This window comes from Phoca vitulina, unplaced genomic scaffold (genome assembly GCF_004348235.1).
Source record: "Phoca vitulina isolate PV1807 unplaced genomic scaffold, GSC_HSeal_1.0 scaffold12, whole genome shotgun sequence".
Classification (NCBI taxonomy): domain Eukaryota; kingdom Metazoa; phylum Chordata; class Mammalia; order Carnivora; family Phocidae; genus Phoca; species Phoca vitulina.
In genome coordinates this window covers 23,271,991-23,342,174 of record NW_022589715.1, presented here as the reverse complement: position 1 = coordinate 23,342,174, position 70,184 = coordinate 23,271,991, and the positions used below count along the sequence as shown (strand labels likewise).

Sequence of the window (70,184 nt, the reverse complement as noted above, 5' to 3'; positions counted from 1 at the left end):
AGAGAGAATGAGAGAGAGAGAGCACGTGAGAGGGGGGAGGGTCAGAGGGAGAAGCAGACTCCCTGCCGAGCAGGGAGCCCGATGCGGGACTCGATCCAGGGACTCCAGGATCATGACCTGAGCCGAAGGCAGTCGCTTAACCAACTGAGCCACCCAGGCGCCCCTGATGCTATTTTCTAAGCCCTTGGAGAACAGACTGCATCATTAACGTGAGGTCGGGGGGCCTTTTTTCCCTTCAGGAATCCCTTCAGTTTCACAGACCTGACTTCATCTCCCGCTCTGGGGAACGAATAAAGCGTCTGAAGCTAATAGTGCAGGAGAGGAAGCTGCAGAACATGTTGCAGAGTGAGCGGGAGGCCCTGTTCAACACTGCGGGAGAGCAGCAGGGCTACCGGGACCCCACGCGCCCGCTCCTGAAGAGAGGTACTCTCTGCCTCTTCACTTGCCTCTCACGGCTGCAGAGGGCAAGGGCTGCTTCCCAACCGGGGGGGCACTGCTCAGCACCATCGCAGTCACAGGGACAGAAAGGGCCTGCTTGCTTGCTGAGACTCCACTCTCCCTGGGCAGCAGAACCTGCCCCGTGTGGCTCTCGGTGCTCTCGTGATCCACATAAGCCCAAGTTCTCCTGACCTGTCACTGCATCTTAGAAACCAGGGTGTGCAGTGAGAATGGTGTATTTATAAGGCAGCTGTGGGTCTGTGAGCAAGTTCCAGGATTGCCTGCCTCATGGGGTGGTGGTGGTTGTGGTGAGGGTGATGATGATGGTAATGGTAATGATAATAATAATAGTATGTAACCCTTACATGTTTGGCCCAGGCACGGTTCTTGTTCAATGCTTATAACACCTCTCTGAGGGAGATGCTATTTAATATCCCTATTTTACAGATGAGAAAACAGAAACAACGAGAGCTTAAGTCCCTTGCCCAAGATTATACACCTGATAAGCTGGGATTTGAACCCTGATGGGCTCGCTTTAGATTCTGTGCCCCTAACAATTCTGCTAGGTGTAAGATCTCCGTAAAACAATATGTGAACGCTGTGAAAACTACCAAGTGCTACCCACTGCTTTCATCACAGCCTTACTATAAACCGGCCAGTGTTTCTGTTCACAGTCTAGTCTGTGCCGCAGCGTGTTGTGTCTTCAGCAGCCTGCTGTCACAGTCCCCATAGTCTAACCCTGACCTTGGCCTTGGCCATTGCTCACCACCCAGTACTGTCAGCTCAAGGTAGGGACACCAAGTCCTAGCAGCTCCTGCTCACAGCTCTTGAGCAACACACCCTTCCCTGTTAAGACGCTATCCACTGAAAACCCCTTCTTATGCTTAGGCTTCCTGGATGCCCGAAAGAACAGGCCTGTTGGGAAGAAGGAAATGATTCAGAGGTCTAAACGGTAAGGACAAAAGAATAAGAGTAATTATAAAAGTATAAATAAGGCCACCAAGTGATCAGGAGCTCTGGCTTGCCCCTAGAATAAAGACGTTATGCTCAAGTTAAAATGTTATGAGAAAATTAGTTGTGAAAGAAGTTTCTTACTTATAGCACTAAAAAAGGAAAGACAAATAGATAGCAGATTGTGGTATGGATGAGTCAGATAAAAACATACAAAGAATTCCCACTAATTTGCATGCCTTAGTCAGGCTTCTCTTCGTTAGAAACCTAAATATAAATAAAGATACCTAAAATATAAGATATGAATATTTTGAAATAAAGTGTTTATTTCAGGCATTACCCATTATCCACATAATCACATTTCTAGGAATTTATGCAATACAGTGAGAAATAATGAAATACTAAGACATATTAAGTTAAGCTTCACAAAAAGTCAAGTTTGGGGCGCCTGGGTGGCCCAATCGGTTGAGCGTCTGCTTTCGGCTCAGGTCACTACCTCAGGGTTCTGGGATCGAGTCCCATGTCGGGCTCCCTGCTCAGTGGGGAGTCTGCTTGTCCTTCTCCGTCTGCCCCTCCACCTGCTTGTGTTCTCGCTCTCTCAAATGAATAAAATCTTAAAAAAAAAAAAAAGTCAAGTTTCAAGCAGTGTACACTGCTACCATGTGCAGTGTTTAAAAAGTATTTGTGCCTATATAGATAGATGCATATACTTTTATATGCATAGAATATCTCTGGAAGGGTACCCCAAAAAATGGTGATAGCACTTGCCTTTGGGAAGAAGGACTGAGTGACTAACATATAGAAGTAGGACAAAGACTAATTTTTTGCCTTTTTATACTTGCTGAATTTTGTGCCATTGCATGCATTAGCAGTTAATTAGCAATATGCATGTATCGATCATGGATTTAATTGACATATAACATTGTGTAAGTTTAAGATATATAATGGGATGATTTGATGTATGTATATGCAATATGTTTACCACACTAAGGTTAGTTAACATATCCTTTACCTCACATAATTACCATTTTGTTGGTGGTAGTAGTGTTGCTGGGGGTGGTGGGGGTGTTCTTACTGTTATGGTGAGAACATTAAAGGTCTAGCAGCGTTCAAGTATATAGTGCAGTATTGTTAACTAGAGTCACCGTGCTGGACCTTAGATCCCCAGAACTTTTTCCTCTTATAACTGGAATTTTGTACCCTTTGACTAACATCTCCTCGTTATCCCCATCCCCCAGCCCCTGGCAACCCCATTCTATTGTCTATTTCATTGAGTTTGATGTTTTTAGATTCCACATGTAAGTGAGATCATACAGTTTTGCCTTTCTCTATCTGACTTATTTCACCTAGCATAATATCCTCAAAGTCCATTCACGTTGTTGCAAATGTAAAGATTTCCTTCTTTTTTATGACTGGATAATAATATAATAATATATTATATTTTCTTTATCCATTCATCTGTTGATGGACACTTAGGTTACTTATGGTAGTTCTATTTGTAATTGTTTGAGGAACCTCCACTGTTTCCCCACAGGGGCTGAACCAATTTACATTCCCCATCGGCAGTGCGCAAGGGTTCCCTTTTCTCTACATCCTTACAGATACCTGTTATCTCTTGCTTTTTTTTTTTTTCCTAAGATTTTATTTATTTGACAGAGGGAGAGCACAAGCAGGGGAAGCGGCAGAGGCAGAGGGAGAGGGAGAAGCAGGCTCTTCTCTCTTGCTTTTTTAATAATAACCATTCTAACAGGGGCACCGGGTGGCTCAGTTGGTTAAGCTGCTGCCTTCGGCTCAGGTCATGATCCCAGGGTCCTGGAATCGAGCCCCGCATCGGGCTCCTTGCTCCTCGGGAAGCCTGCTTCTCCCTTTCCCACTCCCCCCTGCTTGTGTTCCCTCTCTCCCTGTCTCTCTCTGTCAAATAAATAAATAAATAAGTCTTTAAAAATAAATAAATAACCATTCTAACAGGTGTGAGGTGATATCACATGTGGTTTTCATGAACAGTGACTTTTAAAAATGTAGGTATGTTCTTCTTTGGTCTTGTTCCTGCCCTCCAGTGTAGTGTTTTCAGTTAGTGATCGTCTCCTCCATATCCAAAACCGACCTCCCCATTCTCCGCTGCCACACTTGCTTGGGCCACCCCCTCATCCAGCTATAGAGCTGGGGAGCAGTCACCTCTAGCCATGTTACCCCCCACTACACATGGGGCCAGCTAGCGCATCCTGAACACTCAGCTTCTTGATTGCTCTGGAATCTGCTCTCACCACCTTGGTGCAGCCTGGCCCCCACTCTCAGAGGACACTGTTCTTCCTGGTTCTGCTCTTTATTTTTTTCTCATTTATTTTCCACAGAGCCTCTACGTCATTTTCAGTGACTTTTTTTTCAAATTATAGAAAACTTTGGAAAATATAGAGAAAATGAGAAGAAAATAAATGTCACTGATCATCCTTCCATCTAAACTGAACTGACACTAGTCCTGTTTCCGGCAGGAGCGGGGGTTTTGCAGGGACCTGTATTCACACACACTTATTTTTTCTCAAATTGTTGATCATACTATATATACCGGTTTGTAGCCTGCTTTATTTTGCTCAACATATATATTGTGACATTTTCCCATATCATTAAAAATTCTCAAATTCTTTGAAATATCTTTTTTATGCTTTGTAATAATTCCATTATATTTCCATAATCTGTTTAACTTTTCTTTTGTGGGAAATTTAGATCATTTCCAATTAGAGTATATTTATCAAATGCATGTTTGATCATGTTCCTCCCTACTTAAAATCAGTGGCACCCAATCCTTGATAAGACAGAGCCCAAGGTTTTCACATGGCTACAAGACCCTCCACAGCCCACCTCACCTTCACCTCATCTGCTTCCCACATGATCCCCTGCATGCCTCTCTTTGAGGCCTTGACTCTTTCTTACCAATACTCCCTTCTCCTCCCATCCCCTCTCTGCTCCTGTCTTTAAGACCCACCTTTCATTTCGTGGAACTCTGTGTAGCATTTTGTACATAGGGCCATTATTGTACTTTTCTTTCTGTTATTTTCTGTGTGTTTAAAAATATACTAACTAATACATGCTGTTATTTTATATTGAAACTGTCCATTTTTGCATATAGAGTAAAAAGCTGTTATCTCCACCCATTTATCCCACTCCTTTCTCAGAAGTAACCACTATAAGCAAGATTTCTTACGTTTTTTTTTTTCATCTGTCTGCCCTCCCAGATCATGAGCACCCCAGGCCAGCATTCTTTGTGTCCAACTGTCTAACAGGAAGCAGGCCCATGACCGAGGCCCCAGGCCTGTGTTTGAGATCTAAATGCCCTGAGAGCAGCAGACCTTAGGGACATGGGGGGAGAAGAGATCATGTCCCTCTGTGTTTGGGTGACCTCACTGCTTTTTGTTTTCCTGCTGGCACCATTCCTAAGGATTTATGAGCAGCTTCCAGAAGTTCAGAGAAAGAGAGACGAGGAGAAGAGGAGACTGGAATATAAGTCATACCGGCTGCGAGCTCAGCTATTCAAGAAGGTCAGTCAGCCCTTGAGCAGGATCCATCAGGTTTATCAGGGGAAAGAGAAATTGAGAGAAACACATCTGACCTGTTTGAATTAACCATATCTGGGAAGTAAACTTAAGGTTGTAATGCATTGTACCACTGCTGAAATTTGGAAGATAAAGGCACCTTTATTTGACTAGACTTCAAATCAAAACATCTAAAAGGCGAATCTAGAAAAGGCACCTTCCAGGCATACATTTGGAACAAAACCAAATTCTGTACTTAGGAGTCATGGTGGAAATGTCCAAATCTATCAGAATTGTTGGATTTTCATTCTAGAGTCCCAAATGGTAGTGTTGTGCCCCTTATTGGTAAGTCAAATACCTCTAGAGCTTGTAAAATAAACTGGAAAGTGTCAAGTGTAGCATAAGAGTTGGCAGCTTGGGGACTCAGAGCCTCAAAGCCACCACCATTTCCTGCCTGTAGCGCAGTGGAATCAGTGGTGCTGCAAGACCCAGACCCTCCGACGCCAGGGAACTTGCTACCAGTATATTCCTTGAGAAGCCAGGCAGGCTACCATGCCTGAAGGTCCATATCCTTCACTGTTCTCATTTCCTTCCCAACCCCTTCACTTCACCACCAGAGGACTCTGAAAGTCAGAATCCAAAAGACGAGTTTATACCAGACCGATGTGGGATTGGAGAACTGCTTCTGGAGCACACCTGGAGCTGGGCTGGGCCGGGCCCTTCGAGGAGGGGGTCCCCAGGCACCACATGGCCTGTCCAGTGGGTCAGCATCACAGGCCAGGCCTCTCGTGCTCGTATGTTTGAACTGATGGATGGATGGGCCTATCCAGATCATAAGTGATCTGTATCTGTACAGAAATAATAGATAGTGACTATATAGATCATCTTTCCTAAACACTTCAGGAGGAATTTTTTTGCATAATTACCATAGTTTCTGTAACTGGGGAAGATAAACAAGATTTGGGTAGAACCCCACTGGTCTCTTCCGCGACATGTCTGGGGTGAGGATTGGCTGCCGGCCTCTGATGGCAAGAGTATCTCACTTTTTTCCTGTCTTTCTTTTCTTCCACAGAAAGTGACCAATCAGCTCTTGGGGAGAAAAGTTCCCTGGAACTGATACAAGATTATTTTCCTCACAGTCTTGGAATTATATTTTATCAACCTGAAGAAGCACAATCCTTACTTTTATGAGTCTGGTTTAATAAAACTTAACTCTTTGTCTACGTTTAATTTAGAAATAGTAAGTCAGTAGTCTGAGGCAGAGTGGTGATTAGGATTATTAATGGTTTGGGAGCAATACTTTCTCCACAGCGGCCTTGCCCACAGGAATGTTTGTCACAATGATATCATTTCTGAAGTCTAGCCATGAGTGAGTCCCTTTCTGTATGTGTTTTTATACTTTTAGAAAATAAATAACTTCTGATTGATTCATAGTAAAGCAAGCAGCAGAGGGTCATTTCTTTACCATCTGGAGATGTTCAGGGAGCTATGCAATGTCTCTCCTGAGGTGTATGGGGAGCCTCAATCTAAAAGCATCAGTCAAGGGAAATGGGCTGTGGGAATGAAATATGGCCTTTTTTTTTTTTTAAGATTTTATTTATTTGTCAGAGAGAGAGAGTGCGCGCACACAAGCAGGGAGAGAGGCAAAGGGAGAGGGAGAAGCAGGCTCCCCGCTGAACAAGGAGCCTGATATGGGACTCATTCCCAGGGTCCTCGGATCATGACCTGAGCCAAAAGCAGACGTTTAATTGACTGAGCCACCCAGGCGTCCCAAAATACGGCCTTTCTTTACAAACACAGCAGGACATGACAATAGCTCTGCCCTGGGCTTTGTGGAGATGGGGTCTGGTTAGTTGCTGTTGGGCATGCCCAGACACTCCCAGCAGACCAGGCACCTTGGGTTGAGAGCCTCCTCTTAGCCTCATTCCAGCTTGCCAGGGGCCTCTAGCCTTTGGTGGATTTTCCTCCGGCTACCCTCTCTTCAGGATTGAAGCCTCAGAGCATTTATCATCACACATGGAACCAACATTTATAACCCGGATAACCACTTCTGAAAAGCATGAATTAATAAACTTAATAATGTACATAAAGCACGTAATTAATCCTGTAGCCTGGAATGACAGCTAAAGCCCAGAGTTGAGGGGGGAAGGTGCTAATCGGCCTCATTCAAAATTCAGGGAAGGCCCAGCAAGATAGTAAGGGACCAGCTGCCTCCCCAGCAGACTTCCACAGAGGCCAAGTTAAACTGCAGACCCTGCCTCCAAGCACAGCTCAGAGGGCGCCACCAAGGCTCCCTTCCTAACCCAGAAGGAGGCTGTGAAGAAGGCTCAGACACTCACTGAGCCAGCCAGGCACCTCCGCCTGACCCCTTTGTTTTGCCAGGCCTAACACAATGTGTAGCATGTGTTTGACTCACTAAGGGTTTGTTGGATGACACACAGAGGGTCATCAGTCCAGATTGGAGACCAGAGGCTCTGGGAAAGACTTCAGGGAGATCTAATTGATAGGTTCCCTGAGGCACCTTAATGTCATGGGGATCTATTCAAACATCTGATCAAGTTTGGAGCTGAATAAGTGACAGCTATACGGAAAAAAAAAAAAAAAAAAACTAAACAACAACCCCAAAAAAGATAATTCCAAGGAAAACAAAAATCTACATAAAAGAATAAGCAATCATAGTTTTACTATGTAGCTTAGCTTAAAATAAACACAGAATATTGATGTTCCCCGACCAGTGGTCTAATCTCTTTGGGAAGCTGGGGAGTGGGAAGGATGCACATGCGTGATGTAGACATGGCCTTGACTCCCAAAAAGTAGTCCACAGACAAGCTTAAAACTGAGGATTAGGAAGAAGCCACACAAGTCCCTTAAAGACATGGAAATAAATGAGACCTGAAACCATAAAAATCCTAGAAGAGAGCACAGGCAGTAATTTCTCTGACGTCAGCCATAGCAGCATTTTTCTAGATGGGTCTGAGGCAAAGGAAATAAAAGCGAAAGTAAACTATTGGGACTACATCAAAATTAAAAGCTGCACAACAAAGGAAACAACAAAACACCCTACTGATGGGAGAAGATATTTGCAAATGACATCCCATAAGGGGTTTTACAACTCAATAAAACACACACACACACAAATACAATTAAAAATCAGCAGAAGACATGAACAGGCATTTCTCCAAAGACATCCAGATGGCCAACAGATGACATGAAAAGATGCTCAACATCAGTCATCATCAGGAAAATGCAAATCAAAACCACAATGAGATATCACCTCACACTTGTCAGAATGGCTAAAATCAAAAACAAAGGAAACAAGTGTTCGCAAGGATGTGGAGAAAAAAGAACCCTCTTGCACTGTTGGTGGGAATGCAAACTGGTGCAGCCACTCTGGAAAACAGTATGGAGGTTCCTCAAAAAATTAAAAATAGAATTACCATGTGATCCAGTAATTCTACTAGTAGGTATTTACCCAGAGAATATGAAAACACTTATTCGAAAAGATAAATGCACCCCTATGTTTATTGCAGCATTATTTACAGTAGACAAGATATGGAAGCAACCCAAATGTCCCATCAATAGACGAATGGATAAAGACAAGGTGGTACATACACACACACACACACACACACACACACACACACACAATGGAATATTACTCAGCCATAAAAAAGAATGAAATCTTGTCACTTGCAACGACATGGATGGATCTGAAGGGTATAATGCTAAGCTGAATAAGTCAGAAAAAGACAAATACCATATGATTTCACTCATATGTGGAATTTAACAAAAAAGACAAACCAAGAACCTGTCTCTTAACTATAGAGAACAAATTTAGGGTTACCAGAAGGGAGGTGGGTTGGGGGATGGGTTAAGAAGGGGATGGAGATTAAGGAGTGCACTTATGATGAGCACTGGGTAAGGTATAGAAGTGCTGAATCACTGTATTATACACCTGAAACTAATAACACTGTATGCTAATTATACTGGAATTTTTTAAAAAGTGTTTTAAAGATACGGAAGTTGAGTGTGCACAGGGAAGTGTAGAGCTGCTCTTACACAGCACAAACCTATAGAACTCTGACTCTTGAAAATAGTTGGGCACATACATAATTTTGAGAGAAATAAAAACAAAACTAAAGACTTAAATGTGAAGGGCAAAACAAAAAATTTAGAAGTAAATATAGGAAAGTGTCTCTAAAGAAAAAATGTCTTAAGGAACAAAGCACAAACCATAAAGAAAAAGATTGATAAATTCAATTAATGAAATGTAAAAATTCTATATTAAAAGACACCATAGGGGCGCCTGGGTGTCTCAGTTAAGCATCCAGCTCTTCATTTCAGCCCAGGTCACGATCTCAGTTTTGTTAGAGCCCTGTGTCAGGCTCCATTCTGGGCGTGGAGCCTGCTTAAGATTCTCCCTCTCCCTCTGCCATTCCCCACCCCCATAAATGAATGAATGAATGAATAATTAAAAATAGTAAATAAAGATAGAAAATACAGGGCACAAAACAGAAGATAATTATAGCACATGTAACCAACAAAGGATTTGTATCCAAAATATGTCATGAACTCCTATGAGTCATTTGTTTTTAAAGATAATCTGTAGAAAGATGGACTAAATAAAAACATGAGCAGGCAGTTTCACAGAAGAACAAACACAACTGGCCTCTACAAATATGATAAATTGCTTTAACTTTATTATTAATTGGAAATGCACATTATTAGCAGAATACTCCATGTAGGGGCGCCTGGGTGGCTCAGTCGTTGAGCGTCTGCCTTCGGCTCAGGTCATGATCCCAGGGTTCTGGGATCGAGCCCCACATCAGGCTCCCTGCTCAGGGGGAAGCCCGCTTCTCCCTCTCCCACTCCCCCTGCTTGTGTTCCTTCTCTCGCTGTGTCTCTCTCTGTCAAATAAATAAATAAAATCTTAAAAAAAAAAAAAAAAAAGAATACTCCATGCAGGCCTCTTGGATATGCATGCATGTCCCAAATCTGGTCCTCAGAAAACACTTGCTCATCCTCTGTCCCAGCAAACTCTGGGAGTGCAGGCCAACCCCAGGATGTTAGCCAGGCTAGTCCCCGCATTCACCCTCTGGATTTCTCTGGTGTGAGTCAGTCCTCTGAAGCTCTCTACCTACAGGGAATGCATATCAACCTGTCCAAGTGGTGAAGGCCTGCCTAGATCTGGGATCATATTCACCTACATTGTAATTCCTTTCTGAAATGGCCCTTGCCCTATGGTAAAACAAATTATCATAAATTAACCCAGTCTGGTGTGTTTTTCTGTAGAGCCTGGAAGAAAAGGCAGAGGGGAAAGAGCCTGGTCCATACCTCCTCTTCCTCCTCCTAGACTTTGGAAGTCAAAGATGGCAGCCTATGGACTCAACTCGAGTTTTGAATTCTGGGTAGTGGGGAACACCTGGCTGCCTCAGTTGGTAAATCATTTGACTCTTGATCTCGGGGTTGTGAGTTCAAGCTCCACACTGGGGGTGGAGATTACTAAATAAATACATAAACTTAGAATTCTGGGTAGTGTCCACAGTTGGGCTGCCAGATTTAGCAAATTAAAATCAGGACTCCTAGGAAATTTAAATTTTTTTTTTAAGATTTTTTATTTATTTATTTGACAGAGAGAGAGTGAGAGCAGGAACACAAGCAGGGGGAGTGGGAGAGGGAGAAGCAGGCCTCCCGCTGAGCAGGGAGCCCGATGCGGGGCTTGATCCCAGGACCCTGGGACCATGACCTGAGCCTAAGGCAGATGCTTAATGACTGAGCCACCCAGGCGCCCCTTAAAAAAATGAAATAATTTTTAAAATATGTGATGAAGCCAGGAGTTTATAAATTAAGGTAGTATACATATAACAAACATTTTAGAAGGGGGAAAATAAAAATGGTCAGGAAGCCTAAGAGCAGATCAATTAAGCTAAAACAATTCAATAGACAAACTACATACTGTCAACAGTAAGGACAAAGTACACTTTAAATCATTTGAAAGGAAAACAAGGTAGCAGTTTGACAGTATGCGATGAGAAAGAACATGAAGGGCGTGCTGTGCAGGCGGCAGCTGGGGAGACACGGTGACCTCCCAGATAGGAATCTGTGTGGTGGCAGCACCCAGCCCCCAGCAGCTTTGTCCTGTTCACCGTCCTTCCCTCACCAGGCAGGTGTGGGCCACAGTTCAGCTTCCCATGCCCACTCTGGAGTCCCTCATATCCAACTGGAGCTCAAGTTCAAAGATTCCCCAGGTTATCCAACATCATCAAGGACCCAGGCTCCTCATGCCTTCAGTGGTTGGGGGAAAGGGCCCCTCCCCCATGTCGCATCCAGCAGAGGACAGACCCCCCTCCTCTTCCCCTCCCACCTCTCAGAATGCCCCATGGAGAGAGCTCTGCTGGCACCCACTGTCCTGCCTAACCTTGCTCCCCTGACCCCTCCCAGGCTTCTGGTAGGATCTGGGCTCTGTCCCAGCTTCCCCTTAGGGTGCTCTGCCCTCCTGTTCCCTAGACCCACACGCCATGAGGATGCTCACTTTTTCCCTCGGGCACTTCTCTACCTCACTGGGCATCTGCGTCAAACAGCTGGTGCCCCTCTCCTCTGGTTCACACCCCAGGGAGTGAAAATGCCCCCAGAGGGGAGATGTTAGCTGGAGAGAGGAACCTTTAGGTCCTGCTCTCCCCTATGAGCTTTCTCTAGCCATAGCTCTAGGTGACTTGGCCCGCAGGGGTAGTGCCCCTGTTTAATTTCCTCTAATGCTCAAAGTAGATGCTGTCTTCCCCAGTCAGCCGCTAGCTTTATTTTTTTTATTACGATTTTATTTATTTATTTGACAGAGCCGGGGAGCACAGGCAGGGGGTGTGGCAGAGGGAGAGGGAGAAGCAGGCTCCCCGCTGAGCAGGGAGCCCAATGCGGGGCTCGATCCCAGGACCCTGGGATCATGACCTGAGCCGAAGGCAGACGCTTAACTGACTGAGCCGCTCAGGTGCCCCAGCCACTAGCTTTAAAACCCTGGTCTGCCACCTGGTCACAGGTCCATATTTCCTGCATAGTTGTTCCTAAAATAAACTTCGTATAATAAGACTCATATTTAGCAAAATCTAAACTAGGTTATCCTCAGGATATAGAGCTGAGCATTTTCACACTGATTTTGTTCAGAAGGTACCACCTGGTTTATGATACATGGAAAATTTATTCATTAACCTTCCTAATAATGTCTCCCCATTAAAAATTCACTATGTTCCCACTGTATCTTAAATGTTCTGTTGTTTTGTTTTTTTTTCTGAATGGTTTAAAAAAAAAAAAATTAACTCTGGCCAAAGGGTGGAAACAACCATAAAGTCCATCAAGAGATAAATGGATGAACAAAATGTGTGTGCATGTAATATACCATATTACTCAGCCTTCAAAAGGTAATGAAATTCTGATATATTCTACGATATGAATAAACCTTAAAAAAACATTGTTAAGTGAAATAAGCCACACACACAAGACAAATACTGTATGACTCCACTTAAACGAGGTACCTGGAGTAGGCAAATTCCTAAAAAGGTGGAATAGTGGCTGCCGGGGGCTGGGAGGAGGGGGTGAAGAGGGATTATTGCTTCGCAGGTACAGAGTTTCTCTTTGGGGTATTGAAAAAGTTCAGGAAATAGATAGTGATGATAGTTGCACAACATTTTGAATGTAGTTAATGCTACTGAACTATACATTTAAAATTTGTTAAAATGGTCAATTTTATGTGATGTATATGTTGTCACAATATTACAAATGTGAGGAGGAGGAAGAAGAGGCACGGCAGAGCGAGGGAGCACAGACCTTCCTGCAGGTACTCACTTACACGGGCACACACGTGTGCCAGACAGAAGAGGCATATGCCCGGCGGGCAAAACCAAAAACAAACTTACCCTAGTTTAACCAGTACACTGTTACATAAAAGGAAACTGGATGTTCTTAAAATTTTACCAAGTTCAGAATAAAACCTGATCTTTGAAATTGAACAAATTACTTATTAGCTGAAGAAAGGTAAAAGGAAGTTTGGAGTCAGCCTTCTATGGTTTTTTACAGCTGGGCCCAAGTCACTGACCTCTAAAATCATCTTGGACCACACCCTCCCTCCTTCCTACTTTCTGGAAAACTATCAGTCCCCTACACTTGCCCAAAGGGGTCCTTGCACAAGTCACAGAGCTGCACTTTGCCATTCCCTGCAAGCCACTGCCTTGCCTCTGTCTGCATTCCCCTAAGCCCAGTTCAGGAAAAGCACTTTCTCCTCCAGTTCCACCCCCTTCTCTCAAACACACACACAAAGCCAACAACATCCTACGTCTGCCAGAGTTCCGGGCCCACGGGCACTGACTATGACTCAGATTCCCGGGAAAGCGTCGACCATCAGCTCTTGCTCCACAGAAGTGTACGTAGGTGTCCTCGAGACTTCTCTGTCAGTGGCCTTGGGGTTGCAGGGGGCACCTGGCCCATCCTTTGCTTGGTTGGGGCAGACTCATGGCCAGCTGTAATTCCCATAACAATTTCTCAACATCTCTGCTGTCTCCAACCTTTTGTATCCTCCCTTTGGGTTTTAAAGCCATCTGAGCTCTTCCTTTTTTATCTCTAAAAACTTCTTACAGGTGAATTTCATATAACATAAAGTTAATAGTTTTAAAGTGTACCCTTCGGTGGCATTTAATACATTCACAATGTTGTGAAACCACCACCTATATCGAGATTTGAAACATTTCCATTGCCCCAAAAGAAAACCTGCAGCCATCACTCTCCATTTCCCCTCCCCCCCCAACACCTCTGGTAACCCCCTAAACTGTCTTGGTCACCTCCTTTGGAATTTCCACATTTCTGTCTCAGATCTTATTTCTTATCTCTTATACCTGGGGCATGGTCTGAAGCTCCGGTTTAACTTCCCATTACCCTCAGCCCACTATCTTGACCTAAATACCCTCCCTCCAATTCACCAACACAAACACGTTCACTTGTCCAGCCTTGGGCCCCTTTCCTGAACTCTGCAGGGAAGCACTGCTTCAAACTCCACTGATCAAGAGTGTGGATTATGGTCTGGAGAATATGAGCAAAGGAGTAGCATCCAGGACAGGCCTGGCCTCTGTCCCTGGCTGTTAGAGCACCCTCTGTGGATCAGGCAATAGGGAGCAGTGGGGTCCGCTGACTTCCTCTGCCTGAGGTGGGGCCAGAGGCTCATGGGAAGCCATCCACCAGTCAGTGGGGTGGGTGCCCTTTTGATATTCTTTGTCCAGTACCCCCACCATCTCCACACTTACGACAATATATCACCCCTTGCTGCCTCCTGGTTTCTCAGCCCCTATGGCCTGTAAGCCCCTGGAGGGCATGGACCACGTCTACGTGGGATTAGCAATACCAATTAATTGTCACTTAAGAAAACTTTCAAAGCATCGGGACCACTGTGGGCCTCCCCCATCTCTAGCACCAGCTGATGCCCACTTGGGGATTCCTCCTGAGGGGCGGCCTGGTGGGCCGAGGACAGCTGGTGGGAACCTCCTCTTCCTCTACTTCTCAGAGAGGCTGGGCCTAAGCCCCTGCCATTAACTAGAAGCTGGAGCTGGGAGGTAACAGGAGCTTGATTTAAAACGGGGGGTGGAAGTTGGGGGCACAGTGTAACAGGAGATTTAGATGGTCCAGTCTTCTGAGGAGCACACAGGGAAAGCGCAAAGGCTGCAGGCGCGGAGGAGGTAGAATGCCTGGCAGAAGGGACCATGGGTCATCCAAGGCTAGGGAGAAAAGAGACCCAATGGAGGGTGGCATAGTTGAGGCCCATGGTCTTGGGTAACAAAACATGAATGTTTTGTTAAACGTTTCATTTGATGAAAGTCCCCATTTAGGGGAAATGTGCCTGTAGCAATGCCAGTTGGTGGATTCGGGCCTGGTTTGTGGCCTGAGTGACCCTTCATGAGAGAGAAGCTATGAGCAGGCATGGGAGTATGTCACAAGACCCAGGCTGAAAGGGGGCCTGGACTTCCCGGGTCCAGGGGACTCACTGGATCCTGGGACTCAGCCTCTGGGTCAGGAGACCCGGTGCCAGTGATGACCTAGCTGGACAAGGTGCACAGTGGGGCACACACCACTTTGCCTCTGTATCAGAGGGTCAGGCCTGAGGCTTCTGTAAAAATCTGGAATCTCTGAGCACTTGGGGACAAGAGGCAGGGTCCCAGGTGTGGCAGGTCTGGGAAATTCACCAATCCCATTTCCTCTTCCCGGACACACACATTCTCAGCCTCCCTTCGGGCATATTAGGGCGACGTGACTGGGGCCTGGCCAGTGGGGTGGGGGCTGCATCACTTCTCAGTCTAGCCCGTGTTAAAATCCCACTCCCTGTCCCGGGCTGCCTCCTTCCCTTTCAGTGGAGACGGTGGGTTGGGGGCCAAAGCAGGCTGATGGCATTGTGGGCCCCAGTCCTTCTCCATCTCCGTCTCAGCACCCCTGGCTGTGTGACTTCACTCCTCTCACTAAAGAGGCAGCGCCCATTTCTCTTCCCGAGTCCGGAATGTCAGCAGATGTGACACCTGAGAAGCTTGAAAAAGCATTTGCTTGTTTCTGCTTCACTTTTTGGTCCCCTGCAATTATCTTAAAGCCATCGCTGAGTTGCGTGCTGGAAAATGAGCTGGCCCAGTAGCCCTGTCACTCCAGCCAATCCCACAATGATATGTGAAGTGGGCTGTTTGAGACCAAAAGGGCTGCCAGCCAAGTCCAGGCTAAATTGTGGATGGTGGACACGTGAACTAAAGAAATGTTTATTTGGGGACGCCTGGGTGGCTCGGTCGTTAAGTGTCTGCCTTGGGCTCAGGTCATGATCCCGGGGTCCTGGGATCGAGTCCCGCATCGGGCTCCCTGCTCGGCGGGAAGCCTGCTTCTCCCTCTCCCACTCCCCCTGCTTGTATTCCTGCTCTCGACGCTCTCTCTCTCTGTCAAATAAATAAATAAAATCTTAAAAAAAATAAAAATAAAAAATAAAATAAAGAAATGTTTATTTGTGTGTGTTTATTAGTTTGTTTTAACTCAGCCTTCTCGTGGCACTGGATAAATGAAACAGTGGCCACCCCAAAAGACAGAAAGGAGCAGAAGCCTCCCCGCCCCCACCCCCCGGGGCTTCCCACAGAAGGAACAGTGAGCTCTCACTGTGCTGTCACACTGAGCCTTCGGGGTTTGCTTGCTACCTCAGCAGAGCCAGGCCTCTCCTGACTAAGCCACCAGGAACTGGATCACTGGCCCCCCTTCTTCTCCAGTGCCTGAGAGGCCTGAGCAGAGGGCAGGTGGTAGACAAACATAACCGAAGGAAGAGCAATTAGCCTCCAGCTCAGGGAGAAGAAGAACTGGTGCATCTTCTGGAAGCCCATGCGCTGGTAGAGGGCCAAGGCCGAATGCTGCAGCACGTTGGTGCTGAGGACGACTTGGCGGTAGCCCTGGTCGCGCGCGAACTGCAGGACGGTCCTGACCAGGGCTTTCGCTATCCCCTGACGCCGGCACTCCGAGGCCATGCACAGGTGGAACAGCTGCAGCTGCTCCTTGGGCAGGGGGCGCTCCTGGACGGGCAGCACGCCCACGATGCCCACCACCTGCCCCTCAGCCTCGGCCACCCAGAAGCAGGAGCCAGGCTCACTCAAGTAGGACTTGCTGATGTCGGACATGTCTGTGCGCAAGCACGTGACTTTAAACTTGCTCCAGGGGTATTTGGAGAGGAATCTCAGAGCAGTGAGGAGGGTGAAGCTGGCTAGGAGGGCCAGGAGCCAGGAGCCAGAGACCAGGAAGAGGGCGAGGGACACCCCAAGCAAGAGCACCAGGGTTCGGGGCAGCTTCAGGACGTGGCGGAAGGTGGTGGGGACGTACTCATCCATTGCCCGGGAGAACAAGTCCAGGACCTGTGTGCGGTGGCTGTCCCGGTATTTGTGGATGTGGTAAGGAGCCATGGAGGTCTGCTGTGCCTGAACCTCAAAGGCCGCGAGGGAGTGAGCTAGGTGTCCCTGCACACCTTCCTGGCAGCCCTGGGGAAGACAAAGGAAGCCAGGTAAGTGCCCCATCTCTGCCACCTCCCAGGAGTGGGGGAGACCCTGCTCAAGGGCATTTCTGCTTTTGCCCTAGAGGATGTAGGCAACAGCCACTGGGAGGTGTAGGGTCAGAATGATTTGCGTATGATCTTGGCTCCATCCCTTTCTAGTTGTGTAACCTTGGTATGTCACCTAACTTCTCTGAACCTGTTTCTTCATCTGTAGAACAGAGTAAAATAAAAACCTGCCTTCTGAGATTGTTTTGAGGATTTAATAAAATAACACATACAGGAGCACCTGGGTGGCTCAGTTGGTTAAGCGTCTGCCTTCGGCCCCAGTCATGATCTCAGGGTCCTGGGATGGAGCCCTGAGTCAGTCTCCCTGCTCAGCGGGGAGTCTGCTTCTCTCTCTCTCTCTGCCCCTCCCCCTGCTCATGTTCATGTTCTCAAATAAATAAATAAATAAATAATCTTTTAAAAAATAAAATAAAGGGGCGCCTGGGTGGCTCAGTCAGTTAAGGGTCTGCCTTTGGCTCAGGTCATGATCCCAGGGTCCTGGGATCGAGCCCCAAATCAGGCTCCCTGCTCAGCGGGAAGCCTGCTTCTCCCACTGCCGCTCCCCCTGTTCGTGCTCTCTCTCTCTCAAATAAATAAATATCTTTAAAAAAATAAAAACACATACAAAGCTCTGGTATATAAAATACCCTCTTCTCCACCCTCTTTCCCCTTTTACTGGCTCACTTATCTTCTTGGTATGTTGGAGCAGCACCACACAACAGCCAGACCATGTGTCCCCCTGCCTTTTGGTCCCTAGAGAGGGACCATACATGGCAGGAATCCTGTGTTCCCAAGTTCTTTTTTGTTTTTTAATATATTTTTTAAAGATTTTTTTTTTTTTTTGACAGAGAGCACAAGCAGAGGGAGCGGCAGGCAGAGGGAGAGGGAGAAGCAGGCTCTCCACTGAACAGAGAGCCTGATGCGAGGCTCGATCCCAGGACCCAAGATCATGACCTGACTTGAAGGCAGACGCTCAACCAACTGAGCCACCAAGGCGCCCCCAAGTAAAAGTTTCAACAAACGCTCCTTCCCCCTTGATTGCAAATTTTTCGGCTGCTGAGGTGGCATAAGAGTCAAACATCAGGGCGCCTGGGTGGCTCAGTCGTTAAGTGTCTGCCTTCGGCTCAGGTCATGATCCCAGGGTCCTGGGATCAAGTGTCATGTCAGGCTCCCCACTCAGCGGGGAGTCTGCTTCTCCCTCTCCCTCTGCCTCTCCCCTGCTTGTGCTGTCAAATAAATAAGTAAGTAAGTAAGTAAATAAATAAATAAATAAATAAATAAATAAATAAATAAATCTTAAAAAAAAAGAGTCAAACATCAAAAAAGTCCCAGACTTGATACCCAGAGGAGTGTCCGAGGCTCCAGGCCTCTCTCAAGACCCTGTCCTTCAACCTGAGTCCTCTCACCTGCTATCACAACAGACTTGAATGTCCAGGGCAGTGACAGGATGGCCTCTGCTCTCAGCCTCTGACTGACATCCAGGAGAGACTGCCCAGGGCTCAGTCTACCAACAGGAAGCAGGCCCTCCCTGGATGGCCACCTCATTGGCTGGCTTCTGCACACTGGATAATCATAAACCCCAGGATCAAAAGGCTGGTCTATAACGGAGCAGGAAGCCCATTCTCCACTGAGCTCTGTGATCGCCAGGGCATTGCCTGGGGGTGGGGGTGGGGCGGTTAGCAGGGTCTGGAACATCTCAGGGGATCCTTGCCCTCGCAGATGGCCTACACTCTTCCTCCCACGGTGGTTCGGGCCTGGAGCATCTCCCAGCTGGCACCTTGATGTGCTCTGGTGTCCACCCTCGGCCCCTTCACACAGCTTCTAGGAGCCCGGGGAGTGCACGCCTCACCTTGCGCTGCCATCGCAGGCTAGAGTCCAGACCGCCGCTCAGCACGCAAGGGGCTCTCTCCCCGCCTAGGCTCTACCCGGTCTGAGGCACACTGATCGTCTGCACTTCGCCGCCCTCATCTCACTAGGCTCCATCTTCATTCGTTCGTTGGTTCGTTCGTTCCAGGCTCTGTCGTGTATGTCGTGTCGCAGCGACTGCGCGCCCGGCGGCCTTTCCGCTAGGAGCAGCAGCGACCTGCGGCGCACGGGCACCAGCGCGGCGCGCAGCTGGTGCGTGTTCTGGTCGTTCGTCAGGGCCTGTGCCACAGCAGCTGTTAAACACTTGGCGCTGAGATCCACTACAGCAGGGAGAAGCGAAACCGGAAATCCCCCGTCCGTGGCCCGGGGATGCCGTCGAGGGGGCTGCTTCCGTCCCAGGACGTCGCGCGCGCCTCTCCCCTCGCGGCGCAGTCAAGGCCCGGCTCGCCGCTCTCACGGCTCCTGAAGCCAGGCTCTCCTCGTCCGCGAGATGCGTGTCAGGTGTCCTCAAACGCGGTCTGGCCGAGGCGCCGTGTGGGAGGTGGGCCGGAGCCGAGGGCCTGGCCGCCCAGGTTTTCCGCGCCAGGAGCTCGTCGGGAGGTGCGGCCCCGGCGCAGACCCGCGAGGCGCGCGGCGCGGAGAGGGGCCGGCTGCCCCAGAGGGTGACAGGGCCTTCCGGAGGGGACCCTCGCGGAGAGAGCCGGAGGAGAGGTGGGTGTGCGCGAGGCTGAGGGAAGGAGAGCGTCTGGGGCTGAGGGAACAGAGGCGTGAAGACCCTGAGGCAGGACAAAGGCAAGGTTTTCCGGGAAAGGGGGCCGCCAGGGAGGGAGGGAGGGAGGGAGAGACGGAGGGAGTGGTGAGGGCGGCTGGGGCCTGGGCTTGTAGGGCCTGTCGTCCCAGTGGTGGAGTTTGGAGTGACGGGAGGCCATCCATAGGCTCTCACGTGGGCAGTAACACCGGCAGGGGTGCGTGCACGTGTGTGCGTGCCTGCGTGCATGTGCGTCGCTCTGGCTCCATCTGGAGAGTGAATGGCAGGAGACAGTAGTGGAAGCACGTATTTCCCACCCCACAGGCTAGTGTAGCAGTCCAGGTGAAAAAAGAGCCCCCAGGGACCGATATGCAGGTTGCTCACTGTTCAAGAGCATCTGGCCGAGGAGGGCTAGTCGGAACAAAAATAGAGCCCTACTCCACTCACCAAGCCAAGAGCCCTGGCACAGAGCTGAGTCTGGCCGAAGGAAAAGGTCACCTTTTTCTTATTTGCTCAAAGGCATCACTGCCCACTGGGCTGTGCATCCAATGGGCTGCATCTGTGTGAAAGAGGTACCTTGTTCTGTGTTCACTAAGGAGCCACGTGGGCTAGCAGAGGCCCTACAAGAGTAAGTGGTGGCTTGGACCAGAGTGAGGCGATCCAGATGGTGAGAACCAGCCCACCTGTAGGTGCATTTTGGGGGCAGAAATGGCAAGAGTTTGTAATGACCCAAATGGGAATGAAGACAAGGAAGGGGTCAGAGAAGAAAGCCACATTTCTGGCAAGAACCTCTAGAGGATGCAGGAGAGACGGACTTGGAGAGAAAGATCATGACTGCCCCTAGTGGTACCATCTTGTGGCCTTCTGGTTAGAAACCATAGGCTGGCAGCTAGGGCCCAGGCCCAGTGGATGGAGACTGATGACATTCCAGGTCTTTGGCACCCAACAAGGCCACAAGGGGAGAGTTTAACATGAAATCTGAGGGGTGAGCCATGGGTATTTGCTCCATTGGTTTCATACATTTTAATATTTAAACATTTCAGTGTTAACCAAAAAAAATGAACTAAGAATCAAAAGGGGCTCCAAAGTACAACTGAGTTTTCCTAGCGAGTATATTATTAACCAGTCAAAAACCTAATAGTCAAGCTGAAGGGCCAGAGGTCTGTGATCTGTCCCCATGCTGTCCTTCCCTGTATTCTCACTGGCTTCTGTGGTCTCCTCAAAACTCAGTGGTCTTGGTTTCCATTCAGGCTTTTCATCCTTCCCCACAGCCATAAACAATGATAATGAGAATTTATTGACATGAAAAAAAAAAGTCAAAATACAGCTCCAAGAAATAAAAAACTATAGAACAGTAGGTTTTAACTCATTTTTGGAAAAATATAACTTGAAATTAATGTACAGACACAAGCATGCAGAGAGAAAAGTCTGAGCAATCATATCAAATGCTGGCAGCAGCTGTCTCTGGATGGAGGACTTAATGGGTCATTCTCTGTGCAAAAGATGGAGCTTGGAGTGTGCTGAGGCTTCAGGCTCTTACCTTCAGATGGTGAAAAAGAGGCTTGGGAATCTACCTGGCTCTGCCTCAGCCGGATCTAAGAGTCTAAAGGTACCTAGCTAAGATCACGAACTCCTAAAGGTAAGGCAGATGTGTTTATTCTGTTATTTCATGTTTTAATTGGCAATTATAGTGTGTACAGTTCACTGGCATTCAGCACACTCACTATGTTGTGCAACCACCACCTCTGCCTGGTTCCAAAGCATGTTCACACTCCAAAAGGAACTCCCTGGCCCCTACGCAGTCACTCTCTCTTCCTCCTCTCACCAGACCCTGGCAACAACTAACCTGCTTTCTGGATGTTTCATTTAAATGGAATCATGTGATAGGTGAACTTCTATGTTTAGCTTCTTTCACTTTATTTTTAAGGCTCACCCATGTTGTAGCATGTATCAGTAGGTCGTGGCTTTTTATGGCTGCATAATATTCCATGGTAGGGATATCCCACTTTTGTTTATCCATTCATCCATTGAGGGACACTTGGGTTGTTTCCACATTTTGGCTGTTGTGAATTGTGCTGTTATGAACATTGGTGTACACGTTTTGGGTTGAGCACCTGTTTTCAGTTCTATTGGGTATATACCTAGGAGTAGAATTTCTGGGTCGTATGGTGATTTTAACATTTTGAGGAACTGCCATACTGTTGTCCAAAGTGGCTGAGCTGTTCTACTTTCCCACCAGCAACGAGTCGTATTTTATTTTCCTATCTGCCTCAGCACTACTGCCTGGTACATAAAGAGAAATCGGATGCCTGGCACTGTGAGGAATCTCTTTTCCTAGGCTCTGTTTGATATTCATGCCAACCTAAGTACTAAGGTTGATATTAATGTTCCCACTTTACAAAAGAGAAACCAAGGCCAGAAAAGCTGAGATCTCCTACCCAAGGCCTCATAGAATCACCATTATTCCAAAGGTTGTGGATTTGAGAGGAACATGTCACTAAAACCCCACACTTACATTTATGAAAAATATTCCCTACTACACCAGCGCAGCCCAGAAATGGGCCAACGAGATGGACAGTTCATAAATGGCATTACATTTGGGAAGTCTCAGGGAGAAGAGAACATCAATTCGGCTTCATTTAACTTAAGTTCCCAGAAAAAATCTCCCCTAACCTCTCCTCAGGGCTCCCGGTAACCCAATGTCAGGCCAATGCCCTGAATTTCTACTGAGAACTCATCATTTAAAGGAAATGAGTGGACGAAAATCATGGCAAATCCTTTCAAGGGGAAAGAAGTAGGTGGATGGGTCACCCTTAGTAAGGTGTTCAGGAATCCTAGGACAATGATTCCAGCTCTGCAGAAATGTTCGGTAACCTTACAACTAATTGTCTGAGAAAGTGAGCCAGGATCAGGCCTTGACACTCAGATGAGGGTAACTCCCGCAGATTTTATGCAGATGATCCAAGGGGCTAATTCTGAAGGTGTGGGTGGGTAGAGGGGGACCAAGAACCGGGTGTGTTATTGCCCGGAGGCCTGAAGCAAGGTGGGAGGGAGAGGTGACAGGAACCTGACCCAGGAGTTGAAAGGTTCAGGGACAAAGCCAGCCCACATGACCTTGCAGGGAGGGGTCAGGAGAATAAATATGCTGGCCTCACACTCTTTTCCCCTCTCCAGTCTACTGTGGGCCTCCCACTGGCCAAACCCAAGCAGAAGCCAAGGAGGAGTCCTCTTGCTGCCATACAGGTCAGTCTCCCAGAACAGGATGGGGGGGAGGGTGTGGGGATGGGGAGGTGGTAAAGAGTGATCTGGAGGTGAACACGGGAGGTCAGTGGCACAAAGGACTATGAAAACATCAATAACAGGCAAATTTGATGAATACAGACTGCTCATTCTGAGACCAAGCAAACTAGGTTATGCTTTCCTCGATATTGTGATGTGAGCGCAGGGTGGCTGCCGTCAGCAAACCAGGAGCAGGGAAGCGGCTGCGGTGGGGAGAGCAGAATGGCACCTTTCTGCTCTGAAAAGGTTCTAATGAGTTCAACTTCTCATCCCCAAGAATTGTACTTCAGAGAATCTATCGCAAAGAAGGAGAAACATGTACAAAGATTTATTTGCAGAAGTGAAACACTGAAAGCAGTATAAGTGTGTAAAAATAGGAGACTAAGTAGGTATGTGACATGTCAGCGTCCATACAAAGAATGTGAGTGACGGCACGGGAGGGGCAGCACAACGGAGGTGTTCAGAGCACGGAGCCTGGGGTTATTCGGCTCAGACTGTTAGTCCCGGGCAGCTGAAACACTCTGTCAGGGGAAGAGATGCCTTTGTAATGGAGACGTCTGGGGGAGGCACCACCTTAACCAAGGGATCAAACTTTGTATCACCAATGATGGGGTCAACGGACACATGCCTCCCGATGACACGCAATGGCAAGGACACAACATTTACCTACTGTTACTCCCAAAAATATTTAAGCTGACTTAAATCATGAACAAATCCAGACAGTGTGGAATTCTGAAAGATACCTAGGGTGCTCTTCAAAAAATGTTAACATCATTCTTAAGAGGCTTGCTTTAGATGAAAGGAGATGAGATATGACAACTAAACACTGTAGGCTGAAGTGCCAGGTCTACAACTTACTTTTGAATCATTCAGCAAGTGTATGTTTGCATGTGTGTATGTACACACCTGAGCGCAGATAGGAGAGCAAGAGGCAAGAGCAAACAAATGTAGCAAAATGTTAAGAATAGTGAATTCACATGAAAGGTACATGGACTTTTATTGTATTATTGTTAATTGTTCTGTAGGTTTGAAACTTTCTGATATAGACTTCAGAGACTAGATCTGTTTCCTTGCTGGTAAAAATCTCTTGGGATTGTAGTAAGCACTAAATGAGGTAGTGCATATAAAATGCTAAGCACACTGCACACAAGAAACGTTAGCGATGTCTGTATGTGCTTTGTTATTTATGATCATGATAGAAATCACTAAGTAAGTATTTCCACCTCCCTGCTTTCCACCATGTGGCAGGATCACATTTCTCTGTCCCTTGTGAGGTTGGCAAGGCCACGTGACTGGCTTTGGACAGTGAAACATGAGATAAGTAGACCAGGTTTGAGTCACTGCCTCGTGTGTTTACTGCTTCACACCAGCTGTGCAGACCAGCACGACACAGACTTTTGTCGTGTGAAGCCAGTGAGCTTTAGGGACTGTAATTGAAGCCTAACCTAAACCAGAAGTCCACAAAGAATGGACCTCAGGTCAAATCCTGCCCACCATTTTTGTCAATTGAGTTTCACTGAAACACAGCCATACTCATCATGGCCTGTGGATACTATGACAGCAAGAGTTGAGTAGGTGCAACAGAGACCTTATGGCCTGCAAAGCTGAAAATATTTACTATCTGGCCCTTCACAGAAGTTTGCAACCCTTGACCAAGGCTGTCTTAACTACTACAATCAAAACAGAAGATAAAGTGAAAAAGAAAACCCAAACCATTTATAAAACATGACTTTATACTAGCTGTATGACCTTGAGCAAGTTACTTATTATTTGTATAATCTTTTAGTTGCCTTGTGTGTAAAATGGTGGTTATACTAGTATTTACCTCCTCATGAATGAATTCTTGTATGTAAAACCCTTGGAACCAGGAGGCTTGGAAGGGAAATGCCAGAGTAGCCAGAAGTAAGGGCAGGGATATGAGCTGATGAATATAAAATCACTAAGGCAAGAACCTAGTAAACACCCAATTATTCCAATTACATAAAGATGAAATATATTTGAAGAGAAACAGAAGACTAGAAGACAAGAACACATAATAGCAACAGTGGCTATCTTTTAAAATATTAAGAGAGACTAGTAGTGGCTTTTTTTTCTTTGTTGTACCATTCTGTGTTTTCTACGATTGAACATATTATAATCAAGAAAGAAAAATCCATGTTTTTTTATAAATGCTGAAAATTTTTAATACTTCTGTCATTTCACAAAACATCTTTTGTTGACATTCTACAAATGATACCATCCAATAATGTTCCAATACTTTCTTCTTGTGAAGATAGTTTATATATCTGTAAAAATAGAAGACAAATTATGGCATGCTAATATATTCATGCACCACTCATTTTAATCATACAAACATGTATAAGTGAAATTATCATTCAACTACTGGGATAATGGTATGAAATTACAAATATGATTAAAATATGCAAAGTAGATGGCAACTCATCACTTATGTAAAAAAAAAAAGTTCCCTTTAAATTGCAGTTATGGTGATAACCCTCTAAACACAGAAACCAAATTTGTACCAATTTTAAAAGCATACATCTAGACATTAAAGATCAAGCTTACACAGGGGCACCTGTGTGGCTCAGTCAGTTAAGCATCTGCCTTCAGCTCAGGTCATGATCCCAGGCTCCTGGCATCAGGCTCCCTGCTCAGCGGGGAGTCTGCTTCTCCCTCTGCGCACCCCCCTGCCCCGCCATGCTCTCTCTCTTGCTCTGCGCACTCTCTCAAATAAGTAAAATCTTCAAAAAAAAAAAAAAAAAATCAAGCTTACACAGTGCATTTGAAATGTAAAATATAGAATGTATTTAGAGAATGCATTTACCACCAAATTTCTAACTATTTTATATAAACCTGCACCTTCTAATTCTTAGCTTCTATAATTATTTTCAAGTAATTTTAATTACATTAAACGTTCTTAAAAGTTCAAAAAAAAAAAAAAAACCCAGAAGCATTGGTGATCAATAAGCAAACAGCATCAGTATTATTCTTCATCACACTCTTTATAAAAATACAGACTTACAAACCTTTTTGACTTCTGTAATATTTGTTATGTCAGGAAGGTTTTTTAGAGATATTTGCTGACCTTCAACCTGAGATATTAGGTCTTCTTTATTTATTTGTTTTTCTCCCTCTTCAATGTAAACAATAAGAACTGAAGTGTCATTTGCTGAGGTACCAAATTTTTTCAAAGTTTCTGAAATCTAAGAAAAAAAAAAGTAAAGACAATAACCCAGTAGTTTCTATGTCTATCCCCATCAGCCTCCTTCTCTGGCTGGGTTATTTTACATTTCCTAATGGTTCTCTCCACCTAGTGTTTCTCTTCAACAGCCCTTCCTAACACCCTCCAGCTCTGCCTCTGGAGCACTCTGCTCACAGCTGCACCTCCTTACTGCACAGTCAAGCCCATTCTTGGCGTGGCACACAAACACCCCCTCCTTCTGATCCCCACTGACCCTCCAGCCATGCACGCCTACCTTCTAGCCAGCCTGGACTGTGTGGGGGTCCCATCATTTCACAATTTGTCCCCTCATCCTCTGCCTGGAGTGCCCTCATCTTTCACTGCCCTACACATGGCATTCCCCGCTGCACCCTCCTCCTTACAGGAGTTGCTTCCTTGCTGTTCCCGTAGGTTTGAATTATTATTCCCACTATATCATTTATCTTAGAGCAGTTGGATTTCTGTCATTTCCCTGCCTTCCTCAGGAGTGTATTTGTTTCTCCTGCCCTGGAACTGTAGCCAAAAGAGGAACCAGCCCAACAGATGCTTACCTAGTTGAATAGTTTCTCAAGTTATTTCAAATGATCTCAAAGAAATAATTATCTGGTAACTTTTTCTCTAGGTACCAAGGAATTCTATTATCCTGCATTTTATAAACTTCATAAAATTTCAAACGTTATTTTAAATCATGCTACAGTTTCCCAATTATCCTCTGGATGATACTAGTACCTGGTTGTGTTATTAACAGTAGTGGTGATACTCAAACTTCATCAGCAAAATTTCAGTTGTTTTTTTTTTTTATGTGCCACAGATGGAATGTCTTTAGCTCAGTAACTTTGATTACTACCAGTATCTCAAACCCAAACTTCCTCACACCGGGGGTGTGAGTGAGTCAGTGTTAAGGGCTGTTCCAGGTAACCGGCAGGCTTCTAGATATGGAAAAGACATGGATTCTATCCTCAAGTTTATCGGGAGAGTAGATATGCATGGTAACACACAAATATCCATGCTTAGTGTTTTACCATTTAAACGTATATATCATGTAGAGGGATCTTCCTGCTATTATATGGTAAGGACAGATAAAACTATCCTCATTTCATGTAGCTAAACTTTTGTTTACTCATATGTGAAATGACTGCTAAGCTCATTTGTCTAGTAAGAGGCAGTGCTAAACCTCAACTCTGTCCACAGCTCTCTTATTATTTTGCTTTGTTAAATACAACAGGCATACAGGAATTTAGCCTCCAACCCAACACTAGGGAACACAAGGTGTATCATGACAAGGTCAACAGAAATAAAGTAAGTGAAATCCCTATTAATTACACTGTTATTTGGGGAAAGGTTGAAAATAATTTCAGTTGATAGAGTTCTTGTCTTCATTTTTCCCAGTTTGTAGAGATGAACTGCTTTGTTTGCTGCCACAAGTATCTGAAATGGATCGACAATCTACCAAAAAGAACAGAAAGAATTAACATGTGGAGCATCTAGAGATGCATGCCTTTTCTCTTGGTAACTCCAATGTCAGGCTGTTTTACTTCATCACAACTTCTATGGACTATGTTTTCAAAATTGCTGGGTGCTCAGAAAATCATAGAATTTTAAAGCTGCAAGAAACTTAAATAGTAAACATTTTTAAAGTAACATTTGAGAATATCACAGGAAAAGCTATATTCTAAACATTTTACATGTATTATTTTAATCCTTAAAACTACCCTATGAAATCAGTATTGTTCATAAGCAGTGGATGAGGAAACCAAAGCAAAGAATGTCTGGATTTGAATCCCAGCTCTGTCACTTACCACTGAGGGGACTTGGGCAAATTCCTTAGGTTTATCTGTTAGATGCAGATAATCATAGTAGTTACTTCATAGGGTTGTTGTGAAGATTGAGTTGGTATATGGAAAGGAACAGAGTAAGCACTCTCTAAAGGTTGTCCACCACTTGCTCGAAGTCCTAATGGCAGAGCTGGGATTAAATCCTACGGCCATGGTTCCATGGTGTGTGCTCTTAACCACTATGCACGCCTCCTGTGCAGGGATTATTTTTCCCCAACTAACAGGTTCTTAAAATTTTTTACTTATTTTTAAAATTCTTTCTTTAAATTCAGTTACATATAGTGTATTATTAGTTTCAGGGGTAGAATTTAGTGATTCATCACTTGCATATAACACCCAGTGCTCATTTCATCAAATGCCCTCAATGCCCATTACCCAGTTACCCCATTTCTCCCACCCACCTCCCCTCCTGCAACCCTCAGTTTGTTTCCTAGAGTTCAGCCTCTCTTATGGTTTGCCTCCCTATTTTCATATTTTTTTAATTTTTCCTTCCCTTCCCCTATGTTCATGTTTCGTTTCTTAAATTCTACATGAGTAAAATCATATGGTATGTCTTTCTCTGATAGAATTCTTTCGCTTAGCATAATACCCTCTGGTTCCACCCACGTCGCTGCAAATGGCAAGATTTCATTTTTTTTGATCGCTGAGTAGTATTCCATTGTGTATATATATACACATCTTCTTTATCTGTTGATGGACATATGGGCTCTTTCCATATTTGGGCTATTGTGGACATTGCTGCTATAAACATTGGGGTGCATGTGCCTCTTTGAATCCTGTGTGGAGATTTTTCTAGTTCAGATGAGAAGATGAAGATCCAGGCATTTGCCATTATGTCAGAACCAGACCACAACCTTTCTTATCTCCTGGGGAAGTTCCCAGCACTTCGGCTTCTATTCACTGTAAAATTCAAGGTTGGCCCAGTCTGACTCCACAGCTTGGACAAGAACTCTTTACCCAAAGATGACAATTTTAGGCTAACCTATAACATCATGAAAAATTAATATACTCTTCAATGTCCCGTTATAGCTTATCTGTTCTCACTTATACTTACCACCTTAGGGTTTATTAATGAACCCTCAATAGCACCTTCCATGGCCTTTTTTCTCAAGTCTCCAGCATTTTTTACATCTTTAAATAACAGAAGGGTCACCCTGCATTCGGGAAATAGGTCCAGCTGATGTGTTAACTGCATTTCATAGACAAGCAGGATTCTATTTGCATAAAACCAAAAAGACCAAAAGACTTCATTTATTTAAAAGTTAACATTATAATTCACTAAAAAATATCCTTAACAAATAAATTAAAATAATTTTAATAATAAGATGACAGAACTGTTAAACTAGAAGAATCCATCCCAAAAGCACATTTGGCATCCTCATGAGATGTCTTCCCACCCCCGCTGAGTTGTTTCTAGCTTCCTTTATCATTCCTCAGAAAGGATCAAGGTTGCTGCCTGGTTCCAGGATCTGATGCATGGCTGAGGGGAAGCTTCTCTAACCAACAAGTAGGAGTAGAATGTGAGGAATTTGTTAGACCAGAGGTTACTTATGGTATTAGTGAAACCTCACTCCAACTTAGCCTTCTTAGCATTCTGGGCTTACTATTTTATGTATATTTTAGCAGATCCTAGACACAAATATTAAGAAAATAATTTTATTGAAGAAAGTATGACACTTGACTCATAAAAGATACTCATTTCACACATGACATTTAAGCAGAAAGGGTTCAATTACTAAAAAATCAATACTGACCCTTTCTTAGACATAAGTTTAATAAGGAAAGCACAAAGACATAAAAGAAACATAAAAGACAAGAACTTGACTAACTAGAAAGACCATATCCTTAAATTCAAAAACAAAGTATTGCAAAAATTTGATATTTAAAACAATTTCAATCAAAGTCTTAGTGAGATATTTGGGTGCGGCAATTTGATAAATTCATTTTATCCTTTTACATGGTAGGTTCCATTTGTAGGACTCTTTATAAGGAATAAATTAAAAACCTATAAATTTATGTAAATTAGATGTCCTCATCATTCTAATAGCAAAAAGTTGAAAACAAATTATCTAGCTAATAACGGGATTTGTGACTAAACAACCATTAAAAACTGTAGTCTTGAAGAGCAGTTAAGGATGTGTGAAAACAGCAATAACAATGAGTAAAAACATCTGACTGAAAAAACATAAAACGTAGCATAAACAGTGGGCTTCTCAAAAAAAGTGCATAAAAAATACTGAAAGGAAAATACACCAAAAAGTTATCTCTGACTTGGTGGAATTACATCTGACTTTTTGTTAGGAAAAAACAGTATGTGTGAATAATGTCCTGGCACACCGCAGTTCAATCTTTATTGTCATGGTAATGTCCAATGGGGGGGAAAAAAGATACAGGAAAACCTAACGAATATATTCCCAATTACACAAAAAAGATACAGAAAACAAAAACATGAAACATACCAAAATACGGCCATCTCGGGTGGTAGGATTATTGGTAATTTTTATTGTCTTCTATTAAAAAAAATGTACGTTCTGAATTTTCTACAGTGAGCACACAAAATAGGAATACATGTAATCAGCAAGGAAAAAAACTTGGCTGTTTATGTTTTCACACTAGGGGAAAAAGGACCCCTGGCAAGAGTCAAAATATAATTCCCTCACTTAGGCCAGAAACTTAGAATCATCGCTGGATACCTACCTCTCGCTCAGCAGTCTTGACGATTTTACCTCTTAGGTATCACTCTGACCCTTCCACTTCTCGCCCATACCCACCGCCCCCAGCAACCTCGCTCGCTCAACTACAGCTGTGGCCTCCCAGGGACGGTCGCCTCGCAGTTCCTGCCCTCCCATCATCCAACCTCCACCCGGCAAGATGAGCGATCCTCTCCAAAGTAAGCCACAGCTGCTCCTTCCGCTGCTCGCGTGATAAAGCCCCCAGCCCCCCCAATCGGGGCCGTCTCTCCCTCCTCCGCTCGCAGGCGCGTCGGGCCCGCGCTCTTTCCGCCACCGCCGCAGCGGCCTCCCTGGTTTCTGGTCCCCGGGCTCTCGCCCCCGCTCTGCCCTCCGACAGGCAGAACCCCGACTCCTTCCTCCCTCCCTTCAACTCGCCGTTAAGAGTCCATTTACCAGGGCCGGTCCAGGTCGCTCTAAGACGCGCTCCTCCGCCCTCCCACGACGCCAGGGAGCCGGCGCCTGGCCCTGCCGTGCTGCGTGCCGGGGGCTGGCCCTCCGGGCCCCGCCCCCAGCCCTCTCCACCCGGCCCCGGGAGGACCCACACGCGCGCGCTCCCGGTCCGCCCGGAAGACCTTCCCCTCGGAAACAAAGCCCTTACTTTCCGGAAGCCGGGCCGTAGCCGCGTCCGCCCCTCCCCACACGCTTCTTCCCTAGCCTGAGCCGTCAGCGGACGCGAAGGAGAGCCGGTGCCCCGTCCGTCACTTCCGGCTACCGGGACGGTAAGGACATGGGGACTGGACGCCGAGTTCTCAGTGCCGGGTCTCAGCCTTGTCTCCGACGCGTGTTGGGCGAGACGTCGGTTTCCTCCAGTGCAAAGAACAGTGTTGGCCAGGATGAGCTCCACCTTCGTTTCCGCTACAGTTCTTTGCGGGCCAGGCGGGACTCGTTCCCTTGTTGCTCTCGGTGCGGTCGGTCATTTAGGGAGGATCTCCTGGAGTGGACCGCGACTTGTCTCCGGTACTTAAAGATAGGTGACAGGACACTGATGAAATCAACCTCTTCCTGCATCTAGCAGGCTCAGAAATTTCTCATCCCAAAGTGTATCAGCCTCCGAGAGAGGAGGTTGGAGCTCATCTTGGGCAGTACTTTTCCTTAAACAGGTAAATTTACACAGTTAAATAACAGATATAGCTGTCGGGTGGATATGTGCTATGGAGAAAAAAAGCAAGGAAAAGGGAGGAATGCCTGGCCGTGGGTATTACTATTTCAAATAGGATGGTTAAGATCTCACCAGAGAGGGCCCTTATAACAGTGACTGGAGGAGGTCTGAAAGCAAGCTGTGTGATCTGGGAGAACAGCATTCCAGGCAACAAAGAGTTCAAAGGCTCTGAGACACATAAGGCCTTTCCTAGGCCTTCCCCTATTTAAGGGATAGCAAAGAGTACCGTGGGTTTGAACACATTGGGAATATATATGTGGAAAAGATATTCTGACCAAAGATTGGTATCCAGACTATATAAAGAACGCCTATAACTCGATAAGAGAAAACAACCTAATTATGAATGGGTGACATATTTGAACACTTTACAAAAGATATATGAATCAGGCTAATAAACACATAAGATGCTCAACATCATAGCAGAGTAATGCAAATTTAAAACATAATGAGCTACTACTACACACCCACATAACTAAAATTTTAAAAACTGATAGTATAAGTGTTGTCAAACAATTGGTATTGCTGGTTTGAGTTTTACTAAACTGAGTTTTACTAAACTGGTTTGAGTTATACTAAAATAGTATAACCACTTTAGAAAAGAGTGGCAGTTTCTTAATAAATCAAATGTGTATTTACTCAGCAATTTCATTCCTTGGCATTTACCAGGAGAAATGAAAACATGTACATACAAAGGCCTGTACATGAATGTTCACAGCAACTTTACTCTTACTACAAAAGACTGGAAACAACCCAATGCCCAACAACATGTCAATGGATAAACAAATTGTGGTAAATTCATACAACGAAATACTACTCAGAAACAAAAAGGAATGAATTACTGGTACTTGACAATACTTGCAACATGGATGAATCTAAAAAACATGCTCAGCAAAAAAAAAGTAAACTAGAATTTAATATACTACCATATGATCCCTTTTCTACAAAACTCTAGAAATTACAAATTTATTTTAGAGTGACTGGAAAGCAAAAGAGTGATTGCTGGGAATGGAGGAGTGGGAGACAAGGACTGGAAAGGACCCCAAGGGAATCTTTGCTGTGAAGCCAATGTTCTAGATCTTGATGTGGTGTTAGTTACATAGAGAGTAGGACTTTGTCAAAATTCATCATACTATGCACTATAAAAGTATATCTTATAGACTATAAATTATGCCTCAAAGTTGATTAAAAAGAGACATTAATAAAAAGCAGCTCAGTTTTTAGCAGCTTATTTGTAACCACCCAAAGCTGGAAACAACCATAATGTTCAAGTGAATGGATAAGCAAATCATATATCCATACAATGGACAACTTGGCAATAAAAAGGAACCCACTATTGTGACATAGAGTAATAACATGGATGAATCTCAAAATAATTACACTGAATAAAAAAAGCCAGACGTAAAAATAGTACATACTGTATGATTCCACTAACATTAAGACTGCAGTCACACAGAGCAGATCAGTGGTTGCTTAGGTAAGGGGCCTTGGGTGGAAAAAGGGAATTACAAAACAACACAAGGAAACCTTGGGGGTAATAGATACGTTCTGTCTTCATTGTGGCAATGGTTTCATGATTGTATACATGTCAAAAGTATCAAATTGTACATTTAAAAACATACAGTATATCATGTCAATTATATCTCAAACTTTTATTTATTTATTTTTTGGAGAGGAAGGTGGGGAGGGGCAGGAGAAGGAGAGAGGATCTTAAGCAGGCTGCACACCCAGCATGGAGCCTGACACAGGGCTTGATTTCACGACCCTGAGACCATGACCTGAGCCAAAATCAAGAGTCAGATGCTTAACTGACTGAGCTATGAGGGCGCCCCCTCAAACTTTTAAAAATCACAATGAGACAATACATCTGTATTAGAATAGGTACAATAAAAAAAATTGACAATACTAAGTGCTAGTAAGGATGTGAGCGATTGGAACTCCTATACCCTGTTGATGGGGATGTAAACTAGTACAGCCATTTTGGAAACATTTGGCAGTTTCTTATAAAATTATCTAACAATTACCTCATAGCAGCAATCTCAGTCCAAGGGAAATGAACACATATATTCACACAAAAACCTGTATACAAATGTTTATAGCAACTTTGTTCAAAAGTCAAAAACTGGAAGTCTGTCAACTGGTAGATGGATAAACTGATATATCCATACAATAGAATACTAACTCAGCAACAAAAAGGGAATCGACTATTGATCCCCCTCATGGATGCATCTCAAAAGCATTATGCTAAATAAAAGAAATCACATCCAAAAGGCTATATACTGTATGATTAAACTCACATGACATTCTAAAAAAGGCAAAAATAGAGACCAAAACCCAAGAAGAAACAATGAATCATGGAACACTACATCAAAAACTAATGATGTAATGTATGGTGATTAACATAATAAAATTTTTTTAAAAAGCCATCTCAGGGATGCGTGGGTGACTCAGTCATTAAGCGTCTGTCTGCTGCTCAGGTCATGATCCCAGGGTCCTGGGATCGAGCCCCATGTCTCTGCTCAGCAGGGAGCCTGCTTCTCTCTCTCCCTCTGCCTACCACTCTGCCTGCTTGTGTGCTCGCTCTTTGTCAAATAAATAAATACGGTCTTTAAGTCCTTTACTACAGATGCAGAGGAAGAGATCACTGCATCATAAAATTAGTTTGTAAGAGTTAAATGAGAATTTTCACAAGAATATTAACCTTGTTCTCTGCAATATATTAACTTGCATAAATATGCATAACTGTTACCATCTGATAAAGTGAGTTTAACCTTGGAAGTGTTAACCTGAACAAATGGGTCATGGAAGACACCAAGACTCCAAAAACTATTCCCAAGTCATGTGAAATAACCCCCAGAATAAATGCCTACCGACAAGACTACAGCCTATACTTCTTGGTAAATTGTTACCTTGAATATAATTGACGTTTCTGGATTCCTAAAGGTATAAACATTGTAGGATCTCAATGTCAGATCAGGAAGACCTCTGGTGCTTCCCACTCTCCTATACGTGGTTGAACAATTAAAAACCTATGACTGCCAAATTTATTAACAAATGCTTAAGTATCTTACCTAGGTCCTCTGGAAAGCAGAGCCTGAGGCAAGGATTAAAGTACTGGTGTTTTATTTGGGAAATGTGCAAACAGACTGGTGAGGGTGAGGAAAAAAGGGAAGTGAAGCAAGAAGAGCTGCAAAGCAATGTGAGCTAATGGATTACCTCATAGGCAGGCTTCACAATGAGCCAGGAAGACACAGGGGTCGTTTGGCACGTGTTTGCTCAGTGGGCTAAACTTTCTCTGGAAGGCTTGAAAGGACAAACCTTTCCTGACAGTCCTCCACAGAAGGGAGCAAGGAGGGGGAGAATTTTCCTGCCAGGCTCCCTCCTATGTTTCATTAATTAAGCCTCCCCAAAGTGGGAGCTTACTCCTCCACATGTCTGATCATCCCTTCATTGGCAGCCCAGAAAGCCTGATCCTGTGGCTGGCAGTAGAGCATCTCCTCCAACTCCAAAGTGGAGAAATGACAGAAGAGAGAGGGCTTGGTGTGGAGGCTGTAAGGGCCTTGTTTAACCTGGGCTCTAGTAAGCTCAGGGAATGCAATAAGGCTTGCTGGCAAGGCAGAAAATGGGACTGTGGGCCAGGTGACAGATGGCGCCTTTGTGAAGGAAGAGGGGGTTGAGGGAATCTGAGACTGTGCTTAGAACCTGTGTTTCATGTAACAGGAGATATAAATGAAAGAAATGCTAGTGACACAAGGTACCTTGTTGGAAAAGGAATGATTCAATAGGGGGTAGAGTTGGGAGAGAAGGCTCTACTGAGATGGGCTTCAAGAATGGGAATGATTTGCTCACAGAGACCACAGTGCCATTACAGCCAAGGGAACAATGTGGAAGACAAAGGCATGTGGCATAAATGTGTACAACGCAGTGTACTCAGGGAATGGCCTGCACACTGAAGAATGGAGTAGAGTATAGTAGACACTTTGAAAAGTCAGCTGGGGGGGCGCCTGGGTGGCTCAGTCGTTAAGTGTCTGCCTTCGGCTCGGGTCATGATTCCAGGTCCTGGGATCGAGCCCCACATCGGGCTCCCTGCTCAGTGGGAAGCCTGCTTCTCCCTCTCCCACTCCCCCTGCTTGTATTCCCTCTCTCGCTGTGTCTCTCTCTGTCAAATAAATAAATAAAATCTTTAAAAAAAAAAAAAATGAAAAGTCAGCTGGGAATCAGATCACGGGAAGGCCTAGACAAGGAGTTGGAAGTGGACCCTGAAGGCCGTAAACCATCCAACATTTCCAAGAGGGGAATACCACAAATGAGCTTGTTTTCAGGACATAATTCTGGGGCAGTTGTTAGAATTACATTAGAAAGGTAGTTCACACAGGTTCCTACATGGGGCCTCCTGCCACAGCAGGAGAGTTTGTGACTGACAATGCAAGACCAAATCATGATGGAGGACACTCAAAGGCCTACACTTCTGGGACACAATGTATAAAAAGCAAGCTTGCCAGACTGAGGATAAATCCCAAACTCAATTTTATTGGCAGGAGAGGCTTATTACACTGGCTGAACTGAACCAATATCTGTATCTATACTTCTACCCAAAATGCCAATAAAGGAATTATTACAGATTAAAAACTCGCAAGATAATGGGGAGAGATACCAAATGGTAGATGAGAGAGAGCGCAATAAAATTATCAAAGACAGCAACCATCAGAATGGAGAAAAATAAAACCTAAATGCGTGCAGCAAGGGGAAGTAAACAAAAAGCAAACTGACAACATTATTATTACAAATCTACCACGAGACAACCAGAGCTTCCATCAGTTTTGAGGGCCTCAATCTTAAGTATGAAAAGATGGACAAAGGTCACCAGATATCTCAAGAATACCACTAACAGGAGACAGAGGCATCAAACAAACAATTAAAAAAAAAAAAAAAAGAAGAAGGAAAACAGTTGATGCAGGGAACAGAAGAAACCTAAAAATAATTGGTAACTTTGGAGAGAAGAGAATACATTCATTAAAAAAAGAAAAAGTACTTGAAAAAAATGCCATTCAGAAAATAATATATGGAAGATAGAAAATAAAGCTGAGGAAATTCTCCTGATTTAAAAAAAAGAAAGGGCAAAAAGGTTAAAAATGGAAAATAAGAGAAAAAATACATAATTAACTTAGAGGTACATTTCAAAAAAAAAAAATCCAATATTCAACTAATAGAGGTTCCTGAAATAGAAAGGTTAAAAAAGAAAGAAAATTTCCCAGGACTCATAGACACAACTTGCCAGGCTGAAAGGGCTAAGTATACAGCATTGCAAATAAAATACTCATACTTTTAAACATATCATGAAATTTCAGGACATTTGAAATAAAGAAGATCCTAAAGCTTTCAGAGAGAAAAATTGCAGGTCCCAAATAAAAGCTCGAGAGTCAAAATAGCACAGGATTTCAAGAGCAACAACAAAATGTGGAAAACAATGAGTAAATGCATTTAAAAGTGCCTAGCTACAAGTCTATAGCCTCGCAAATTATCAGTGGAGTGAAACAATAAACTATACCCATTTCACACATGCAAAAGTCTCGAAAAATTTACATCCTGTTAACCCTCCCTGGGAAGCTAAGCATATACTCCACCAAACAGGGAAGTACACCATGAAAGCAGCAGCTATGGGATCCAGGAAACAGAAGAGGGGTGTAAGAAATGACCAGGGTGACAGTGAAGAGAAATCCCAGGGTAACAGCTTTGCACCAGGCATAGAGAACGATCAAGGTCCCTGTCATGGGCCAAGTTGTGCTACCCTCCACCCCTGACAAATTCATATGTTGAACTCACCCTAGCCCCCAGGACCTCAGAATGTTACTATATTTGGAGATAGTCTTTATTTATTTTATTTTTTTTAGGTTTTATTTATTTGACAGAGAGAGACACAGCGAGATAGGGAACACAAGCAGGGGGAGTGGGAGAGGGAGAAGCAGGCTTCCCACCGAGCAGGGAGCCCGATGCAGGGCTCGATCCCAGGACCCTGGGATCATGATCTGAGCTGAAGGCAGACGCCTAACGACTGAGCCACCCAGGCGCCCCTGGAGATAGGGTCTTTAAAGAGGTAATACATTTAAACAAGGTCGTAAGGGTTAGCACTAATCCAATATGACTGGTGTCCTCCTAAGAGGGAATCTGAACACAGTCACAGCTGGAAGACCATGTAAGGACAAATGGGAGAAGACAGCCATCTCTAAACACGGAAGAGTCCAACCTGCCAACACCTTCAGCTCGGACGTCTAGCCTCCAGAACTGTGAGAACATAAATTTCTGTTGTTTAAGCCACCCGGTCTGGTGCTTCTAGCACACTGACACAGCGCCCAACCGGGAAAAGGCCAAGAGGGCTCCAGGGAAGATTTCAAACAAAAAAGGATCTGTGTCTATCCTATCCATACGAAGAGAAATGTTATAATGGTGTTGGGATCTGGGGGATGAACCGGTGATAGGTGCAGGGAAAAGAAGCCAACGAACGAGGCAAAATGAGGACAAAGGCAGTATAAGAAAGGAGCATAATCTCAGCATACTATGGCTCAGTATACCTAGGCAACAACATGAACTTAGAATACTGACTGAACCCGAAGTTGGGAAATAACTATACTGAGGGGTGAGAACAGAAGTGTGCATGTGGGTAAATGATGTGCACAAGCTAAATCTACATCCTCCACAGCAGGAGGTCAACTGGCAATATCACAAATAAAAAATCAATAAGTAGCAAAATAAACATAGTATTTAAACATGGAGGCAAATACTAGAAGATAACCCAAAAATATTTAGTGTTGGGGCACCTGGGTGGCTCAGTCGGTCAAGTATCCAACTCCTGATTTGGGTTCAGGTCATGATCTCAGGGTTGTGAGATGGAGCCTTGCATCAGGCTCTAAGCTCAGTGTGGAGTCTGCTTAATATTCATTCTCTCTTTCCCTTTCCCTCTGCCCCCCCCCCCACCCCGCACAAACAAACAATTTAGTGTTTGCCTTTAAGGAGTGATAGCACGGGGTAGGGTGGGGCAGGGGGAGGGGCTATTCTTTTCCACTATAATCTCAGTAGAACTATTTGAATTTTTTTTTTAAGATTTTATTTATTTATTTGACAGAGAGAGACAAAGCGAGAGAAGGAACACAAGCAGGGGGAGTGGGAGAGGGAGAAGCAGGCTTCCCGCTGAGCAGGGAGCCTGATGCGGGGCTCGATCCCAGGACCCTGGGACCATGACCCGAGCCGAAGACAGCTTCTGAGCCACCCAGGTGCCCCGAACTATTTGAATTTTAAACTACTCATATGTGTTTTTTAAATAAAAATGAAAACTTTAAAAGCTTAAAAGGCTACTGAAGACCTTTAAAAAAAGGAAGTCACTGGTCCCTTTAGCCAGAGGACTCTTAGTGGGTACGGTGCTAGCAGAAGCCAGAACTCTAGGGTGGTGAAGAATAAATGAGACATAAGAGAGCAAGAGGAGCCTCTAGTTTTTTTGTTTTGTTTTTGTTTTTAAGGAGTCTAGTTTTTTAACAAACCATGTTGATGACTGAAATGGGAAGGGGACAAAGGGGTCACATTTTCTGAAGGTAGCAGTACTTCTAATGATGGCACTTCTGCTGGCAATGTCCTCCTTAGAAACTGCTTGCCAAGGAAAACTATCAGAGTAGCTGGATTCCCACGCCTGCCCCTGCTTGTTCTTTTATGGCCCACCAGTTAGCTGTCCGGCTCCAGTTTCAGTCCATGTGAGCCTTCACGGTGTATCCTGGGCAACACTTAGACAAGAGCAGCCTTTCAGCAAGAAGAACTTGTGTGTCTCTGTTACCTATGGCAGGCAGAGGAACACTTCATGCATGAGCCATCGCTCAGGTGAAGGGTAGTGGCGTCACTGAGCTAATGACTCACAGGCCAGGGGACTGGTTGAACTAGAGCACTTCCCTATGGTCAGGTTCCACATGTTCATATGGAAAAGAGGATAAAGAAAATGCCTGTCGCCTGCAGTATGAGACATTCTAGGATACAAATCTTCAAAGTCAGAGGCTTTAAAAAAATGAAGCCAAGCTGCCCCAGTATTCATTGAATATCTACTGAGGCTTATGATGTCATGTTGGTGAGACACTTTCTGGAGCAAACTTAAGGTCTCTGGCTTCCTCTGCAGCTAAAAATATTTAACACCTCCCAAGTGATCCATCTACATGTTCCAGAGGTATACCAGCAGAAAAGATAACTTAGAGAAAGTCAAGGTCAAGGCACCACTCTACCGTGAGGCAAGTGGAAAAAGATCCCAGCAGGTTCAACAGAGAAGTAATAAAACAAGGAGCCATCCTTGTCCACAAGTCTTCCAGATATCCCAGGCTTTATGTGTTGTGTCCTATTCTGTTCATTAAAGAACTTTTGTAGTCTATAAAAGTTTTCAAGTTTTCTGAATAGTTCTACCCAGTTGATAACAATTACCTTGTCAGGTAAATTAACCAGCATTCTGGTTTATCAGTTTCTCTTGCCCAACTGACCGTCAATTTACCTAAAAGTTTATCCATTCCTGTGTTAGATGGCGTATCTGACAATTCAGTGAAAGAAGTTGGTCAAGTCCCACAACAGACTGCCAAAGAAAGAAACGTCTAATCACAAAAATACAATTACTGATTTCAAATAGATTTTAAAGAGATTGTCTCTTAGGTAGGTTTTAATAGAAATCTTGAACAGTTAGGGGGAAAAAAAGATAGCCTTAATGATTGGGTCAATAATAGAACATGACAAAAACACCAGAAATCTCTGCACATACACTCCTATCACAAGTCTAGTCAGAAAGAAATACATCGATAAGGAAGACAGAATTTTTAAGAAAATAATTTACAAGGGAAATTCTTTATTACCTTCTCAGTTCTAAAATACCATTTTCCTTTTTAAAAATTTAAGACTGAATGACAGATTATTTCCTTTACTGTTGCAAATACTGCAAATTTATCAGCCAAGAGGTAAGTATCAATGTAATTTTCCTTTAAGTTTGAACACATGAGGGAGCAATAAAACAGATTATAAACCTCATTTGACCTGATCTTATAAAAAGTCACTCCAGCTGGTCTTCAGTCGTGCTCTATCTGCAGAGAGATTTCCAGGACAGATCTGTGTCATTCAGTCCATCCACAATAGGCTGGATACGACAGTCTGTAGTAACTGCCAGGATACCACACTGTATTCTGGGCTGCTTGACTGGCGTTTGGCTTTACATTCCAAGAGTACCTCCTTTGGGAATAGTCCTCTCCAGGGGGACCAGGAGGAGGGACATGGCCTCTCTGGTAAACGTTCTGGTTCTGTGAAAATTTTCTTAAAGAAAACAAAAGTAATGAATTATTATTAGTTTTAGTAAAATATATTAAAAAGCTTTATAAAGTAATACAGACACTCTGGTTCTACTGTCTTCTGCTTGTACAACCTTAGCAGATAAATTGCTTCATCTTTGGATTTCTTACTTCTTTATAAAATGGAGGTAATACCTTCCATTTTCATGGCTTGTTTTCAAGGTAAATTAAGACAACATATTTAAATTACCTACCACAACACCTAGGCAACACAGTAGGTTCCCGGGTGCTATTCCAACCTTTCCCGACAGAGAGAAATGCCTGCACTTTTCTAATCAAATACTTTCTGCCCAAGTCTTGCAGAGTTGATGTGAGACAGTATTAAGGTATTTATTTTTAAAAACAGAAAGCTGCTTTCACTTTATAAATACATATATAAATTAGCTATAAAGTGTAGAAATTTTAATTATTAACTACACATGCAACAAATTTGGAAAATTAAGATTGAAATTTAATTGCTTCAAAAGCAAGATCGGTAAATTTATTACATCATACTGGAATTTTACTACTTTTTCCTATAATTTGTATTTACTCTTTAAATAACAATCTTCTGGGCGCCTGGGTGGCTCAGTTGGTTAAGCGACTGCTTTCGGCTCAGGTCGTGATCCTGGAGTCCCAGGATCGAGTCCCGCATCGGGCTCCCTGTTCAGCGGGGAGTCTGCTTCTCCCTCTGACCCTCCCCCCTCTCATGTGCTCTCTCTCTCATTCTCTCTCTCTCAAATAAATAAAATCTTTAAAAAATAAAAAAAAAAATAACAACCTTCTTTATTCTGCAAACTTTACCACTATTAATAGAGCCTAAGAATGCAAGTCCTTTTTGGTAATCACATCAAATTGTTGGCTTAAACTAAGTTTAAAATCAATGCAATTTTCTAAGTCCTTTTCCCAACTGCCTCTGAAAAGTCACATATTCCCCCCCATCCTATACTTTATTTTCCAGCCCTGAATGCAAAATATGGAGCAAATGATACCTCTGATCAGCTGACACTGATCAGCTAGAAAACATCAATTCTCACCATTCTCATGTGTTTGCAATAATTTACAATATAAATTTCTATTTCAATTCTAGGAAAGGGGACAGCAGAGATACCTTACTGACTGCTGCAAATCCTGGGTCTGGGTGTGGAAATGCCGAGAAGGTACTGGGTAACCTTGGGTCTGATATAGGTTATACCAATGTCCTTGGTTAACAGACTTAATAGTGGTGTGGACAGGTTCCATCATATGTGTTGCATCTTCAAAACCACTTGATCTGGATACACCGGAATCCCAATTCCTCAAAGAGAACATTCCCACACAGTATTAATGGTTTCCAAATTCTGTAGCCAATTTAGTGAGGATATTTCGGCCCATGAAAATAAGAATCCCATCCTCCCCTCCCTGTTTGTTTAGAGTTCCCCAAGCAAGTAAATAAGCTACAAGAAGAATGGATATGTACAACTTAAATGATGTAAAAAAAGATCTCCCTAACCGGAGATCTCACATATAAAATGCAACTTACTTTCTGATGGGACCTTTCTGAAGGTCTTCAATGTAGTTTTGTCTTTCCAAGCAATGTCCGCGGCACCTATTGAATACTGAAGAGTGGATGAACTGTTAGAAATCACTGTACAAATAGCAAATCCTTCCCAGAGAAAGCAGATCAAAGCTGAAATCCACTGACTAATTATTCAGGCAGTTATACCTCACTATTTCCAGATACATCCCTTTCAGCAAAAGAATGTATTGTGTCAGAGCAAATGAATTACAAACATTTCTTTTTTCTAAAATCTGAGAAATTCATCTACATTTTTATAAAAGGAAAACATACTTTTATAAAAAGGAAAAAATAGTGACAACCCTCATACTTACATTCAATTGCATCATCTGGCCTCATGCCTTGTACATCAATCAAATATCTAATAAAACAACATAATTCAAGTCATTTATATATATGAAAAAAAAAATCAAGTGTTGAATTTTCAAAAAAGGTCCAATTTCACTTACAAATATATATCTAAAAATCCTAAGAAAATATTAGCACATCTAATCCAATAATTATTAAAGAATGATGTATCATGACCACAAAAAGACTTTATTCCAAGGATGACCCAACTTTAGCAAATATATTAATATAATTATTTACATTAACACAACAATTTAATTAATAAATGAAAGAAGAAAATACAGGACCAAATTGGCAGACGTTAAAAAGGTATCTGATAAAAATACAACAGTCATTTTTGTTTTTTTGGTTTTGTTTTTTAAGATTTTATTTATTTATTTGAGAGAGAGTGAGAGAGCAGAGCAGGGGGGAGGGGCAGAGGGAGAGGGAGAAGCAGACTCCCCGCTGAGCAGGAAGCCCAACATGGGGCTCAATCCTGGGGCCCTGGGATCATGACCTGAACTGAAGGCAGACGCTTAACCCACTGAGCCACCCAGGCGCCCCACAACAGTCATTTTTATCAAAGTATTTTGTATACTAGAAACAGGAGACTTAATATGACAGAGTATTTATCAGGAACCAACAATAGCAAAAGACAAATTGGGAAGAATATTAACATCAAATCTAAATACCATCTAACCAACTATATGGGCCAGAAGCAGCTTAGGAGTCACTCTCACCGCCAGCCATCTCTCCCTCACCCTCATCTGCAACATACTACAAGTCCTAACAATGTGCATCTCTAGAATATGTCCACATCCTTCTACCCAAATGACCACCACATCCTGGTCCAAGCCACCATCATGCCTTGATTTCTACAAAAGCCTAACTTTTCTCCTTGCTTCCATTCTTCCCCCCACCCCCGCAGCATATTCTCCAGTTAGCAGCAAAACGATGGCTTGAAAATGCAAATTTGATTATGTTCTATATACTCACCCTTAAAAAAAAGTTCAGTGGTTTTCAATTACTCTTAAGATAAAGTCTAAACACAGACCTGCATGATCTAGCTCCTCCCCATACTTCCAGCTCCATTTTAAACTTTTTTTAAAGTAATCTTTATGGCCAATATGGGGCTTGAACTCAAGATCCCAAGATCAAGTCACATGTCCTTCTGACTGAGTCAGCCAGGTGCCCCTCCAGCTCATTTTAAACTTTTTTTTTAAACTAATCTCAAAAAAAAAAACAAAAACAAACAAGTAATCTACACACCCAACACGGGGCTCAAACTCATGATCCTGAGATCAAGAGTCACATGCTCTCCCTACTGAGCCAGCCAGGCACTCCCACCCCCAACCTTTTTTTTTAAACTTTTCAGCTCCATTTTAACACCGTATTTCCCATGGCCCAGCCTCCCTGGCTCGTTCCAACACAGCATATGCTTTCCTATTATCAGTCTTTCCTGTTCCTTATGCCCAGAATTCTCTCCCCAGTGTCTAACAGGTTAATACCTCAACATCCTTCAGATATCAGCCCAAACATCCCCAAAGAAACATTCTGTATTCTCCATGCTAAGGTCAAATCCCTATTAACATGCTCTTATGTACCATGTCCCTCTCCTTGGCATTTGTCAGAGCTCTAATTCCACATGCATTTGTGTGATTCCTGAATGTCTATTCTCTCTCTAGACTGTTAGAGTTCACAAAAAGCAAGTCAAGTCTCTGAAGTCTTTCTGCTAGCACCCAGCATGGTGCTTACAGAGAACAGATGCTCAGTCTTTTCTGAATGAACAAATGTATAAATTCTTTGATTCAGAAATTCCATTCTGAGTGAAATTATCTGAGAAAATAGCATATATATTCAAATTTGTTCATACAGGAATGTTCACTGATTCAGTGTTTTAAAGTATTAAAAACTTCTGACTTTTATGTTCATCAGGAAGCAAAGGAACAATGCAGCTTCTAAAAAAGAATGAGGTTTCCAAATACTTTCATAGGAAGATGTCCACGATATATTAAATTATAGAACGGGGTATCTAAAATATTACACCATTAAATTACATGTATATACTTATATCTCTCTGCATTTTTAAGACTGAAAAAATACATACTAAATTATTACTGGTGGTAATCTTTGGGTGAGGAGCAAGACTGCTTTCTACTTCATACCTTTCAATACCGACTGCATTGTTTGCAACTAGCTTACACTACTATTGTAAACACAACTTAAACGTGGTCTGTCTTTTGGGGTTGGCAACTCACCTGCAGATGAGATAGCCAGTCCTGTTTAAACCATGGGTACAATGAACACCAATGAGTTTGTCTACAAAACAAGGAATACAGAGTTAAGTAAGTGAAGTAGATACATTTCTACAATTTTCTTTAGAGTACCATTTATTAGTTGCCACAACACTACCACTCCCCTGAAGAGGAATAATTGATAAAGAGTGTGTTATTTTAGGAATACACTATAAAGAATCATGTAACATAAAGTAGAAATTCACTGCCTCTGAGAAATTCTGCATAGCCCCTCTTAGCTGCAATCGTGTAAACTGGAGAAGGCCTGGTCAGGTACTAACAGCTAAAATGGCACTGAGAGGAACCCAGCTTCTTAACATAGGATGTCCATCAGCAACTGATTTAATTATAGAAAATGAGAGCAAAAAGAAAAAAAAAACAGGCTAGAAGAATGAAACTTGTTTTTGAGTGAGACAAATCAAATGCCTTTTCTTTGGATACTGAATATGAAAAAGAACAGTTTCTGCGGGACTCACGAATCCCCAAAGCGCTTCCATCTCTCCTCTCATTTGCTGCTCCTCACACACCAGTCTGTGTGCTGGTGAAGCACCTGGGGAAGCAGCACTGTTCATATTTTACGATGAAAAAGTGAGAATTGGAGATGTAAGCCCAAGCTGCACAGCAGCCAGACAGAACAAAGACTAGAATCAAGTCTAAGATTTTTCCAACCTGTGCCATAGTATTTCTTAGTCCATCATTAAAAAAAATTATGCGAGGGGTGCCTGGGTGGTTCAGATGGTGAAGTGTCTGCCTTCAGCTCAGGGGCTCAGGTCATGATCTCCAGGTCCTGGGATTGAGCTCCATGTTGGGCTCCTGGCTCAGCAGGGAGCCTGCTTCTCCCTCTCTCTCTGCCTCTCCCCCTGCTCATGTTCTCTCTCTGCCATCTCTCTGTCTCAAATGAATAAATAAAATCTTAAAAAATAAAATGAATTAAAAAATTATGCGAGAAATTAAATAAAAAACAATCAGGTGTAGTTGATCTCTGCAAAATGTATGTCTGTGACTAGGAGGTGTCTGATAGGAAAGCACTCGTCATCTCCTGCCCGAGCTACTATCTCCCTACCTCTAAATTTTGTCTCTTTCAAGTGACCCTTCATATGGAAGATGTGATCTTCCTAAAATATAAACTCGTAGGGTTGCTCCCTTGCTTAAAAACCTCCATTTAGCACAGCATTTAGAACTCTTTATAAACGGTATCATCAATCTCTCCAACTGAACTGCATGACCACAATGATTCAAACTAGGACTTACAGGGACCTCCATGATCCACCTCCTCCTGCCCCCTGCCAACCTCTCAGATCCCATTTCTACACCCTGACCTCACACACGTTCCCCACTCCAGCTACACTGGCCTCCTTACTCAAACATGCCAGCATAGTCATGCCTCAGGGCTCTGCACCAACTATTCCCTCTGCTTTGGAACACTGTCCCCCCAAACTCCTCAGATAGCCAATGGTTCCTCACTTCTTTTAAGGCTCTACTCAAATGACATCTTAATAGAGAGGCCTTCCCTGATCACCCACACGCCATCACTTCTGAATCCTGTTTGCTATTCTCCAAAGCACCTTATCACCATCTGACATTTCATATAGTTACTTATTTATCCCCCTCCCCCACTAGAATGCAGAGTATAAAAGGGCAAGAACTTTCTTCTGTTCCTGCTTCCTAGAACAGTGCCTTTAACTTAAAAAGTGTCCTATAAATGTTTGTTGAAAATGAACATGTGAATTCTACGCCCTTTCACACCATCCTCTGGTCATTCCAGAGGCTGCCACTCCCGGGCACAAGGTCAAGGCCTATGCCTTTTGCACCTGTTCCCCAAACCGGGACATTCCTTTTCTCATTCTGGCAAAATCCTCTTCCCCACAGCCCAGCTCAAATGCTGTCTCCTCAGTCAGACCTCCCTCAACCTCTCCTCCATATTCCTTAATTGCACTTAATTCTTTTATTATAATTAACCCACTGTCTTATAGGTACCACCCGTTTATCTTCCCAGGTAACTGTTAGTTTCTAATGAACAGAGACTGCTATCACCTCCGCATCCCTGTGCCCTACCAACAAATCTAAAAGGCTCTCGACATTTACCGAATCAACATATTTTCTGAGTCTCTACCAGTTCTAGGGAGTGGAGAGTCTGTGCCTCTTCATCGGGGAGCCTGGTATCTGTGGGAGGGGCCTAGAGCAGAGGTAGCCAAAATGGATCCTAAGCAAGCCCCGGAGACCGCCAGGGCAGAGAGCAGAGCGAAGGCAGCACTACACAGGCAGACGACCAACACGGGAGAGCGTGTGAACAAACAAGGTCTGCAGAGCGGTTCACGCGGCCTCGGACGGACCTGCAGCCCTCGCAGAACAGAAGGGACAGCGGAGGGCAGCTGCACGCGTGGGAGCCGGGAAGCCACGGGCAGGATGGCAGCTGCTCCCTAACGCCTTCCGTCTTACGAAGTAATGTTTCCGAGACACGGTAACACCAATCACAGAATCGACCTCCTCCTTAGACGACGTGGTTGTCAGAGGCAGGGCCGAGCCTCTCAAGTTTTAAAATTAAAGTACAGGCAAGATCCGGAAACAGGCCTTAAGATATTTAGGAGCTGGTGCCTGCATTAGGCAACCAGGTTATAGTTTGAAAAATTACCTTAAAATTCCCATCTCTTTCTCTCTCTCACCTCCCACCCCCTATTTTCCCACCTCCATCTCTATTTTTTCTCCCCTACTCCCTGTTTATGTGTGTATGTGTGTGTATATGTATATATGGAATATTTATTCTGTCATATTTATTTAACAAAACATATGCTCCTCAAGCTTAAGTTAGAAAAAGAACAAAATGAGCACACTTGGTCCTGTAAGTCAGTGGCTTTCCAAGGACAAAGGATTCCTCAGTCTTAAAATATGGCAAATACCACATTCTTTCTGATAGCCAGATGCCAGAAATAGGTAGGTGGATCCTTAAAATTCAGAAGCTAATAGCTTACTAAGATCTATTTCCCACACAGTAAGGTAGATCTTAAAGCAGGAACAAGAAACACCAGCTTTTTAAAGCCCTTCTGTCTGAATGAGAGGTGGTCGTGTCCCCCTGCATCTGTGCCCGAAGGGGAAAACCGGCAGGAGTATCTGAAATGCGCACGATGGGGACGCTGCCCCACTGGCGCGCCTTGTTCTGCTCTGCTTCCAGGGCTCCGTCTCCACACCTTTTCCTTTTGTTGTCTCTCTTATATACCCTAAGACCTTGACATCTTTTTTCTTGTTTTCAGCAGAGGGTCACACAAGCCATGCTCCCCATACCTCTGACCCAATACCGTGACACCCTTAACCTTTTCCCCCGCCTCTCACCTCTGAACCAGTAAATAAGACAAAAGAATGTTTTTATTTTAGTATATATTTCCCAGTCACATATTTTAAAAAAGAGAGGAGGAAGCTAGTTCATTCACATTTCTCATTAAAACCACTTCTCAAACTAAATTATTTGTGACTATGAAAGGAAAAACACCTCACTCTATCTGCACCATCTGACATTTCTACCTTAACATTATCATATACAACAGGCCTAATGTTAAAACTATGAAAAATAGTAAAAATCCCAAACCCATTCAAAATGCATACCAAAGTTCAGGTAAGAGAAAAAAACCAAACTCACCGTTATCTGTATTTTCTTTTAAAAACTCATTAACAGCACATTTGAATTTAAAAATAGTGTCATCATCAGGCACCTGATGCCCAATTGTATAAATTTTTAAGTAAGGAATAGTTTCTGGTAAGTCCTGTAAGGCAAAACCATGAAAATATGTATTATTTCATTTGTAAGGAAAGAAGTAAAAAATAATCAGAGAAGCCAGACTACAAACCAAGAGATTATTAATAAACATAGTTTGTCAGTAATTCTGATAAAAGAGCCATTTTTTCCCCAGGCTGTTCCAACTGGGAAGTATCATCTGATTTTCATTAAAACTACAGAATGGAAAAAAACAAAAACAAAAAAACCCTACAGAATGGATAGGCAATAGGCATACAAGCCTGAAAGCCAAGTCCATGTGAATGAATGCATATAAAACGATGAATTATGTAAGTAGTTTTACTTAATGTTTTATATTTTAAGGGTCATAAAGCAGCTGTGATTTAAGCAGAACAGTAGAACAGCATCAGAAAAACTTGGATTTGAATTGTAAGATAAAGCAAATTGCAGGCACTGTTGAGAACTGGTATTCTTGAGGTGGGAGAAATTAGACACCAATAAAAGAAGTGGTTAAGTGAAAATCCTATAGTTCTGAATTTAAATGGAAAGTACCAGTATGAACCTATGATTTATTTTATACTAAAAATAAACATACACATTTCCTAGCCGTGACCACAGAAAAAGCCTAGAAACAACTAATGTCATGTCTAAAAGACTCAGGAGCACTGAGTTTCTAATGAGAAACACTGAGAAGCAACTGGGCAAAGACAGGGCCTCCATTTGTGCCTCAATGAGAATAATAACTGCAATGAAGTACATAATGATACAAAAAGTAAATAAAATTTACTGGTCACCACTGGAGGATATTAGTGAATCAACTCATTATTTTGATACCTGTTAAATAAAAGAATCATGCCTCTGTAACTGGTCAACCAAATAGATGATGAGGGGAAGCTTCTCTTGATAGAAATATACCCAGCTAATAAATGAAAAAGGAATAGAATTCACTATTTTCTGAAGTCCCAAATGAATTAACAGGTGTAGATATCAATCATCAGTGATTACTAGTACCACAAAAAGAGATAATCACTTTATGTCTCCACAGAAGAACACATCATCACCTCTGAAACTGTCTTGCAAAAAAAAAAAAATAAAAAAAAAATTCAAGCCTGAATCTGATCAAGCCTCTAGGTCCAACTACCAATTTACAGGAAATAAAAGGATTGAAGAATATGTTAACAACACATGCAGAAGGAATCATCAAATCAGAATGAACTACCTGGTTTCTTAAAAAAATAAAATTTACCAGGGGATAAAAAAGAAAGTGAGAGAGACATGAAGGGAGAATCTACAGACTAAATAGAACTTCAGAGACCTAATTATCAAAGGCAAAGTGTGGACCTTATTTGGATTTAATTCAAACTCTTAAAAAACCTTTTTTATGACATTTAAAAGACAATTAAAAATTTGAGTACTGACTGGATATTTAATGTTAAATAATGACAGTAAAAAATAAAAGTCCTGTATTTTAAACATATATACCAAAAATGTACAGGTGAAATTATATGATATATGGTATCTGCTTCAAAATAACACAGAACGGGGTGAAACCAGTAGATATACAGATGAAACATGATAGCCATCAATTAGTAAAGATTAAAGCTGGATGAGTTCATGGGTGTACAATGTTTACCCACAGTATTATGTCTACTTCTGTGTATGTTTAAAATTTGTGATAACTGTTTAAAAACAAAACGACACTGGAAAACAGTTTGATGGTTTCTCAAACCATCAAAGGTTTCTAAACGTTGAACTACCATATGATCCAGTAACTTCCACTCCTACGTATATATTTAGAAGAGTTGAAAGCAGGGATCTGACTCAATACTGGTATACCATCATTCACAGCAGCATTATTCACAATAGCCAAAAAGTGGAAACAACTCAAGTGCCCATCAAAGGTTAACAGATAAACAAAATATGGAATGTATACATAATGGAGTATTTATTAGCCATAAAAAGGAATGACATTTTGTTACATGGATGAACCTTGAAAACATTATGTTTAATGAAGTCAGACACAGAAGGACAAATATTGTAGGATTCCACTCATATGAAGTACCTAGAATAGTCAAATTCACAGAGACAGAAACTACCATAGAGGTTACTGCTGTAGGGAGAGGAAGTGGAATTATTTGTTTAATGGGTGTAGTTTTCGTTTAGAATGATGAAAAACTTTTGGTTATAGACAGTGATGATGGTTACACAACACTGTGAATGTATTTAATGCCACTGAATTGAATGCTTATGATTGGTTAAGATGATAATTATTTATGTATATTTGACCACAATAAAAAAAAAACAAGAGGAATAACTAAATTTAAGTGTCAATTCTTCCTTTTTTGAGACTCAAGTTTTATCATCTATAAAATTAGCAACTGTAATAATCATCTATCCCCCGAGCGTAGCACAGAGTAAGCACTCAGGAGATACCAGTACTCCTACTACTTCATCAGCAAACGACTGTTGTGAGGATTAACTAAGTTAATGCATGTAAAAGTACTTTTTAAATAGCCAACTGATTTACAAATATTAATAAACATTAGGTGTTACTGTTGTACAAGGCCATGAAATTGGTCAGAAGGATAATTCCATCCCACTGATATGCCACATAGGCCAACAGATCATATGTGCTTCTGTCTTTTATCAAGAGATATTAGGAAAAGAAAAGCATGAAATTTAGAGAGCAGTTGTCTTTTACCATGATACTCACATGCTCAGGCAACTGCTTAAAATAAGTGCTAAAGACATAATGGATATTCATTTCTTTCCTTTTAGGGCTGCTACTATTCTTACTGAAAGCTTATTTCATTTTCAAAATATGGAACATGGAAGCTTATAAAATTTCTTCAGCACATAGCCTACTGTCCCATATTACAGTTTAATTCATGTCTTTAATCTCATTTTGAGACACCAATTAGAAATACGTACTTAAGGAAACCACCAAGTTCCCTTTTTGAATTATTACCCATGGAAGAAAACCAGGATTCACCTTAGCATAAGATGATAATTCCTGAATTACTAAGCATTATTACAGTATCAGAAAGTAGGTTCTTTTCAGTGAAGGGTTCCATTTACCTCTGGTTTATAATAGCGGTGAGTATAAGTTAAATCAATAATTAGTCCAAGTTCTTCATTCTGTTTTTGGATTTTGTTAAAAAGGTCCAAGGGTGAAAAACGTTCTTCTGGAGCAAGGTTCTTTTCAAAACTCTGTTAGAGAGAATGAAATAAGAGCAAACATGTGCTTAAAATCCTTTTCCATTTATTCAAGCCTTGTGATGCCAACACACAATGAGATTCAAAGCAAAGTTTCCATTCTGCTGAAATTTACAAGCTATGTTACAATCCTTTCTTCTAGAGATGAGAGGGAAGAAAATAAGCTCACTTCTAATGTATTTATTTGTGTTTGCTGGATGTTGATCTCCTAACCAGACTTTAACTCCCAGAAGGCTGGGACTGCATCAGTTTTGCCCACCACTGTATCTCCAGCTCCACGTGGAACACCTGTAAATAGGTACTTCTTTTGTTTGTTTGTTTTTAAAGATTTTAATTATTTATTTTGACAGAGAGAGACACAGCGAGAGAGGGAACACAAGCAGGGGGAGTGGGAGAGGGAGAAGCAGGCTCTCTGCCCCAATGTGGGGCTTGATCCCAGGACCCTGGGATCATGACCTGAGCCGAAGGCAGACACTTAACGACTGAGCCACCCAGGTGCCCCTAAATAGGTACTTCTAAATACTTCTTGAATATTCATATATACGAAGGGTGGCTTTTATTGCTAAATACTCTTTTATGTATTTGGCTTATTTACGTACTCTGCTCATGGATCTGTTTGGTTATTCAAATGCGAGCAACACGCTTTTTTTTGGGGTGGTGATTAATAGACTAGTTTTTAGAGCAGTTCTAGGTTCAAAGCAAAACTGAGCAGAAAGCAGAGTTCCTTCTTATACCCTCTCTCCTTTACCCCACACAGCTTTCCCCCATCAACATTCCAAACCACTGTGGTCCATCTGTTAGAATAATCAATGAACCAACACTGACACGTCATTTTCAAAGTCCACAGTTTACGTTACAAATCACTATGTATTATACATTCTATGGGTTTTGATCAATGTATGACACGTATTTACCCTTATAGTATCACACAGAATAGTTTCACTGCCCTAAAAATCCCCTGTGCTCTAGCAACACTTTTAATACAGGCTTAATACCTGGCAGGGCTACATGATCTACTTCCACCATTATTCTTCTTTTACAGAATTTTCCTGGCTATTTAGGTTTACTTTTCTTTATGAGTTGTAGAATCGGCCTATTTGAGATGATGTTAAATTTATAACAAATAAACTTAGGAAGATTTGACAGATTGATGATGTTGAGTCTTCCACATAATACTGTGAAACTTTTGAAGAGTAAATTAATTACAAGGCATACATACAATCTCTCCAATAAGCTTCTTGCACACTTGGAGCTGATGGATCATATATCATCTCTAGCCATGTGAACAACTAACTTTAGGTAACTAATTTAAGTCACAAACCGTTTAGGAAGCCTTCCTATCTGTTATCATTTCCCCCTCCTTTGAATTCCTTGGTATTTCTTGCCATGGCATTTATGTGACACTTAACATATTCTATTTTATTTATTTATTTATTTTTTATTTTTTTAAAGATTTTATTTATTTATTTGACAGAGAGAGACACAGCGAGAGAGGGAACACAAGCAGGGGGAGTGGGAGAGGGAGAAGCAGGCTTCCCATGAGCAGGGAGCCCGATGCGGGGCTCGATCCCAGGACCCTGAGATCATGACCTGAGCCGAAGGCAGACGCTTAACGACTGAGCCACCCAGGTGCCCAACATATTCTATTTTAAATTCCAACGTGCATGAGAAGTGACAGTCAAGTATTGGGGCTGCTTTTCTTTGGGTGACTTCCATAAAACACACAGGAAATCAATGTGACATTTTACTCCCTGACTCTAAGCATGACTAAGACCTGCACTGGGGTGCTTATGCAGCTCTGTAATTCCCTTTACAGTGCCTAAATAATCCCAATGCTGAATACAGATAACCTGAGTATACAGAGCTAGGAGGAGGCTTTTTATCACTATATCATACAGGAAAGATTTGTGGCTGTGTGAAGGAAGGGAAACCGCAGAGTCTTCCTATCTTCTATCTTGCTGATGTACTTTTAGGCAAGGGGCTAAGCAGGGACCCTGGTAGAACTCAGGAATCCACTTTTAGAGGCCATGGAGTAGGGAGTTAGGGAATTAGGACAGTTGCACAGAGAAAAGAAGAAATATAGGAGATAATTCACAGTAACCACAAATGGGGGGGGTCATTCCACAAATATTTGCTAATATTTATTATATGCCAAACACTATTCAACTTATTCAACAGCACCACGTTTGTGTTGATGGATGTGAATAAGAACCATATGTTTACCTATATGAAAAGACTAGTTTTTAAGTCCAGATGCAGAAGAACTGACATAATAGGTGAGAAAGGAACTCTGACCTATGAGTCACAAATTAAATAAATTCCCAATACATTCAAAGTGGGCTTTTTCAGATACCAATCCATTCTATGCTGGGCAGTTTAATGAGACATGAGTCTCTTCTCGCTTTTTTTATACTGGCCAAATGCTTTTCCCACCTATTCCTTCCTTATTTCAAACAAAAACACAATTTTCAGAATTTCCATGCTGAAATCCTGACTTACTAATCCAGGTCATTGGGGTTCTTTTTTGGGGGGGGGGAAGGGGTTTGGTTATGATGATGGGAGTGAAGAGGTCTTATTAGCATTTAGTCAATGCGGATCATGGATGCTAGAAATCTTGCCAAATTCATACAATCCTACAAATGTGTCTCACACCTTTTTTTTTTTTTAGATAAGAGACTTTATTGCCCTGCAATTAAAAGTATTCAAACAGGGGCACCTGGGTGGCTCAGTCAGTTAAGCGTCTGCCTTCAGTTCAGGTCATGATTCCAGGGTCCTGGGATTAAGCCCCATGTCGGGCTCCCTGCTCAGTGGGGAGTCTGCTTCTCCCTCTCCCTCTGCTCCTCCCCCTGCTTGTGCTCTTTCTCTCTCTCTCAAATAAATACATAAAATGTTAAAAAAATAATAATAATAAAATAAAAGTATTCCAACACTTATTTTTCTACATAGCTTACTGTGAGTGATCAGTGTTAAATAAAAATATTAATTTTCATCATCTGCTTCATGTCTTCTTAACCAATTCTTCACTTTTCATTCCAATTGCATGCCTTTGAGGCAATGAAGAATTTTCTACCACCTTAGTTATGGACTGGAACATTCACCTGCAGCTACCTAAATGCTCATTACATGCAGTTGTGCTCCTAGTGGTTTTATCGCAGCCATCCTCGGAGAGTTTTCGGAAAACGTCAGGACGATCTTCATTCATCTTCCCCTCACAGGCTCTGCTGCACCTCCAAGAGCCCGGTGACAGGCCTGTAGGAGCTGCTGCCCACCCCCACATCGTGCCTCGGCGGCCACGCGGACAATGACTTTTGAATATCCTTCCTGTTCAATGCTCATACAGGTGAAAAACTGTTTCATAATTATCTAAGCCTTAAAATCTAACTTCATTTCACAAATAAATACAAGAGTTTTTTTGCCTAGTTTTAAAGTACATTGAATTTTCCAAGATAGTAATCACAGTATCAGCCAAGTAAAGGTCATATACTTTGTTTTATGAAAATCTACTAAGAGCTATTCACTGTCACGGAAATTCCTGCCAGTAAGGCAAGAAAATCCACCTAGTTCAATCTGCATTTGCAGTTTTTGTATTCATGGTGCAAGTTAACTGACTACGTTTTTATTTCTAATATAGTCATGCCCAAATATTTACATATTGAAAATTTTTTTAATTATTATTTTTTTTACTTAAAGATTTTATTTATTTGACAGACAGAGACACAGAGAGAGAGGGAACACAAGCAGGGGGAGTGGGAGGGGGAGAAGCAGGCTTCCTGCGGAGCAGGGAGCCCGATGTGGGGCTCGATCCCAGGACCCTGAGATCATGACCTGAGCTGAAGGCAGACGCTTAACGACTGAGCCACCCAGGCATCCCTACATATTGAAATTAATACATATTACTTTATTATAAGTTACTTTATTTATTGTTTATATTATTGGTTTCAGCATTACATTGATTTTTCTCTTTAAAATTAAGTATGGAAGTAGTATTTATTATGAATTTTATTTCAGAATAGTGAAGGGGATATAACAAAGTATTTGCTATTAAAAAGGGACAATGGAGGGGTGCCTGGCTGGCTCAGTTGGTAGAGCATGTGACTCTTTTTTATTTATTTATTTGACAGAGAGAGAGAGAGAGCGCACAAGCAGGAAGAACGGCAGGCGGAGGGAGAGGGAGAAGCAGGCTCCCGATGAGCAGAGAGCCTGACATGGGCTCGATCCCAGGACCCCGAGATCATGACCTGAGCCAAAGGCAGACGCTTAACCAACTGAACCACCCAGGCACCCCCACTTTTTTTTTGACCCCGAGATCAAGACGTGAGCTGAGATCAAGAGTCAGACACTTAACCAACTGAGCCACCCAGGCGCCCCTGAGCATGGGACTCTTGACCTTTGGGTCGTGAGTTCAAGCCCCACATTGGGTACAGAGATTACTATAAAAAATAAAAACTTAAAAAAAAGGGGGGGAGCATGGAGTGTGACATGGTTGAGCACCAGTGTTCTACATCATGAATTCGGATTTGTGAAATCCTGAATCAACTTTTGCTCACCTTTTTCAAAGGAACTTTGAAAGCAATGAAACGAGTCCCAGGCATCCGTTGTCCAACTGGGAGGTAGTCTTTCCACCTATTAATACATTTTTTGTTAGCCAAATTTTATGTTAGCCCGTCTCCCTGCATAAAATGAAGGCTCCTTGTAAATGGAAACCATAGCCCACACAATAGGTCCCCTCTTCTCTTTGCTTTGAATTTTGTTGTTCCACTTATTCAACGCCACTTAGTAACAACTTCTACCATCCTAGATACAAGGCCACAAAACAGTGCAAAGGTCTCAACAAATAGGGCAGATCTAAAACCAGAGTTGGCCAGTACTTCTGTATCCCTGATAAAACCTAGACTAATCCTGATTACTAAGATGTCATTAATGCATACCTGTTGAAATAATTTAAATTCAATTCTTTCACTTCACAGTTTATTTTTAGTCCTTATACAACTGATGCCATCAAAATCAGTCAATAGGGAACTTCAAGTTCATATTTTAAAAGACAACCTGATAGAAAAGGGACCGTGAACTTCACTTAGTAATGTTAGGAGTCACAGTGAAAAGTGATATTTGAGCTGATGTCTGTAGGATGAGTTAGTTAACTAAGGTTAATTCAGTATAGCTGAAGCACAGAAAGTGAGGACAAAAGTGGCACAAGATGGGGCTGGAGAAGCAAGAGAGAAGTCTAGAATATGCAGAGTCTTAAAGACCATGTGTAAAAAGTTTCTTTTTATTCTTTTTTTTTTTTTAAAGATTTTATTTATTTATTTGACAGAGAGATAGCAAGAACAGGAACACAAGCGGGGGAGTGGAAGAGGGAGAAGCAGGCTTCCTGCCGAACAGGGAGCCCGATGTGGGACTCGATCCCAGGACTCTGGGATCATGACCTGAGCCGAAGGCAGACGCTTAACGACTGAGCCACCCAGGCGCCCAGTTTCTTTTTATTCTTAAAACAATGTTTTTGGTATATGTTTATGAGCAATATTTGAACTAGTCTATTAAAAGGACTTCTTGTGTGAAGAATGGATTGGAAGGCAACAAGAGTAGATACACGTACACTAGTCAGGACCTAACTGCAACAGATCAGGCAAATTCTGTCTTAAGATGCTGACAGATTAAAGATATTCAGGAGATAAAATGAAGGGGACTTGATGTAGGAAATGGGAGGAAAGGAAGGTCTCAAGGAATACAAGAGTTCAATGCACACACGAGCAAGGTCTCAAAATTAATCATCTGTACAGAAGCAGCGGTCTCAAATGAGACGTGTTAGGAAGCAACAGTATGTGATCCCTGTGATTCCTGGAAACAATATAAAATCAACTTTTTCGGTGGAAAGTTCGGACATCCTGGCGGGTTTTTTTCACTCGAACTTGGTTCTTATTAGTCATATTTGCTGTGCCGAAATAACACGGCACGAGGAATTGTGGGAGACTCCAATCTGGTAATTAAGGGGTGTCCCCAACACTGGCAGTCCCATCTTCAAAAGCCGTCCCTCTGCATTTTACCGGAAAAGCAATGGCCAGAGCCTCGCTTTTAACAGAATGGGGAGAAATCAGAACCTCACAGATGATCAGATACTGTGGGCGGAGCAGCGAGAGCATCACTGCCTCCCAGCTAGGGCGGACCGGCCAAGCGCTCGGCGGGGACTGGGGCAGATAGACACCACAAGCGATGGAGCCCAGGCCCGGGAGCTCCGAGCTGGAGGGCCACGCCCAGGGGCCAAGGCGGATTACCTTTCCGGGACGTGGTTTCCGCGCTTCTTCTTGGCTGAACTACGTCCAGAGAACGCCCGTCCCTGGCCCCAGCCGCCGCGGGCATGATGCCACTGGCTCATCTGGGCCCCAAGATGCCGCCCACCCAACGGCAAGAGCGACAAAGCCGCCAGCCCAGGGCCCTCGGTGCCAAAACAAGATCCCGGACCGGAAGCGAATAGGCAGCAACCCACGCAGTTCCCGGGCCCTTTACTACTGCGCACGCGCCACCGACAGACGTGATGACGTCACCACGCTGGCTGGCCGACTGTAGTTTGATTACTAAACAGGAGTCAGGGAACCACAGTGCCCTCCTAAGCTGGGGGCCGGTAGCACAGGTTCGATGAGCGTGTACGGACACTTAAGGATTCAAATAGTACAGGATATGGAATGAAAGTTAAGTCTCACTTCTCCAGTTCCTTGTGTGGTTCTTCCAGATATTTTCCAACTGCTCACATTCATACTTATTGTGTGTGTGTGTGTGTGTGTATACACTTGTACATATATGGATATCTCCTATTTTATACAAAAGCAGTTAGTGTATGTACCCTACAATCTATCTTGGGTACTGATTTTCCCAGTCAATTTATGCATACATCCGTTCTGTTCTTTTTAATGCCTGGTATGCATAGTATTTCATTGATTATAAGAAACATAATCTATATATCCAGTCCAATATTGATGGACTTTTAGTTATTTTCAGGTTTTTGTTCTCTGTTACAGACAGGCTGCAACGTAAATGCCCTGAAATATGTATACGTCTATATCTAAATCCCTAGAGATAGAACTGTTGGCGTGAAGGATATGTAGACTTAAAATTTGGAAAGATACTGCCTCACTACCCTCCAAAATACCGCACCAGCCTGCACTCCCACTCACGGTGAAACTGTTACTGGATTGTTATCATGCACTAGGTTTCACATTAGAGGTTGACAGTAGGTATTTAGGTTATAGACAAAACAAAAAAATAACTAAGAGAGATAAGAGTAAAAGCTCAAGTCTAAGGTTGCCACACAGTATCAGGGATAGGGATCTGTACCTGTTAGAAAAGCTCTGAATTTCTGCTCTACCTGGAACAGCAAAGGACAGCATGTCCTGTAGTAGGTCTGAAGGCAGGATAGAGTACTGAATTCCAGCTATAATAGCTTGGTTTTTTTGTTACTTTTGTTACTTATTTTTTAGTTTCTAATTTCTGAAAGTATTTTATATACACAGTTCGTCTTCACAACCACTTGAGATCTGGACAAACTGAGGGTCAGGAAGATCAGAGTTATTGAGTAAATGATTAAATGAATGGGTAAAAAGATCACTAGCTTTGACATTTCTGGGACAGTCATATTCTAGCCAAGTTTAAGTCCATAAGCATTTACAATTCTGAAAACTTACACATAATGTAAAACAGGTCAGTATTATCAAATTGCTATTTGGAAAAAGAAAAGATTTAAGATAGCACAGCACATTTGCAAACTTACAATTAGGTACATTCAAATTTGGTGCTCAATCATAAAATATTCTTTTGGAATTTATGAAAAAAATATTCAATAGGCATAGAGTGGCCAAAAAGTATGAATGGTACATATATCTATGGATATGATAATATATAAAAGGTGACTTAAATCTATCAGAAACTACAAAAGGTATATTGGTCTTGCACTTCCAATGTGCTAAAAAACACAACAAACTCAGTTATAATTGATACAAGAAAATCCAGACCTAGGCAGGGAGCCGGCTTCTCCCTCTCTGCAGCTCCCCCTGCTTGTGCTCTCTCTCTCTCTTTCTGACAAATAAGATCTTTATTTATTTATTTATTTTTAAGATTTTATTTATTTGACAGAGAGAGAGACAGCAAGAGCAGGAACACAAGTGGGGGGAGTGAGAGAGGGAGAAGCAGGCTTCCCACGGAGCAGGGAGCCGGATGCGGAGTTCGATCCCAGGACCCTGGGATCATGACCTGAGCCGAAGGCAGACGCTTAACGACTGAGCCACCCAGGCGCCCCAAATAAGATCTTTAAAAAAAAAACCTATATTCTACAAACATACCAATCAATGATATAAATGAGGTAATATGGCAAAAAAGTGAAAAAATATATTTAAGATCATTCTCTTTAGTGTAGAGAGTTCATGGCAGTTGCTGCACTATCTAGTTGCATAAATAATTTAATGACTATAAGATATTAAATACTAAAATATATTATTATATAAGTTACATTATAATCAATATGTTATATATGAATTAATATAATTGTTATGTTAGTGTTATACTAATATGTATATATAAATTTACATTTATATGTATATGAACATGTATATAATTGCATGTTCTGTTAATACAAAATGAGGCCAAAATGTGTCAACTTACTTTTTTTTTTAAGAGTTTATTTACTTGTCAGAGAGAGAGAGCGAGCACACAAGCAGGGGGAGTGGCAGGCAGAGGGAGAAGCAGGCTCCCCGCTGAGCAGGGAGCCTGATGCGGGGCTTGATCCCAGGACCCCAGGATCATGACCTGAGCCGAAGGCAGACGCTTAACGACTGAGCCACCCAGGCGTCCCAGTGTCAATTTATTTCTCACAGAAAGCAAAAATCCACATGAATCTCTTTTTTCCTGTACTCTTCCCACGCATGTTCCCTATCCTCAAAGAATGTCCTCTTCTTTCTCTAACTATTCTCCTCTTCATTTTGCCTGATCTTGCACCCAAGCATGGCAGGCAGAGAATCCTAGAGGCCCAAGATTCTACAGTGGCTGTTTGCAAGGGGGGGCGGAGGCTACAGTAACTGCCACACTGGATACACTTAACTGAGAAGGAAAAAGGGAAAGTATCCCAAATGCCACCAATGCCTTTTACCTATAAAAGAACGGGATGGCAGGATGCCCGTGTGGCCCAAAGAGCCAGAGGTAGCGAATTATGGGCAAAAGAATTGCAACCAAATGCTGGAAAAGGAAAGGTCTGCAATCAGCTGTGTCCTCCAGCTCTCTGGTATTTGCTTCTAATGGGCAGAATTCATTTTGGGAAGCATCAGGCACTGAAAAGAAGACTCCTGCTGCTGGAAGTTGACCAGAAGTAACATCCAGGAGTGTAAGAATGCAAGATCAAGGCTTGTCCCAGAAACAATGCCCATGATGAAAGAGAGAAGAGAGATCTAAGTCCAACCTGGCCCAGCCCAGCGCAGTCCAAGAAAGTTAGGATTCAAGGAGAAGAATGAAAGAGAAGAGCCTGCACCACATCGTTCCCCACAAAGTGCATTCAACGAACTTCACCCTATTCTTTAACCAAATTACCAAAAGACCTCTTTAATCCCTTCCTTTGCTCCTTAAAAGCTGCAGTAAGTTCACTAATCAGATTGACTATTATTTCAGAACACCCGTAATTGTTCAACCTAGATGTGCCTTTCCTTTGCCTCTAAGGATGTTAATTAACTGTATATATAATTATAAATGTAGAATACACAAGATAAAATATGATATATAGAATATAAATAACTATTAGGTAATTATATTAATGAACATCTCTAAGAAACGTTGAGATGATTCCCCTAACATAAGATCCTGGGGAAAGTGAGACTATCACATCTGTCTTGTAAGATTAGGTACCACTTAGGTGTTGTCTTAGCTCTCCTACCACTCCTTCCACCCAATCCCGTCTTCTTGTTGGGAATCTGACCTCCCCATTGGCTCCCTCATACCTTTAAACTGCCTGCTTTGTGACATCATTCTCCCACCAAACCTACCACCACCTGGTAGAATCTTGGGGTTTCCATGGAGTTGTCTGTAAATAAATTTGGATCATCGCAAGTGACCAGTGACCGGTGACCTTCGTACTGGACACATGTATTCCTTGGCTTCAGCCGCTCCGACACCCTCTAGTATCGGCTCCTCATCCCTTTTTTCTGCAGTGGATGTTTCCTCTTCTTCTCTAACCATGCCTGGTAAGGAAAGAGACTTTTAAAAGTTTTTCATTGGATTTTTTTTTTTACCTAAATTTAGTTGTAGATTCAAAATAGAACGGACTAATGGGGGAAAGTACTGAACTAAAAATCTGAGACCTCATTTCAGTTTTGACGTTGGCATTTACTAGCTGTGTGACTTTGGATGAGTCATTGACTCACAAAATCTGTTTTTTCCTTGTCTGTTATGTTAGGATGTTAGATTGGTTGTTCTCTCTGGTCCCTTTATTTTCTAATATTGAGCCTTAAACGGCACCCATGGAGAAAATGAAATCAGAGATTTCTTGAGAGTGTTTGAGAGAAAACCTCAGTTATGTAGAAAACTAGCAATATTTACCAAGATGTTTCATCTGAAATGGTCCCTCCACTAATATTTCAACTGTAGTATTTTAAATTTACTGCTGTTCAGAAAGTCAGAGTCACATGATTTGAAGTTTTCTACCCGGTGTGGGTGAAAAAGGAAATCAGGGAAAGAGGATGGAGAAGAGTGGGCTCTGGGGAGGCAAGTCTTAAAAGGTAAGGAAGTTCAGGATTGCCTCCCTCAACACAGGCCAACAGGAACCAAGGGGGAGGAGAAAATAATAAGAATGAAGGGGAGGCGGGGCGCCTGGATGGCTCAGTCAGTTGAGTGGCTAAATATCTGCCTTCGGCTCAGGTCATGATCTCCTGAGATGGAGCCCTGCATCAGGCTCCCTACGTGTTCAGCGGAAAGTCTGCTTCTCTCTCTCCCTCTCTCTTTCCAAAATAAATAAATAAATAAATCTTAAAAAAAAAAAAAGAATGAAGGGGAAGAGTAGAGGAGCTCTCAAGAAAAAAAGAGGTGGTTTAGGATGGAATGTTGAAGGGAACCAAAGATTTTAAATTAAAGCAGAAAGAGCATAAAGTGAAATCTGCTTAGAGCAGGGCAAAACAAAGTTGATTTTAACAAACACTTCCATTAATAGACAAGGCAGGAAAGGAAGGGCAGAATAGGGCCTCACCAGGAAAAGCAGCTTACAGAAAAGTCATACTCAGCTGTTTGGGTTTTGTTATTGCCCCCCTGAACACAGATGGCACTTAAAAGTTTAAAATGTAAACATTTTAGAAATACAATTTAGAAAAGATGCTTCCTATCAACAAGCAACTAATAAAAGTAGCTATCTAAGGGGGGATGGAAGAAACAGAATTTTCAGTTTTATTTCTTTTTTTTTTAAGATTTTATTTATTTATTTGACAGAGAGAGACACAACAGGAGAGGGAACACAAGCAGGGGGAGTGGGAGAGGGAGAAGCAGGCTTCCCGCTGAGCAGGGACCCCCGACGTGGGGCTCGATCCCAGGACCCTGAGATCATGACCTGAGCCGAAGGCAGACGTTTAATGACTGAGCCACCCAGGTGCCCCTCGGTTTTATTTCATTTTGATTTTTAAGCTATGTAGATGTTTTGCTTATTAAAAATCAGACTAAGTTTGTTTTAAAATTGGCATCTCCTAGATTGAATCATAAGGCTGCTTCTCATCTCTACAGTTATTTTCTTCCCAACACAGAGGGCACACATCTGTTTTTAGATCTTAGTTAGCAACCTAACAAGAAAAGAAAAAATCAAGCCCCACATCTCTAATTCCACATTTATCTAAAACAGTTTTGCGGAGTCCTTTGGGTTTTCCTACATTAAAAATTTTTTAATTTGATTTTAGTGATGATGGCTTTTTTAGGCTTTGAGGGTGACATTTTCCTGGATGTTGAAGATGATTAAAATAAATTTTTGGATGAATATAAAAACCTTCATGATGTTTTTTAAGTGTTCGCTTTTGTTATACGATTATATTGAAATATATATGTCTTTCTTATTGTTTTCTTCTGATTTTATTTATTTTTTAACTTAAATTCAGTTAATTAACATATAGTATATTATTAGTTTCAGAGGTAGAGTTCAGTTGAAACATATATTTCTACTAGACCTAGTACCTGTTACTTGCTGGGTAATATTCAGAAAAAATGTGAATGAACCCATAATGGAATTCCTTTAAACTTACTATTTCCCTCTCTGCTTTGTACCAGATTTTATTGAAATATTTGTCTACAAAAATTGTGGCTACCTCTACATTCACATTTATGGCATTTGCTGCTTGTGTGGCAATTTTTACTGATATATCTTCTCTGTCTGTATGCACTGGCTAGGAACTCATTCTATTGTGGGCTGTGTTTTGGTTAGTAGTATTCAGCAAAATAGGGTAGGCAATACTCCCATCATATTGCATATATGATACAGAATTTCATTTATTAGTGAACTTACTATGCCCTGATGCTTGCTACGTATCCCAGTTTTCGCTAATATCTATATATTTCTTCTTAGTTCTGTAATATATGTTTTTCATGATTTTTCAGTCTTTCCAGAACATAATATATCTTCCTTCATATAAATATAAAAAGTGTAATGTACCACTTTCATTCATGTAAGAATTATTTCCATTATTAGCATTGTTATTATTATTATAACCACTTTATAGATGAGTAATCTGAAGCTCAGAGAGTTTAAATAACTTTTTTCTTTCAAAAAGCACTTCTTGAGAAACTTACTCTCAGGTAGTCATTATGAGGTAGGATCAGAAACCAGATTTAAAGGAATAAGAATGACCCTTTTTTCTTTTAAAAAAGATTTTATTTTCAAGTAGTCTCTATACCCACCGTGGGGTTCGAACTCACAACCCTGAGATCAAGAGTCACACACCCCTCTGACTGAGCCAGCCAGGCGCCCCAAGAGGGACCCTTTACATTTACCAGTGGACTGAGCTGTATGTGAACTCTAGGAAATAACATGTGAACTGCACAAGCAAAATGAGACACTGAAGTTACAATATGGTCATAGCTGTACTGTTCTCTAATGGGGGGAGGAAAGGTCTGTATTAGTTGCATTTCTCCTGGCTTCTGACAGTGTCATGCTCAGAGTATGGTCCTGGCAAGAAGTCATGATACTTAGGCTCTGTAACATGGTAATGAGATCTAACATCAGGGGAGAACTTGAACAAGTCAATGTGACCTCCCTGAGCCTCAGTTTTGTCCCTTGGAGGACGTGAGAACAGACGCTCTCTGAGGCCCTCCGAGTGCTGAAATGCTTCATTCTAGAACGAAGTGTTATGCGAGTGGCTGCTAGGGCAGGGAGAAGGCTGCTTCTCGCCTACAGAATGATGCATGAAGCACACCACCTGGGTCTTCTGCACACCCGGGCCCAAGCTGGAGCTCGGGCGGTGACTATAGAAGAGTACCGACCACCATCCTACACGGTTTGGGTTTTGGTATCTCAGCAAGCGTTGGTATCAGAGGCTTCCTGGTAGCAACAACTTTAAGATAATGCTGTTCCTCAAACATAGTGAGAATTGATCCATCCCCCTGATTTTTCATCACCCTCTTGTTCCCTACAGAAAATTTCCAAAATCCATCTTTACTTGGAACTCCAAACTCTCTGCAGCTCTCTCTCCCCGTGGTGAGCAATGCGGCTTCCCTGACAGGAAGCATCTGCAACTTCTCCCGAGTCTCCGCTCCAGCAGTCAGTTCGGCATGGCTACTGCCATCAGCTTCTGGCACCTCCTTCCAGCCACTCATGGGGAGTGCCTACCTTTACCAACATTCCAGTACAACCATGTTGTCTGGAGTTACTGGCCAGAGCCAGATCTCCACGTCAGTTGCTTCCTATCCCGGGATTTTTGAGTGGGATGTCACAGGAAGTACTGAAAAGAAGTCCTCTTCGCTCGGAGAGTTCACTGTGACTGTCATTGACCGGGACACAGCTGTGTCTTCCACGTCTATGGCAGCCCCGTATGATAAAACTTCAGAGGCCAATAACATGGTCCCTCTGTATCCATCGCTTTCCGCCAGCCTTGTTCAGGGAACACCATCTCAGATGCCAAATCAAGGACATAGCCTAGCACTTCCCTACCAGGAAGGAAGCCAGGTATATTACTATAATCAAGGCACACTGGGGCCTCTACTGTCTGGAGAACTTGGCCCCTGCCTGCAATCCTACGGCTCAGTGTCATACACCGGAAGTAGGGCCTCTGCCCCTCAGCCAGAAATGGTGATGGTACTAAAGGAGGTTCAGCCCGCAAACGTCCCACCACCAGCCTCCACCTCTGGAATCTACTACTCTGTGTCTGCCCAACCCCTCACAGAAACAAGTTTTCAAGGTGAGTAGAGATAGCAAGAGGGAGAGAAATAAGGTCAGCCTTCAAAAATAGGGTCAAATCTGCAGCTGAGAGGTAGTGAGTCCCCAGATGGGCAGAACGTAAGTCCTGAGAGGTTAATAACCACGATCCTTGCTCGGTGCTCTCCACTTTCAGACTCTGTTCAAGAACACTACACAGAGGTGGGAAGGTGGCACACTGTAATGGCCAGCGATGCTACAAGTGCAGGAACCCCAAGAGCATAGCAAGGGCTCCCACACTTTTCACTGCCCTAGCCGATCACCCTCCCTGTACTACCACACGGTAATGAACTCCCTTCCCTGAGCTATTGCTTCAGTCTCTTTGGAAAGCATTTCGGAACTCTTGTTGTGATGGAGCCTGTTTAACTGCCTCACTTCCTTAATTTACACCAGGAGTTAAGACCTCACATTCCGAGATCCTGTCCAAAGCAAGCAGGCTAAGAATTTACCCTTGCTTACATATTTTATCAGGAAGAGCTCCATTCCCTCTCCCAGTCCATGGTGTGAAGTATTCTTATTCTTTAAGGAAAGGGGAGAGACTTGAAGTGACTCTATATGAGAATGCTAGGCTTTGTTAAACATTTCATAATATAAAAACCACTTTTACTTCTTATTTGACTTAAAACAACCCTATAAAATACAAAGAAAACCAAGAACCAATGACATCAAATGATCACCTGTAAGAACTAGAAGTCACCTCCTATATCTCCTAGCGCTGCACGGTGCTGTCCTTGATCCTTAAGAAAAGCTGGTAGAACTGCCCTGCCCACTGCTGGGAGGTGCATGATTTCTGTGTTAGTGTCTAGGGGGAGCATCTCACTTACCAGGGAATGACTTTTTCCTTGATTCCTTTGTAGTGATGGAGACTTCCCTGGGGATGGAGACTTCCCTGGGATTGCAACCTCCAAGTCAGACATTTTGTCTGCCACAAACTCCTGAATTCCCCAAGTCCTGCAGTAGCAGAAATATCCAGATGCTTGAAAGTAACCCACCACCTGAGCTTGGAGACATCTCAATGATAGCTCCAGTCCAGAGTTCTAGTAATGTCCTGGCACTGCCTCCAGCTCCAAGCCAGGAACAAACAGAGAACAAGAATTTGGATGATATTAAAACCAAGTGTTCAAAGCCTCTGGATGCCTACCAGATCCCAATAGAAAACCAAGATCCTCCACTACTTCCTTTAGAAATTCCTGATATTCACCAGCTCCTGGCCTGCATTGATCCCCCGGGCCAGGAGGAGCAGCCTGGTTCTGAAAACACCAATCTGGGAAAAAATACCCTGAGTCTTGAAGACCAAGTGAGCCTTGAAAATGGGATTGAATCTAGTGGTGGTTTTGCAGACATCGCTACACTGGTGGAGGACATTCATCTTCCCCAGCTCTTGAATTCCTTGAAAGACCTTGATCAAGCCAAAGGTCCCAAGGTGATCAAAGCCAAAGATACCAGAGTCATCAAGTTGAATCAGGTGCAAGAAAAGTCAAGTGTCATAAAGGCTCCCTCTAATCAGGTCAGGAAGAACAAGCATAAAGCCACTGAGCCTATCAACGGTGCTCCCAAGACCAAAATCCAGGTGAAGAACCCAGAGTGCCTCTTAGGGGGAGAAGTGGTTATTTGCGATGCTGTAGACAGTAACAGGGCTCCTGTGAACACGGCCAAGCATTCCAACAGCAAATCTCAGAAAGCTGCATCCAGCAGGTCCAGCAAAACTAAGAGCCATGGGCAGGAAAAGACCAAAAGGACCAGAGAAAACAACCCCAAAAAAGCTGAAGAGAGTAAGCAGTCAGGGAATAAAGTCAAGGCAGAAGAGAAGCCAACCATTCCCAAGATGAAGCGGAAGAAAAATCAACCCGAGCTTAGCCAAGAGACCTTTAAGAAGCCTCGAAGCTGCCTAGGCATGCACATGTTGGAGTCTGTGCAGGTTTTTCATGCACTGGGGAAGAAGAGTGATAAGAAAACTGGACTGTCTTCCTCCCGGGCCCTGGTAAGCTCCAGCAACCCGAAAGATGCCCAGCCATCCTCAGCCATCAAACCATGGCTTGATACCCCCCGTGAGGGTAAAGGTCCTCAGAAAAATCAAGTCAAAGCCCAGAAACGAGACAGAGGTGCTGACAAAGAGTGTCCCTCTCCATCCCAGTATGAGCTGCCACCTCCTGGGAAGGTCAAGTTGGTGCCTTTGCCTTTTCCAACCTTGGAGAAGCCTCAGGCTCGACCTGTTCCTAGGAGGCCACAGTCTCTGGCCTCACATCGGTCTTACCCTGCCCGGCCTGGTTCTACTAGCTCAGCTCAACCTGTTAGAGTCAATTCATCCCGGCTGACTCCTGCCTCCTTGACAGGTCCTGCCAGACCAGCTCGGCCAATTTCAACCAATCCCACCCGACCAGGTTTGACCAACCCTACCCGGCCTAGTGTCCCACAGTCTGCTGCCTCTAGGCCTGCACCCTACAAAACATCATCTTGCACTTCTCTCCAGTGGGAGCCTGCTCGCCCTGCTGTGACCAAGCTTCAGTCCCCACCCAAACCTCAGAGTCAATTTCTACTCCAAGACTTCTGCTTTCAACCAATTCCATGGAGGAAACCCAATGTCCCTGAGCCAGTAATGTCAAAGCCCATCACAAAAGAGCAGAGGCCAGAGCGGGAGGCCATGAAGAGGCAGGCTCAGCAAGAGCGTGAGAATGCTGCCAAATACACCTCTTTGGGGAAAGTGCGGTTTTTCACTGAGAGGGAAAAAGATATGGAAATTGCTCGATATTATGGCTATGCAATATAAGAAGTGCTAGGATTGTTGGTACCAATTCATATATAGATAGATAGATATAAATTTCTCTATTTGCGTATATTTTAAGACTTAATAAAACGTAATAAATATAATTAGTCGATTAGAAATAAAGAAGCCTTTTTGAGTTCTGAGGTGCTGTTAACTGTGGTTTTTCTTTGGTGCGGGTGGGGATCAAAGGCTGCATGAGAGAGAAAGAACTGGAAGTTGGATGGGAGAATGAGAGAAAAAGATAAGAAAAGAGAAAGGAGCTTGGTCCAGGCCTAGAAAGGCCAAAAGAGGAGAGAGATTTTATGGGTTTATAAAAAGCAGGAGTGGGGGAAATGGCAGAATCAGGGTCTGAGGTTAGGCTTAAAAGAATACATTTTGTATAGACTTGAAGATGATAGAAGATGAGTCTTGGTTGACTAGGAAAAATGTAAAGCCTTTCATGGAGACTGGCCCTATGTCCCATGTCCACCAGGTAGGGATTTTTGAAAACAAGAGACTCAGGACACACCTCCAGAAGGTTTGGGTTGCCTTATCCATCTGACTATGGTTGGGTAAGGGAAGTATAAATCATAGGGGAATCTACCAGAAGGATTGCAAGGACTCACATTTATCGTGGGGGCAGCTGGTAACAGGAGCCTAGCCAAGGGAACTGCGGCAGCAGGGGGGCCACGCAGAACCGGGCCTGGGATATAAATCACCGCTTCCTGAACACCGATGCCCCAGGCCCG

General features: G+C 43.0%; 5 protein-coding genes and 1 long non-coding RNA gene across 18 annotated transcripts in view; 3 read left to right on the top strand and 3 right to left on the bottom strand.

Moving 5' to 3' along the window:
• ALMS1 (ALMS1 centrosome and basal body associated protein) overlaps positions 1-6,502 on the top strand; it is a 190,092-nt gene extending 183,590 nt beyond the window's left edge. For 4 of the 7 annotated variants that reach the window (XM_032410690.1, XM_032410685.1, XM_032410681.1 and 1 more), the window contains 3 exons: positions 240-423; positions 1,327-1,390; positions 4,823-6,501. In XM_032410690.1, the coding sequence (XP_032266581.1) occupies positions 240-423; positions 1,327-1,390; positions 4,823-5,006 (432 nt within the window). In that variant the 3' untranslated portion in view covers positions 5,007-6,501. Of the gene's footprint in view, positions 1-239; positions 424-1,326; positions 1,391-4,822 lie in introns of all 7 variants that reach the window. The other 3 variants (XM_032410686.1, XM_032410682.1, XM_032410684.1) reach the window with 3 other exon arrangements.
• Positions 6,503-15,929: 9,427 nt separating this feature from the next.
• NAT8 (N-acetyltransferase 8 (putative)) lies at positions 15,930-19,578 on the bottom strand. 2 transcript variants are annotated; one of them, XM_032410674.1, is made up of 2 exons: positions 18,842-19,578; positions 15,930-16,933 (listed from the first exon to the last, which is right to left on the bottom strand). In XM_032410674.1, the coding sequence occupies exon 2, from the start codon at positions 16,856-16,858 to the stop codon at positions 16,154-16,156; it is 705 nt and encodes a 234-aa protein (XP_032266565.1). In that variant the 5' UTR covers positions 16,859-16,933; positions 18,842-19,578; the 3' UTR covers positions 15,930-16,153. The 2 variants fall into 2 exon arrangements, with proteins under 2 accessions (XP_032266565.1, XP_032266566.1); XM_032410675.1 differs by lacking the exon at positions 18,842-19,578 and adding an exon at positions 18,399-18,833.
• Positions 19,505-27,396, top strand: LOC116636176. Of its 2 annotated transcripts, XR_004300293.1 has the most exons (4): positions 19,505-19,569; positions 21,110-21,245; positions 22,781-22,849; positions 27,331-27,396. It is a non-coding gene; the product is annotated as an uncharacterized LOC116636176 (long non-coding RNA). The 2 variants fall into 2 exon arrangements; XR_004300292.1 differs by lacking the exon at positions 19,505-19,569 and having other exon boundaries at positions 19,697-21,245.
• On the bottom strand, positions 25,041-31,243 carry TPRKB (TP53RK binding protein). 5 transcript variants are annotated; one of them, XM_032410680.1, is made up of 5 exons: positions 31,066-31,243; positions 28,995-29,094; positions 27,429-27,551; positions 25,912-26,088; positions 25,041-25,170 (listed from the first exon to the last, which is right to left on the bottom strand). In XM_032410680.1, exons 2-5 carry the CDS (start codon positions 29,034-29,036, stop codon positions 25,084-25,086), a joined length of 429 nt encoding a protein of 142 aa, XP_032266571.1. In that variant the 5' UTR covers positions 29,037-29,094; positions 31,066-31,243; the 3' UTR covers positions 25,041-25,083. The 5 variants fall into 5 exon arrangements, with proteins under 5 accessions (XP_032266571.1, XP_032266567.1, XP_032266568.1 ...); XM_032410676.1 differs by having other exon boundaries at positions 28,995-29,154; positions 31,066-31,242; XM_032410677.1 differs by lacking the exon at positions 31,066-31,243 and adding an exon at positions 30,638-31,028 and having other exon boundaries at positions 28,995-29,154.
• A 9,421-nt stretch (positions 31,244-40,664) lies between these two features.
• Positions 40,665-58,944, bottom strand: DUSP11 (dual specificity phosphatase 11). The gene is made up of 9 exons (XM_032410673.1): positions 58,555-58,944; positions 56,830-56,905; positions 52,145-52,276; positions 48,971-49,094; positions 45,304-45,364; positions 43,033-43,079; positions 42,683-42,758; positions 42,272-42,457; positions 40,665-41,146 (listed from the first exon to the last, which is right to left on the bottom strand). The coding sequence occupies exons 1-9, from the start codon at positions 58,653-58,655 to the stop codon at positions 40,951-40,953; spliced, it is 999 nt and encodes a 332-aa protein (XP_032266564.1). The 5' UTR covers positions 58,656-58,944; the 3' UTR covers positions 40,665-40,950.
• A 3,452-nt stretch (positions 58,945-62,396) lies between these two features.
• CUNH2orf78 (chromosome unknown C2orf78 homolog) lies at positions 62,397-69,459 on the top strand. Its single transcript, XM_032411086.1, has 3 exons — positions 62,397-62,496; positions 65,914-66,675; positions 67,550-69,459. The coding sequence occupies exons 1-3, from the start codon at positions 62,397-62,399 to the stop codon at positions 69,457-69,459; spliced, it is 2,772 nt and encodes a 923-aa protein (XP_032266977.1).
• The last annotated feature ends 725 nt before the right edge of the window (positions 69,460-70,184 follow it).

Coding starts and splice junctions, on each gene's coding strand:
- DUSP11 (XM_032410673.1), bottom strand. CDS start 58,655: ATGAGCCAGTGGCATCATGCCCGCGGCGGCTGGGGCCAGGGACGGGCG. Junction 56,906..58,554: donor GGAAACCACGTCCCGGAAAG/GTAATCCGCCTT, acceptor ATGTATTAATAG/GTGGAAAGACTACCTCCCAG. Junction 41,147..42,271: donor GATTTGCAGCAGTCAGTAAG/GTATCTCTGCTG, acceptor GTTTTCTTTAAG/AAAATTTTCACAGAACCAGA.
- NAT8 (XM_032410674.1), bottom strand. CDS start 16,858: ATGGCTCCTTACCACATCCACAAATACCGGGACAGCCACCGCACACAG.
- TPRKB (XM_032410676.1), bottom strand. CDS start 29,135: ATGCAGTTAACACATCAGCTGGACCTATTTCCCGAATGCAGGGTGACC. Junction 26,089..27,428: donor ACCTTTCCCCAAATAACAGT/GTAATTAATAGG, acceptor TTTTTTTCTTAG/ATTTCAGAAACTTTGAAAAA. Junction 25,171..25,911: donor ATATTACAGAAGTCAAAAAG/GTTTGTAAGTCT, acceptor CTATTTTTACAG/ATATATAAACTATCTTCACA.
- CUNH2orf78 (XM_032411086.1), top strand. CDS start 62,397: ATGTATTCCTTGGCTTCAGCCGCTCCGACACCCTCTAGTATCGGCTCC. Junction 62,497..65,913: donor TTCTTCTCTAACCATGCCTG/GTAAGGAAAGAG, acceptor TGTTCCCTACAG/AAAATTTCCAAAATCCATCT. Junction 66,676..67,549: donor CACAGAAACAAGTTTTCAAG/GTGAGTAGAGAT, acceptor ATTCCTTTGTAG/TGATGGAGACTTCCCTGGGG.